Here is a 72,089-nt window from a genome sequence, read left to right as displayed (position 1 = left end):
TTAGATATTAGCTATGCAAAAAAAGTTAAATCAATTTAAGAGAAGTAGAGTATGGACCTTAGTTGAAAGACCTCATGATAAATCTACTATAGGTACTAAAAGGGTTTTTAGGAATAAGCTAGATGATAGTGGTAACATATTGCGGAACAATGCTAGACTTGTTGTTCAAGGTTACACTCAAGAGGAATGAATAGATTATGATGAAACTTATGCTCCGTAACTAGGATGGAAGCTATTAGAATGATTTTAGCTTTTGTATGCTTTAATGATTTTAAATTATAGCCAATGGATGTAAAAAGTGTTTTTCTAAATAGTTTTATAAATGTAGAAGTGTATGTTGAACAACCACCCAGTTTTGAAGATCCAAAATTTTCAAACCATGTTTTTAAACTTTCAAAAGCTTTAAATGGTTTGAAACAAGCTTTTAGAGCTTGGTATAAAAGGTTATCAAATTTTCTTATTGAAAAGGGTTTTAATAAAGGGAAGGTTGATACAACACTTTTTATTAAAAGAAAAGATAATGATTTATTAATAGTTCAAATTTATGTTTATGATATTATTTTTGGTTCTACTATTGATTTTCTTTGTTATGAATTTTCTAAGTTAATGCAAGGTGAATTTGAGATGAGCATGATGAGAGAACTAAACTTCTTCTTGGGACTCCAAATCATGTAAAGGAATGATGGCACCTTCATCAATCCAACTAAGTACACAAGGGAAATTCTCAAGAAGTTTGGGATGGACAATATCAACCCATAAGTTACACCAATGGGCCCTTCTACAAAGCTTGAAAAGATGAGGATGATAAATATGTAAATTTAAAATCGTATAAGTCAATGTTTGGCTCTTTGCTTTATCTTACCGCAAGTAAACCCGACATTATGTTTAATGTATGCTTGTGTGCTAGATATCAACCTTGTCCTAATGAATCAAATTTACATGCCCTTAAGAGAATCTTTAGATACCTTAGAGATAATCCTAATTTAGGTCTTTGGTATCCTAGAGACTCATTCTTTAGCTTGCATGCATTCTCGGATGCGGATTTTGGAAGATGCAAATTGGATAGGAAAAAAACCTCTGGTACTTATCAAATCTTAGGCAACATGCTTATATCATGGTTTTCTATAAAACAAAATAGTGTTGCATTGTCCACCACTGAAGCGAAATATATTTCTACCGGTAGTTGTTATGCTTAAGTTTTATGGATGAAACAACAACTTAAGAACTATGGAATTGATATAGATACCATTTCTATCAAGTGTGACAATGCTAGTGCTATTTGTCTCACTAAAAATCTCATCCAACATTTTAGGACTAAAGACATTGAAATAAAACATTTTTTAATTAAAGATCATGTCCAAAAAGGAGAGATAGTTCTTGAGTTTGTTGACACCTTAAATCAATTAGCAGATATTTTTACAAAACCTTTAGACAAAGAAAGATTTTGGACACTTAGAGGAGAATTAGGTATTACTACATTACTTTAATTTTGTGTTCAAATGAATGTTAGCACTTTGTTGTTTTAAAATTGTTTTATAACTTAAAATTAATTGCAAAAGTATATATTCATGATTTATATGGCTCTTATATGCAAAAAGTTAGGGGGATTTTTTTAGGAGGATTTTTCGTATGGATAATTATTCTATTTTAACCTCATTAGTCTAGTTTTTTGTTGCTCTTGAACTTGTTAAAATAGACTCTCTCTTTTTTGTTAACTTAGTCATTTTTTTTTGAAATTATTTTGCTTCGTAAATTACATGCATCTTGCTCACATTGTGCATTTTTATGCACCTGTAACTATTAAGAACTATTTTGAAGTCATATTAGGACCCTTAGAAAACATTAGGACCTAAAATTCTCATTTTGGCAATTTTTTTGTACTTGAAAAATAGAACTGCAATTTGGTATCGATACCAATTTTAAAATATAGATACTTTTATAAAAATATTGGTACTCATGATAAATTATCGATACCTTAGGGTTTTCATTGGCACTTACAACTACTTCTAAAACAGATTTTCAAAAGCCCTAAAAAAGAATTCTTCCCTTCACCAAAAATCTCTCATTTCTTCTCCAAAGTTTCTTCAAATTTCCTGAAATTTTCATCAAATCTTGCCTTTGCAACGCTTCCAAACATTCTTTTGTCAAGATTTGTTCAACATTGCTTAGAGATTCTGCCTATTTCAACACTTTTTAAGGTAAATCCTAACTTTCTCAATCTTTTTATTTTATAAATATAGGTTGAAATAATGTTTCTTGATGGTTTACTTTGTTGATTTGAATTATATTTATTGTATTTTGTTACAGGGGGTTTCCATTTACTAGTCATTTTCTTATATTTTTTACCCCAAACCCTTACCCACAAAGTGTTTGTTAAAATTCCCTAAAGAATTTTTTTTAAGTCTTTGTGTTTCTAAGTGTTTAAATAGATAGAATGACTCCTAAGTAAAGGCCTAGAACCGAAGCATCTTCTTCCCAACAACCTAGTGGCCCAATATAATCTTTTAACGAATGCTTTCATAATGATGCCTCTCGTGACCCTTTTGCTAGAAAGTATGCATCTAAGAGAGTTTAGGAGTCTAAGAAAATAGATATGGCCATGTTAAAGGGTATTAATTTTTCCTATATCTTTATTTTGCAAAATTAGGGTTGGATAGATTTTCTAAATATTTATTTGCCTACTTACTATAATCTTGTTCAAGCATTTTTCTCTAATGCCAGACTCGAACATGATGAGTCTAGGGACATCGTTATAGCCATCACCTCTTTCTTAATGAAAACCCTATACGTCTTACCTTAGAAGAGTTTGGTGATTATCTTCATTTGGCACCTGGAGGTAACTCCAATGAAAAAGGTCATTTTAATTTCGCCTTTTTTATTTAGTCTGAATCGACATCCAAACATAACTTTCATGATTGTGTCCTCCACTTGATCATAACTTGTAACCTTCGCCCTATTAAAAAACATGTGAAGCTTCGAAACTCCTTAGGAGGATAGGCATTAGCACTCATAGAGATACCCCCGTTACTTCTAACCAACCTATTAGTTATGGGCCTTTCATTATACGTGATATCATTATAATGCCACCACCGGTATATGGATTAAGAGCGGCGATCTGGAAGAAAATAAAGATGATGATATCACGCCACTTTTGAAGACTTTTCGACATAGAGCATGTTCCTTCGCCCGAACATGTTCCTCATCTGAATTCATCCTCTCAAGCCTCTCAACCTTCATTCGAGATCAATAGTGCCATCCTCAATGTTATCCAGTCTTTGAGAAATAATCTTCGAGGTCTTAGAGATAATGTTCAATCTCATAGGTAAGACGTTAATTCTTGGCTATCCACATTAGACATGCAAATGACACCTTTCCTTGTTCATTTTCCTTCAACTCCTCCTTTTTCTCGTCATGATGATTAGCATTTTTCATTTCCATTCATTTCATACTCATAACATTTCCACCTATATTTTTTTAATGCCTATATCTATGTTTTCTTGCACATTACTGCTTTATTGGTATTTTGAGATGCACTAATTTTTTAGATCATTACCTATTCACTTTTATCTATCTATTATGTTGAACTAAGCACTTCTCTCCTTAAGCTTTATTTGTCATTTGATAAAACAAAAAGGGGGAGAAGAAAAGGTAAATTGGTTGTAAATTGATTGATTGATTACTTTTATGCTATTATGCCAACCATGTGCAAATTATGCAAATTAAGTAACCATTTTCCTTGAAGTAAAAATGAATGCCAATTTGTAAGTCAATTTTTATTTTGGTTGTATCACCCCATACCCAGCCTAGACGTTAAGACCAAATATAGAGGTTATATCAAAATGTTTAAGGGAAAACCAACCTTTAAGTATTTTAAAAACTCGTCTTATAGGAAATACCTAACCAATTAAATCCAAAATGGAAATCTGAGTTTACAAACCATAGTCCAAAATAAAAACATATGTTAGTTTGAGTTTAAACAAACAATAAATATCTAGTAAGAGAAATAACCGAGCTCCTGACACGTCGAGACTTCCTAAGTCTATGGTTTATCTACAATTCAGTCACAAATAGAATGAGTTTATAACTTAATATGTGTAATAGTTATAAAGACAAGACAATAATGTAGAGATAACATAAATTTTTGCAAACTTAGGCTCCGTTTGTTTGGCAGCAAAATGTTTTCCAGGAAATGATTTCTGGAAAATGATTTAGTTTTCTAGAAATGATTTACTTTTCTGTTGTTTGGATGGATCTATGTAAAATATTTTCTATTGTTTGGCAGATTTTCGAAAATATTTTTTGAAAAAGTTGTTTTACATATATTAATAAATTTATATTTTGACTGAGTTAATTTTGTGAGTTAATTGAACACCAATTTAGTTATAAAAAATTTAAAAGACATTTCAAAAAATATATTACTATAAACGTATTTGTGTCTTTTATATAAAATTTATATTAAAAAAAACAAATTAAACCCAAAATAAATCTTAGATTTGAACCTAAGACAATAAGATTTTCATAAACCTCAACTCTACCCTTTCAATTAAAGCCTAATAGTTGATTTTTTACATGAATTTTTTTTTATAAACATAGCTTTTACATAATTTTCTTTGAAAAATGAGATGAAAGAAATAGCCATTTTCTACCTTAATACATAAAAATAAATCATTCCAAACTGAAATGATAACATAAAAGCAAAGCCTTAATGTTGCACATCATACCAATTCCATTATTCTATGGGTTGGTTCTCACAACATCTAACCAACTCAAACTTTGTTACTCTATCAAGCAAAAGTGAAGAATAAGAGCAATCACGGTTTTACTCCGTTCTTCTAAAGTAAAAATCTAGCTAATACGCAGTATTGTGAATCTTTTTATGATAAAAAAAACAAGCTGAAAGCCATACATAAGCAAACTGAACACTGCAGTTCATTTTGGTTTTTACAATCTTCTCTTCTGCCCTAGTGAAAAGGACATATAATTAAGTTTGTGAAATAATGGGCAAGCTTCTAATCAAGAGGATCAACAAATTATTATCAGAACTTTAGAGCTTCTAAGGTAGCTAGTTAACCATAATATGATATAATCAAGCATAAAGGCTAATGTCTCTTAAGCTTAAGCCTACTTGGTTAAATTATTATATATATCTGTCACTATCTAATGGGCAAAAGTGGCCATCTTCCTTTAAAATGCTCTCTAACTATACCTTTCATTAATTGAAACAACCAAAATGTTAGTAAAAAAGCAAGTCTGGTTAACTGTATACAAGTTATAGGTAACAACAATAAACATAGCCCACGAGTGCTTTAACCAAAATGGATCTCTTCTTACCGATATGTTTGATGGTTAGTGCGACTGAGTTCTGGGTTAAAGCTCGTAGACTAAGCTCAATAGTAAACAAAGACATCCCTATCGTACTCTTGCTCTCACGAATGCCATATTTGCAATCAAAGTTAGGACACGCCAAGAATCACCGATTCAAACACAATCTTGTTTTTCGATGCTAGCTTTCTTGTAGTTGGCGTGCCTATCGGTTGTTCGAAGGGCTATCTCGCACGACCTCATTTACGGTTCATACATACAAATGTTGGGATAAGTCATATGACTCCAAGTATAACCTAGGATCTAAGATATAGCATAACAACTTATTTCACAAAAAGGGCACTATTTCCTATGATTTTCCAACAGTATGCACTTCTGACTCTAATCAGTAAACCTTAGAAATGAGTCCTATGACTCCGATGAAAAGCTAGCAACGAAACTTAGTTTTTTTCTTCTTTATTAAAATTTCTGCAACTTTAATTGAGATTTCAGAATTGAAACCAGATTTCGTGCTAGTTTGATTTGCTACCACAAACCTAAATAACTTATCACTTAGTTAAATCCTTAGACTCATGTCATTTCACCATTAACCTAGCAATAGTTGTCAGAAAACTCACAAGAGGCATTTTAGGAGCTGATCAGCTCTGTGCTTCTCATTAGCTCCTCCACACATCAATGCTAGCTCCTTGGACTCTAAAAGAACACTCTCACATATTATGCCCCTCTTCCCAGATACAGCAGCACTAAGGTTCGCGTGTATTGGGTACTGAAGTTCAGACATTGCCTAGCAAGAGGTACAAACCTTGTTAAAAGAAAGTTCTACGTATAATTTAATATATAATAAGGCATAAAACAGAATAGCAATAATGCTAACAATAGAAGACGTAAAAAGTTAGCATCATAAAGTAGAACAAAAACCGATGTTTATTAAGAAGAGAGAAAATTTATACATGTAAATGAAAATCTTTTTACTTTTCCTACTACGATGGAATGACAGTTGGCTACTGAGAAAATGGCATATCTTCTATAATTTTTTCAACCTTTCTAGTAAGGTTTGTAGGGGGTGAAGAGATATAATTGGCCATCTAACTTTTCCGCAACAAGCCAACTCATTTCATTGTAATTAATTTAACAATAAATATTCCTCACTGTCATTCCTCATCTTTAAGTTAATGTGTAGGCAACGCATGAACCAGAGCAAACAAGAGATTAGTGAACTGTACTCCACAAATTAAAAAAAAAAGTCATCAGAAGTTGTATACATATAGTGAACCTTCAAAGAAACATAATTTTCAATTTAAATATCCATGTGTAGAACCTATTTTAGACCATCAATGTGACAGCCCGAAAGTGACCCTAGTCGGAAAGCGGTTTCGGGACCGCTAAACCGAGTCACTAAATTATTTGAGTATGATAGTTACTGTCTAAATATGTGAATATGCATGTGAAAATTTCTTAATTGAATTTTTGCTTAATTATAGGTGAATTTTAGTGATTAGGACTTATGTGAGAAAATTTAGAAATGTGCTAGGCAAATGTAAGGTGGCCTATTAATACATGTGGGGAAATGGTTGTCCTTGCATGTCAAATAACCCCTTTCCTAAGGTGAGTGGCCGCCATGACAAGGTGATGGGCAAGGAAAACATGTCCTAGACATGTTGGCCTAGTGCATGATGTAAGGAGAATAAAGAAATGAAATTGGAAAAAAAAGGAATATGATGAAAACAAAAGAAAAAAAAAGTGTCCATTCTCTCATTTTTCTTTGCATGGCCGAATGTACTAAGAAGAAAGGGGGGGGAGCTTGAGAAAATCAGCCATGGGAGCTTACTAGACTAAGGTGTTTTGATACAAGAAGGTATGTTTTATGCCACTCTTGAAAATGCATGCATAGTTTGGAGGATTGGTTCAAATTTTTCCTTGAATCTTGGATCGAAACTAAGTTGTTAGGTGAGTTAAATTTCGCCAAGAATGTTGTATTTCCTAATTAGTGTTTTGATGTTGTTGTGATGAAAGCATGGAGATGAGTGAGTTCGAATGTTTAACAAAAGGAGATTTTGTGCCATTGAGTTCTTGTTGTTATGTGTGTATGTGCATGAGTATTCGGCCATGCTATAAAATTTATGTTGCAAAATGATTTAATGCTTAATGTGATATATAATAGTACTTGTGAATGAGCTTGAGAGCACCTAAATTATTGGTTGGAAGTGCGAATGTAGTCTTGGATGAATTTTAAAGAACAAAGAAATTTTGGGTGACTAGAGGTCAAGGACATTCGCCAAAGGCTTGTGTGCTAGCAAAATTTGGCCTAGATGGGGTAAATGTTAAGTGTTAAATGCAATGGAAATGCTAGATTAATGTTGCACATTCGGCTATAGTTAGGCATGTTTATGATCTCATTTAGACGATTAGACATAAAAAGGGTGGTAATGAGGTTGAAAATTGTTGAATGGCTTGTTGGGTAATGAATGTAGCATCGACCATATGGGGTAAAAATGGGTCAAATGTTCGTGAAATAAAACTTTGTGAATTGATGAATTAATGATGATAGTATTGTTGATGTCATGTATATATGTATAAATATTTGGCAAGACGGTTAAACTAGTTAATTTATTGATTAGCTCAAGAAGCTAGAGGGGGAGAATCAAGCAAAAGCAAAGGAAAGAACATCGAATAGCCGAGTTGGAACCATTTTACCCAACACAAGGTAAGTCATTAAGCATGTATTTGGTATTGATTTAAATGGTCATAATATCCATGCAAATTGTGTTTAATGAGATGGTGTGTATATAAAATGGATGTGTATGGAATGATGACATTGCTGAATGTATAAAAGTGGTAACTTGCGTAGAGCGTTTGGTCTCGGCACTAAGTGTGCGGGCAATAAATGGGCACGGTGACAAGATTGGCACTAAGTGTGCGGGCTTGGAAGGTATGGCACTAAGTGTGCAAACTTAAATTATATGGCACTAAGTGTGCAAACTTAAATTATATGGCACTAAGTGTGCGAACTTAAATTATATGGCACTAAGTGTGCAAACTTAAATTATATGGCACTATGTGTGCGAGCTTAAATCGCATGGCACTAAGTGTGCGAGATCGTTTATTAAGCACTACGTGTGCGAATTTAACATGTATGTTCTATCGATTGAATATTTATATGGAGATGTGATTTTATCGAGTTGAGTATGGACAGCGGAAAGAGTAAGCACCTTGAGTTCATGGCTAATAGATGCTATGTTCATGCTCGGGGTTGAGTTGGTAAGTTTAAATCTATGTGATGATTTCAATTGCATGATTGTTGCGGAAATGAAATGATGTATGGAAATTGCTTCAAATATCCTATTAAATGGTATATGAAATATAAATGTATGACTTGGTATGAGATTGATCCGAAAGGTCTAAGGAACTATGGTATAGTTCGGTATGGCTAGAACACTTGGCCTTGTTTCATTATTTCATTTTATGATAATTTTAGTAATGGATGGTCGTGGAATGCTTATGACTTCTTGAGTTATAAACTCACTCGGTGTTTTCTTGTCACCCATTTTAGGTCTCTTGGACTCGTTTCTTTTGTGTGCTCGGAGCCGTCAACGAAGTCATCACACCGGCTGGAAATCTTTTGGTATTGTCTTCGTAGTTGAACTAGGAGAACGTTTGGCATGTATAGGCTATTTTGTTTTGTTGAATTTTGGGTTGTAAACTTTAAGCCATGTGAAAATGGCCTATGTGGTCGTTTGAGTGGGATGCTAGAACCTATAGCCACGGGTCTTAGAAACCTTAATTTTGATAAGGTGGCCATAGTTGTGCCATGTATGATGAATGATTAGTAAGGCCAAGGAAAGATTCATGAAATTGGCATAGTCTACTGCAGTAACTGTTGCGGACAGCAGCAGTGATATGAGATCGAAAAATCACCAAAAATAGTAGAAGTGGAATTAATTGCTAAGAAAATTATGTACTCGAAGCTTGATGGGTCTATTTTCATATGGACGAAACTAAACTACCATATGAGCTGTACTTTGAGAGATATTCAAGATTTCGTGAGACAGGGCCAGAACAGTTTCTGGATCCCCTTCTCCGACTTTGAAAATTCACTATAAATTAACCAGAGAGAATTAGAAGTCATACTCTATATTTAAAGATTCCCTTGTGAGTCTAGTTTCTCTAGAAACAAACGACATAAGTGTTGGAGCCCTGTACAGGAAGATATCTAAGTCGTAGTGCACAAAGGTCAGTGTAGTCGAACCCTGAAATAGGGGAGACTTCAACTAATAAACTGTACCAATTGGCCGGACCAAAAATTCTAAAAATAAATCCATGGATGGATATATGAGTCTAAATTCAGGGAAAATTTACGGATTTGGTTTTAGAGTTCTGGAACTCGAGATATGATTTTTAAGGTAGCAGTGACGCAGTTAACTAGCCTGCCTGGAACAGAAAAAGGAAAACAAAAAAAAAATTTCCAAGAGAGGAATAAGTAAAGTAAGCCCAGGTAACACCTCGTGGTCAAATCCGTGACGGTCACGGGTTTGGGGTGTTACATTTAATTGGTATCGAGCTATGGTTTAGTCGGTTCTAGGACTACCATAGCGTGTGAGTCTAGCTATACATGCCAAATTGTTAGTGCTTAATAATGTGATGACTTGACGGTTGAAATTTTTGTTTTGAGTAGCAATGGAACCGGGTAGAGACCCTTGGCGGATGACGTTGAAAGTGTAGCGACTGCTCTGCGCAAGGGACACCGCTGTTGAGCCTCGGTCATCCGCGAATAATCAAAATGAAGGGCGAAACAAGCCTTCTTCACCATGATGTATGAGTGGGTCGCGCAATATGCCCGAACCAATCCGGCTGTCCAACCACTCCCAAATTTAAATAATCCACCCCAAGAGCCCGTAATGCCATCGATTCATCGATCCTGTGAGGTTGAGTAAACCACCGTGGACTTGATTAGGAAGCGTGGGGCGAGGAGTTTAAGGCCATAGTTCTTGATGATGCCGAAAGGGTGAGTTCGCTTGATAACACCATTAGAGTGTTTGATGAACTGTCATGCACACCCGATGAATGTCTTAAGTGTGCTATATCTTTGTTGCGAGACTCAGCCTACTATTGGTAGAGGACCTTAATTTCTATAGTCCCAAAGGAACAAGTTACTTGGGATTTCTTCCAAACGGAATTTCGAAAGAAATACATTAGTCAACGGTTCATCAATCAAAAGCGTAAGGAATTCTTGGAACTCAAGCAAGGCCGTATGACAGTATCTGAATACGAACATGAGTTCGTAAGACTTAGTCGGTATGCTCGGAGTGTGTGGTGATGAGGTTGCTATGTGCAAAAGATTTGAAGAAGGATTGAATGAAGATTTAAAGTGCTAGTGGGTATTTTGGAGATAAAGGAGTTCGTAACACTAGTCGAACGAGCACGCAAGGCGGAAGAACTTGGAAAGGAGAAGAAGAAGGCTGAATTTGAAGCAAGAGATTATCGTAAAAGATCGTGAGTAAAGCTCCGTTCTCGTAGTAAAGAAATTTCGGAGGACACTAGTAAGTCGAGGCATCGCGGAATTTCTATCGAGCCCGACTATCGACGGACTCCCGAGCTACTTCGGTAGCTAGTGTGGGCAATAATCGTCAAGAGAAACCTAAATGCCCCTAATGTGGAAGACGACACCTAGGTGAATGTTGGGGTAAGTCTGTTAATAGGGCCTGTTATGGATGCGGTTCGAGAGACCACTTCATTAGAGATTGCACGGAGCTAGATGAGAGGAATAAGACGCAAGGTGCAAGACCTAGTGGAACGATGGCTGGAGGTAGGCCCTCGAGAATTTCTGGAGGTAGGGGTGGTAATCAGAGAGGAGCCTCTAATACGGCTGTCCGATCCGAGACCCGTGCTCCTGCTAGAGCATATGCCATCCGTGCACGAGAGGAGGCATCCTCCCCTGACGTTATCACTGGTACTTTTACTCTCTTTGATACTAGTGTGATTGCATTGATTGACCCTGGCTCTACTCATTCATATGTATGTGAAACCTTAGCATCCAGTAAGACTCTACCTGTTGAGTCTACTGAGTTCGTAATTCGGGTGTCAAACCCTTTGGGTCAATACGTACTCGTTGATAAAGTGTGTAAGAGATGCCCCCTAATAATTCGAGAATCTTGTTTTCCGGCCGATCTGATGCTTCTACCGTTTGATGAATTCAATGTTATTCTTGGTATGGATTGGCTGACCGTACATGATGCAGTGATGGACTGCAAAAGGAAAACCATTGATTTGAGGAGTGCAAATAATGAGGTAGTCCGAGTCGAGTCTACTGATTTAAAATGAGTGCCAGCGATAATATCTTCTATGACCGCTCGGAGATATGTGAAAAAGGGGTGTGAAGCATACCTTGCATATGTGTTTGAAAGTAAAGAGACGGGAAGGAAACTTGAATCGGTACCAGTGGTTTGTGAGTATTCGGATGTTTTTCCGAGGAGTTACGGGATTGCCACCGGTTCGAGAAGTGGAATTGACATCGGTTGTACCGTACTATGCCGATTTCAATAGCCCGTGTCGTATGGCATTAACGGAATTAAAGGAATTGAAGGTTCAATTGCAAGAATTGACGGATAGAGGTTTCGCTCGACCGAGTTTTTTTTTCCATGGGGCGCACCAAGTATTGTTTGTGAAGAAGAAGGATGGAACTATGAGATTGTGCATCGACTATCGTCGGTTGAATAAAGTGACGATAAAGAACAAATATCCGTTGCCACGAATTGACGATTTGTTTGATCAATTAAAGGGAGCCTCGGTGTTTTCAAAGATAGATTTGAGGTCGGGTACTATCGGTTGAGGGTCCGAGAATCGGACATACCCAAGACCGCTTTTAGAGCGAGGTACGGTCACTACTGAATTCTTAGTGATGCCGTTTGGGCTCACTAATGCCCCTGCGGTATTTATGGATTTAATGAATAGAATTTTCAGGCCATACTTGGACCGGTTCGTAGTTGTATTTATCGATGACATTTTGGTCTATTCGAGAGATCAGATCGAACATGCTGAACACCTAAGGTTAGTGCTGCAAATTTTATGGGATAAGCAGTTATACGTAAAGTTCAGTAAATGTGAATTTTGGTTGAGAGAGGTTAGCTTTTTGGGGCACGTGGTGTCCGCATCGGGTGTCAGAGTGGACCCGAACAAAATTTCAGCCATAGTTGATTGGAAACCTCCAAGGAATATTCTTGAAGTTAGGAGCTTTTGGGGCTTGCGGATACTATCGACGATTTGTGAAAGGTTTTTGATGATAGTCTGCGCCAATGACGAAACTACTCCAAAAGATGTTAAGTTCGAGTGGTCGAACAATTTGTCAAGAATGTTTCGATCGACTAAAAACCTGTTTAACCGAGGCCCCGATACTAGTACAGTAGAGTCCGGTAAAGAGTTTGTCATATCTGATGGCGCATCCTTGCTTGGGTTAGGTTGTGTGTTGATGCAAGAAGGTCAAGTTGTGGCTTACACGTCGAGACAACTAAAGCCGCATGAGAGAAACTATCCGACCCATGACCTGGAACTAGCAGCCATAGTGTTCGCCTTGAAAATATGGCGGCATTACTTGTTTGGAAAAAGGTGTCATATTTATTCGGACCACAAGAGTCTTAAATATTTGATGACTCAAAGAGATTTAAACCTGCGACAAAGACGTTGGCTTGAGTTGTTGAAAGACTATGAACTCATCATCGATTATCACCCGGGAAAGGCCAACGTGGTGGCCGATGCTTTAAGTCGCTAGGCACTGTTTGCCTTGAGAACGATGGATGCGCACCTATCCGTTTCACCCGATGAGGTGCTAATAGTTGAATTAGGGGCCAAACCGTTATTGATTCGTCAAATACTTGAATCTCAGAAGGTCGATGCTGAATTGGTCGCTAAGCGAGCCGAATGTGTTTCAAATGAAGAATCGGAATTTCAGATTAACGACAATGACTGCTTGACGTTTAAGGGTCGATTATGTATTCCAAGGAATTCGAAACTTGTTTCGATGATTTTGAGCGAGGCTCACAGTAGTCGAATGTCGATCCACGGGTAGTACTAAAATGTACAATGGCACGAAACACCAATTTTGGTGGCCGGTATGAAACGAGACATTTCGAATTTGTTTCAAGGTGTCGATATGTCAACAAGTGAAAGCGGAACATCAAGTGCCATCGGGATTACTTGACCGATCACGATACCCGAGTGGAAATGGGATCCGATCACCATGGACTTTGTGTCCGGACCGCCATTGTCGTGATAAGAAGGATGCGATTTGGGTTGTTGTTGATAGATTGACTAAGTCGGCTCATTTTATCCCTATCCGCATGGATTTTTCGCTCGATAAATTGGCAGAATTATACATCTCCCAAATTGTTCAATTGCATGGGGTGCCTATTTCTATCGTGTCGGATAGAGACCCAAGATTTACGTCGCGATTTTGGAAGAAATTGCAAGAGGCTTTGGGTACCAAGCTGCATTTTTGCACTGCTTTTCATCCCCAAACCGATGGTCAATCCGAACGGATAATTCAAATACTCGAGGATATGTTGAGATGTTGCATCCTTGAGTTTAGTGGTTCATGGGAGCGGTATTTACCTTTGATTGAATTCGCACAACAATAGTTTTCAATCAAGTATTAAGATGGCGCTTACGAGGCTTTATACGGTCGTAAAAGCCATACCCCATTATTCTGATGAACTTAGTGAAAGTAAAATCTTGAGGTTGATTTGATTAAGGATGCCGAGCGAAAGTTCGAGTAATTCGTGAAAGTTTGAAAGTCGCCGGATCGCCAAAAGCGTATCTTGGTTTAAGAAGAAAAGACATCGAATATCGGGTTGGAGACAAGGTATTTCTCAAAGTCTCACCCTGGAAGAAGGTGCTTAGATTTGGCCGTAAGGGCAAATTTGAGTCCGAGGTTCATCGGTCCGTATGAAGTATCCGAATGAAATGGGGCGATCGCCATCGATTAATTACCCGAGCTCGAAAAGATTCATAACGTTTTTCATGTCTCAATGCTTGACGATATAGGTCGACCCATCACACGTAATCGCTCCATCTTAGATTGAGATTCACCTAATTTGAGCTATGAAGAAGAGCGGTTCGCATTCGATGCGTGAAGTAAAAGAGTTGCGAAATAAGAAAATCTCATTAGTGAAGGTGTTGTGGCATAAACACGAATTGAAGAAGCCACACGGGAACTTGAGGACTCTATGAAAGAGCGATACCGAGCCTATTTACGGTAAGATTTTCGGGGACGAAAATTTCTTAAGTGGGGAGAGTTGTGATGACCGAAAGTGACCCTAGTCAAAGCGGTTTGGGACCGCTAAACCGAAGTCACTAAATTATTTGAGTATGATAGTTCTTGTCTAAATATGTGAATATGCATGTGTGAAAATTTCTTAATTGAATTTTTGCTTAATTATAGGTGAATTTTAGTGATTAGGACTTATGTGAGAAAATTTAGAAATGTGCTAGGCAAATGTAAGGTGGCCTATTAATACATGTGGGAAATGGTTGTCCTTGCATGTCAAATAACCCCTTTCCTAAGGTGAGTGGCCGGCCATGACAAGGTGATGGGCAAGGAAAACATGTCCTAGACATGTTGGCCTAGTGCATGATGTAAGGAGAATAAAGAAATGAAATTGGAAAAAAAAGGGAATATGATGAAAACAAAAGAAAAAAAAGGTGTCCATTCTCTCATTTTTCTTTGCATGGCGAATGTACTAAGAAGAAAGGGGGAGCTTGAGAAAATCAGCCATGGGAGCTTACTAGACTAAGGTGTTTTGATACAAGAAGGTATGTTTTATGCCACTCTTGAAAATGCATGCATAGTTTGGAGGATTGGTTCAAATTTTTCCTTGAATCTTGGATCGAAACTAAGTTGTTAGGTGAGTTAAATTTCGGCCAAGAATGTTGTATTTCCTAATTAGTGTTTTGATGTTGTTGTGATGAAAGCATGGAGATGAGTGAGTTCGAATGTTTAACAAAAAGCAGATTTTTGTGCCATTGAGTTCTTGTTGTTATGTGTGTATGTGCATGAGTATTCGGCCATGCTATAAAATTTATGTTGCAAAATGATTTAATGCTTAATGTGATATATAATAGTACTTGTGAATGAGCTTGAGAGCACCTAAATTATTGGTTGGAAGTGCCGAATGTAGTCTTGGATGAATTTTAAAGAACAAAGAAATTTTGGGTGACTACAGGTCAAGGACATTCGGCCAAAGGCTTGTGTGCTAGCAAAATTTGGCCTAGATGGGGTAAATGTTAAGTGTTAAATGCAATGGAAATGCTAGATTAATGTTGCACATTCGGCTATAGTTAGGCATGTTTATTATCTCATTTAGACGATTAGACATAAAAAGGGTGGTAATGAGGTTGAAAATTGTTGAATGGCTTGTTGGGTAATGAATGTAGCATTCGCCATATCACGGTAAAATGGGTCAAATGTTCGTGAAATAAAACTTTGTGAATTGATGAATTAATGATGATAGTATTGTTGATGTTATGTATATATGTATAAATATTTGGCAAGACGGTTAAACTAGTTAATTTATTGATTAGCTCAAGAAGCTAGAGGGGAGAATCAAGCAAAAGCAAAGGAAAGAACATCGAATAGCCAGTTGGAACCATTTTACCCAACACAAGGTAAGTCATTAAGCATGTATTTGGTATTGATTTAAATGGTCATAATATCCATGCAAATTGTGTTTAATGAGATGGTGTGTATATAAAATGGATGTGTATGGAATGATGACATTGCTGAATGTATAAAAGTGGTAACTTGCGTAGAGCGTTTGGTCTCGGCACTAAGTGTGCGGGCAATAAATGGGCACGGTGACAAGATTGGCACTAAGTGTGCGGGCTTGGAAGGTATGGCACTAAGTGTGCAAACTTAAATTATATGGCACTAAGTGTGCAAACTTAAATTATATGGCACTAAGTGTGCGAACTTAAATTATATGGCACTAAGTGTGCAAACTTAAATTATATGGCACTATGTGTGCGAGCTTAAATCGCATGGCACTAAGTGTGCGAGATCGTTTATTAAGCACTACGTGTGCGAATTTAACATGTATGTTCTATCGATTGAATATTTATATGGAGATGTGATTTTATCGAGTTGAGTATGGACAGCGGAAAGAGTAAGCACCTTGAGTTCATGGCTAATAGATGCTATGTTCATGCTCGGGGTTGAGTTGGTAAGTTTAAATCTATGTGATGATTTCAATTGCATGATTGTTGCGGAAATGAAATGATGTATGGAAATTGCTTCAAATATCCTATTAAATGGTATATGAAATATAAATGTATGACTTGGTATGAGATTGATCCGAAGGTCTAAGGAACTATGGTATAGTTCGGTATGGTTGGAACACTTGGCCTTGTTTCATTATTTCATTTTATGATAATTTTAGTAATGGATGGTCGTGGAATGCTTATGACTTCTGAGTTATAAACTCACTCGGTGTTTTCTTGTCACCCATTTTAGGTCTCTTGGACTCGTTTCTTTTGTGTGCTCGGAGCCGTCAACGAAGTCATCACACCGCTGGAAATCTTTTGGTATTGTCTTCGTAGTTGAACTAGGAGAACGTTTGGCATGTATAGGCTATTTTGTTTTGTTGAATTTTGGGTTGTAAACTTTAAGCCATGTGAAAATGGCCTATGTGGTCGCTTGAGTGGGATGCTAGAACCTATAGCCACGGGTCTTAGAAACCTTAATTTTGATAAGGTGGCCATAGTTGTGCCATGTATGATGAATGATTAGTAAGGCCAAGGAAAGATTCATGAAATTGGCATAGTCTACTGCAGTAACTGTTGCGGACAGCAGCAGTGATATGAGATCGAAAAATCACCAAAAATAGTAGAAGTGGAATTAATTGCTAAGAAAATTATGTACTCGAAGCTTGATGGGTCTATTTTCATATGGACGAAACGAAACTACCATATGAGCTGTACTTTGAGAGATATTCAAGATTTCGTGAGACAGGGCCAGAACAGTTTCTGGATCCCCTTCTCCGACTTTGAAAATTCACTATAAATTAACCAGAGAGAATTAGAAGTCATACTCTATATGTAAAGATTCCCTTGTGAGTCTAGTTTCTCTAGAAACAAACGACATAAGTGTTGGAGCCCTGTACAGGAAGATATCTAAGTTGTAGTGCACAAAGGTCAGTGTAGTCGAACCCTGAAATAGGGGAGACTTCAACTAATAAACTGTACCAATTGGCCGGACCAAAAATTCTAAAAATAAATCCATGGATGGATATATGAGTCTAAATTCAGGGAAAATTTACGGATTTGGTTTTAGAGTTCTGGAACTAGAGATATGATTTTTAAGGTAGCAGTGACGCAGTTAACTAGCCTGCCTGGAACAGAAAAAGGAAAACAAAAAAAAAAATTTCCAAGAGAGGAATAAGTAAAGTAAGCCCGGTAACACCTCGTGGTCAAATCCGGTGACGGTCACGGGTTTGGGGTGTTACAATCAAGGTTTTATAGGGTAATGCCAAAGATAGGAAGATTGAGGAAGAGATTTCATTTATCCATATCGATCAACTCAGTAGGAAGAACATAGCTTTAATGAAAATTTTACCTAGGCAATCACAAAATCATAATTTCCCTTGAATCGATGTCGCAGTTCAAACTCTGGTTTATTCAAAATTTCCTCTACACAACCATTGCTAATTCTTGATACAATAGCTATTAAAACTGTTGTATCAAAGTTGATAAAATCATCGTCATTTGAAAAATCCTCCATCTTAGTAGATTCCACCTTTTTCATTTGTGAAAGAAGAGCATAAAAAGAAGTGCTAGAGCCTAAGTTAGGATTCACGTTCTCTCCTTGATGCTTAGGAGGAAATACTTTTAGAAATGAGTCTTTCACCTCATGCTCAGAACTTATGACATTATTCACAACATGATCAACCTTAATTTCAAGTACACATGCCTCATTATACAACCCTAGAATTACATGAACCCATTCACCTTCAGTTTCCTCGGCAAAATCAAAATCAGAGTCAAAGAATTCCAGAGCTAGCTTGGAGGAACCAAATTCATCCTTAAGTTTCTGATGGTTAAAAATGGTGAGTCCATTTGAAAAGAAAAGGATAATAGAGTAAGGTCTTAAGGTGTTGGTTGACTTTGCTGCAACAAGAACTTGTTGAATTTTAGACTTCAAACCCTTGGTTTTGTTATTTGAATGCCAAGTAATGTAATTCGGGTTTCTATCAGAAACAATAACCCAAACTGGGTTTTTGTTGAGATTACATACAATATGGACGTAGATGGAATTCAAAGAAGCAGCAGCAGAAAGGGTTTTATGTTTACTTGAAAATGAGAGAGGAAGTGGCTTGCGAACACGAGAAACTACAGTTATAAAAGGTTGTTGAAGAATGTAGACAATGTGTGACAGCCCTAATTTGATCTTAGTCGGAAAGTGGTTTCGAGACCACAAAACCGAGTTGTAAAAAAATAATTAATCGTCATATTTAATGCTTAATATATTTGAAAGTGCATGTGTGAAAGTTTCATACTTTAATTTCTTTAATTGTATGTGAAATTTATTAGAAAGGACTTCTATGAGAAAATTTAGAAATGTGCTAGGCAAATGTAAAGTGGCCTATTTATGCATGTTATAAAATAATTTTACTTGCATGTCAAATAACCCTTTTTGGTTATAGTGGCCGGCCATGATGAGGAATTTATATTAAAATAGATGTAAATAATTAGTTAATGGTTGTATAATTGAATTTTGTTAAGTAATAATAATAATAAAAAGAAAAAAAGGTGATAAAAACAAAGCTTCATTCTTTTTGGTTCTTCTTGGCCGAATTGAAGAAAGAAAGAAGGAAAGATTTAGGTCACTTTAAGCTCAAGGAAGGTTAGTTAATTGTGTTAGAATTTAAAATTTTAAGCTTGTTTCTAGTTAATTAGCAAATTTCTTACATAGCCCATGTCAAAATTTGAAATTTTGGTGATGGTTTGAGCATTCGGTTTCGGTTATTAAAGGATGAGCTTGGGTTATGATCTTTATGTTGTATGAAAAATTGTTGAAGAGAAGGGTTTAAGTTAGTCAAATTATAAATTTTAACACTCATGAGTATAATAGCCAAACATATATTTGTTTAATGAATTGAACAAATACCGTGTGAGTGATTGAAATGAATGAGTTTGAGGTTGGATCATATTAAGATTCGGCTTTGTACATAAATATTAAGAATTTGGTATCTTTTTTAATGATTATTGGATGGTAAATAAGGTTATGCATAAGATAAATATTAAGATTATGGTTGACTTGTGTTTAGTGAAGTTCGGCCAAGGACTTTATGTACATGCTTATTCGGTTTAACTAGAGTAAATGTGACGGGTAGATATGACTAGGTTGTAGTTTATTATTGATTCGTTTTACTGTATGAATTAGCTTGTAAATTGGTTTGGATATAGAAAATATTAAGCATGCTTGGTAACGGTAAGGTTATTGATAATATGTCATGACTTTAACTCAATTAGTTGATTGGATAAGAAATGAATTGGATATATATAGATAATATTGACGAACCGCTTAGCTTATGAGTTTATATATTGGTTCGGCTACTAAGCTAGAAAATAATTGTTGGTAACATGGTATCCGTATCTATGCACCTATGTAGATATATATATATATGTGGTATTATAAGTATAATTGTTCATTTCATAAAGTTGTCTAATAGCTCAAGTAAGGATTACTCTATTCGATATGTCCATGAATTGAGGCAATGGGTTCGGTAATTAGCTTAGGACATTCGGGTAATATCACATGTCCGATCATAGTTAAACATTCGATAGTTGTGATTCTTTGGCTATAATATTTGAATATCACTATGGGAAAAATATATGATCGGTTGCCTATTATTTACTTTGAAATGAATCTTAATAAATAGGTATTCGTATATAGTAAAGCTGGACAAGTAATTGAATAAATTTATTTGTTTTATTAAGCTCAAGAGCATAGAGGGTCTAAATCAGATAAAGGAAAAGAGAAAGCAGTCGAGTAGCCTATCCGCAACCGTTCGAATATACCGAGGTAAGTCGTTGAGTAATGAAACTTAGTTTATGATTTGATAAGCCAATTATTTATCTATGAGCATAATAATTAACTTGTGACCTAATGATTCTACTTGAATTACATGACAAAATAAATAAGTAAAGTATTTACTTGTAGCCGTTTGGTTATAGAAATCTTGTGGATTAACGAAACGGGATCACGTTATTTGTTTAGGACTAATGAATCGAACGATGTATGGTTAGTAAACATACTGTAATCGCATTCGAGTATCAGGAATGATATTCAAATGTGATATGATATATAGATGTGTATGCATATATGTTTGAATGTTAATCGGGGTGCAAATCCGAGCTTGGGTTCGAAGGGCTTTTGAGCCAGTGCTAATAACCGAACTTAATTACAAAGGGCTTTTGAGCCAGTGCTAATAAACGAACTTAGTTTCGAAGGGCTTTTGAGCCGTGTCATAACCGGACTTAGTTCAAGGGCCTTGAGCCATGGCCTAATCGAGCTTGGTCTCGAAGGGCTTTGAGCCGTGTTAAGAATCGTGCTTGATTCGAAGGGTGGTTGTGCCGCATAATATTTGAGGTTGAAAACCCATAAGTGTTCGCACGAGAAATCATATAATACATGTGGAAACAATTTTAAACACACGTGCTACTTACCGTAAGATAACCAGGTAAGTAGTTTACTCTCGTTGAGAATACAATTGATTTTAAACTATGACTACGAAATTCGGTAGGTATGCTTAGACCATTGTTAAATCATTCAAATGTTTATGATCTGATCATGATGCATGAGTTCAAGATTAGAGAGTTCAATTTCATAAATATGAGATATATGTGTATATGCAAGAGATTGATATGGAAATTTGAGATGAACAGGATTCGGCTATAGATTGAATTTAAATTGGATATATTGACTTTACCTTTGTGATATGAATGATAAAAATGATACCTTAGTTAGGTTTATATTCGGCCAAAGGATGGAACAAGTAAACTTTGAAATTATTATGCCACTCTTTTAAATGATTTCATTACTTAAAACTTACTAAGCATCGAAGTGCTTAATCTTTTGCTTAAATTCTCTGTTTTATAGATTTTGTTCGTCAGCTATCGGACTCGGAGGTGTCAAAGTCGAATTCATCCACACTATCTAAGCCACTTTTTGGTACTCTTCAGTTGAATTTGATAATGGCATGTATAGGGCTAACCCTTGTTGTTAATTAAGTATCTTTTGGTAATGTATAGTCGTATAGCCATGCGAAAATGGCTTGTATATTTTGAGTATAACATTATGATCATTTTGTATATATGGTCTTATGATATGGTTATTAAGTGGTGTGGAAATGTTTGGTAATGATTAGCCATTGGAATGGCCAATCATGGTCCTATTGGTGCTACGTATGTCATGGCTAATCGTGATTATACTTGGAAATAATGTATGTCAAAATACTAGTTGATTCATGGAAAACTATGAAATAGGTGAAATTTACCTTAAAATAGATGCTGACAGCAGCAGTGATGTGAGTTTGAAAACTCACTAAAAATAGTAGAAATGGAATCAAATAAGGAATAAATTATGTAATCGAATCTTGATGAGTCTATTTTCATATTAAATAAACAAAACAACCATATGAGCCGTATTTTATGAGATGTTTAAGTTTTCGTGAAATAGGGCCAGAGCGATTTCTGGATCCCCTGTTCTAACTTTGGAAATTCACCATAAATTAACCAGAGATAATTAGAAGTCATGATTTATATGTAAAGATTCCTTTTTTAGTGTAGTTTGATTAGAAACAAACGGCATAAGTATTGAAGCCCTGTACAGGGAGATATCTAAGTCGTAATGTATGAAGGTCAGAGTAGTCGAACCCTGAAATAGGGGAGACTTTAACTAATAAACTGTACTAATTGGCTTGACCAAAAATTCTAGAAAAACAATTAGTAAATATAAGCATGAGTCTAGTTTTAGGAAAAATTTACGGAATTGGATTTCGAGTTTTGGAACTCGAGATATGAATTTTAGAGTGACTGTGATGCAGTTAGCCAGCTCGTCTGGAAATTTTAAAAATAAATTGTATGAGCTGTTTAGGTAAGGAATTAAGTCCGTCAGCACCTCGTGTTCGACTCCGGCAACGGTCTCGGGTACGGGGTGTTACATTTAATTAGTATCAGAGCTACGGTTTAGTCGATTCTAGGACTACCGTAATACGTAGGGGAATAGCTATACATGCCATTATGTGTTTATCTGATAGTGTGGTGATTTCGGCGATTAAAAATGTGTTTATTTATAGTAATGGATCCCGATCCCAACCGAGCGGTAGCTGATGATGTTGAGAGTGTAGCACCTGCTCTCGCACATGGGACAGCGCCGGTGGACTCTCAACCTATTGCTAGTAATCAGAATGATGAAGCTAGGCAGGGTTTTTATAGCGTGATGAATGATTGGTTCAATCAGTATATTCGAACTAATACGGCTGTCCCACAACCCCCACCCCCGACTAATACAAACCCTGCACCTGTAATATCTCCTGGAGTTGACTCGTCGAGGTTGAACAAGCCCCCGGTTGATAGGATTCGGAAGCATGGGGCTCTTGAGTTCAAGGCTCTTGATAGTGATGATCTTTGAAGCGGTGAGTTTTGGCTTGATAATACCATTCGTGTGTTCGATGAATTATCGTGCACACCTGATGAATGTTTAAAATGTGCTATATCTCTGTTATGTGATTCTGCCTACTATTGGTGGAATACTTTGTTTTCTGTCGTGCCGAGAGAACGGGTTACTTGGGAATTCTTTCAAACCGAGTTCCGCAAGAAATATATCAGTCAAAGATTCATCGATCAGAAACGGAAAGAATTTCTTGAGCTTAAGCAGGGTTCTATGTCAGTTACTGATTATGAGTGAAAGTTTGTCAGACTTAGTAAATACGCTCGGTAATGTGTTTCATCCGAGGCTATCATGTGTAAATGCTTCGAGGACGGGTTGAACGAAGATATAAAACTGTATGTTGGCATTCTTGAAATTAGAGAATTTGTAGTACTTGTCGAACGAGCTTGCAAAGCCGAAGAGCTCAATAAGGAGAAAAGAAAAGCTGAAGTGGAAGTAAGAGAATTTCGTAAGAGGTCTTCGGGAAAGCCCTTTCAACAATCATCAAAGAAATTTAAAAGTGATCCAGGCCGATCTAAAGACACTTTGGGCTTTTCGAGACGAGATCGTGATCGACCCCCGTGAGTACGTGAGTCACTTTGGTTGCCGTGTTGGAAATGATCGTCGGGACGGAGACGAGTGCCGATATTCCTAGAAATGGCATTCGGGGAGTTGTAGATTCCATGACCGCTCCTGTTATAAGTGCAGATCAGCTGACCACTTTTTCAAGGATTGCCTAAGACTGTCTGAACAGAATGTAAATCAGAGTGGGAAACCGGGTGCTACTACTGCTCGAGGTAGACCATCTAAAAATGAGGGAAATGCTAGTGGCGGTCAGAGAGGATCTAGAGGTGTTACCACCAAATCTGAGGCTCGTGCTCCTGCTAGAGCTTATGCTATACGTGCACGCGAGGATGCTTCTTCGCCTGATGTTATTACCGGTACATTCACTCTCTTTGATACTGATGTGATTGCTTTGATTGACCCTGGTTCTACTCATTCTTATATATGTAAGACTTTAGCATCCAGTAAGACTTTACCTGTTGAGTCTACTGAGTTCGTTATTAGAGTGTCAAATCCCTTGGGTCATTATGTGCTTGTTGATAAGGTGTGTAAGAAATGTCCCCTAGTAATCCGAGGTTCTTATTTTCTGGCCGATTTGATGCTTTTACCGTTTGATGAATTTGATGTTATCCTTGGTATGGATTGGTTGACCGTACATGATGCAGTGGTGAATTGCAAAAGAAAAACTATTGATTTGAAATGTGTAAATAATGAGATAATTCGAGTTGAGTCTACTAACTTGAATGCATTGCCAGCAATAATATCTTTGATGTTGGCTTAGAAATATGTGAAAAAGGGATGTGAAGCATATCTTGCGTACGTACTTGATAGCAAAGATTCAGAAAAGAGACTTGAGTCAGTGCCAGTGGTTTGTGAGTATTCAGATGTTTTCCCTGAGGAGTTACCAGGATTACCACCCGTTCGAGAGGTTGAATTCAGTATCGAACTAGTACCTGGTACCACTCCAATTTCGATAGCTCCGTATCGTATGGCACCAACGGAATTGAAAGAATTGAAAACTCAGTTGCAAGAGTTGACGGATAGAGGTTTTGCTCGACCGAGTTTTTCACCTTGGGGTGCACCAGTATTGTTTGTGAAAAAGAAGGACGGAACCATGAGACCTTGCATCGACTATCGTCAGTTGAATAAAGTAACAATAAAGAATAAATATCTGTTACCGCGTATTGATGATTTGTTCGATCAACTGAAAGGAGCCTCTGTATTTTCGAAGATAGATTTGAGATCGGGTTATTACCAATTGCGAGTTCGAGACTCAGATATACCCAAAACTGCTTTCAGAACGAGATACGGTCACTACGAGTTCTTAGTGATGCCGTTTGGGCTCACTAATACCCTTGCGGTATTTACGGATTTGATGAATCAGATCTTCAAACCGTATTAGGATTGGTTTGTAGTTGTGTTTATCGATGACATTTTGGTCTATTCGAGAGATGAAATCGAACATGCTGAGCACCTGAGATTAGTGTTACAGATTTTATGGGATAAGCAGTTATATGCTAAGTTTAGTAAATGTGAGTTCTGGTTGAGAGAAGTTAACTTCTTGGGTCATGTGGTATCTGCATCGGGTATTCGGGTTGATCCGAGTAAAATTTCAGCCATACTTAACTGGAAGCCTCCAAGGAATATTACTGAAGTCCGGAGCTTTTTAGGACTTGCCGGGTATTACAGACGCTTTGTAAAGGGTTTCTCGATGATAGCCATACCAATGACAAAACTACTACAGAAAGATGTTAAATTTGAATGGTCAGAGAAATGTCAGAAAAGTTTCGATCAATTGAAAACTTATTTAACTGAAGCTCCTGTATTAGTGCAGCCCGAACCTGGTAAAGAGTTTGTCATCTACAGTGATGCCTCCTTACTTGGACTGGGTTATGTGTTGATGAAAGAAGGCCGAGTTGTAGCTTATGCATCGAGGCAATTGAAGCCGCATAAGAAAAACTATCCGACTCATGATCTCGAATTAGCTGCCATTGTTTTCGCTTTAAAAATTTAACGTCACTACTTGTTTGGTGAAAGGTGCCACGTATATTCGGATCATAAAAGTCTCAAATATTTGATGACTCAAAGAGATTTGAATCTGCGACAAAGACGTTGGCTTGAGTTGTTAAAGGATTATGAGCTTGTCATTGACTATCACCCGGGAAAGGCTAATGTGGTTGCTAATGCTTTAAGTCGTAAATCACTGTTTGCTTTACGAGCGTTGAATGTACACTTATCCGTTTTATCCGATAATGTGTTAGTAGTAGAATTAAAGGCCGAACCATTATTGATTCATCAAATTTGTAAAGCTCAGAAAGTCGATGATGAATTGGTTGCAAAACGGGCTGAATGTGTTTCGAATTTGGAGTCAGAGTTTCAAATAGATGATAACGATTGTTTGAGATTCAGAAGTCGATTATGTGTTCCAAGAAATTCAGAACTTATTTTGATGATTCTGAACAAAGCTCATTGTGGCCGTACGTCAATTCACCCGGGGAGTACGAAGATGTACAACGACCTGGGACGTCAGTTTTGGTGGCATGGTATGAAACGAGACATTTCTGATTTTGTTTCGAAGTGTTTAATATGTCAACAAGTGAAAGCAGAACACCAAGTGCCTTCGGGATTACTTCAGCCGATCATGATACCTGAATGGAAGTGGGATCGAGTCACGATGGATTTTGTATCTGGGTTTCCATTGTCATCAAGCAAGAAGGATACGATCTGGGTTATTGTTGATAGACTGAAAAAGTCGGCTCATTTTATTCCTGTACGTATGGATTACTCCCTTGACAAGTTAGCTGAAATGTATGTATCTCAGATTGTAAGGTTACATGGAGTACCTATTTCTATTGTGTCAGATAGAGATCTGAGATTCACATCGCGATTTTGGAAGAAATTACAAGAAGCTTTGGGTACCAAGTTGCATTTTAGCACCGCTTTTCATCCTCAGACTGATAGTCAATCTGAACGGATAATTCAGATACTCGAAGATATGTTGAGATGTTGTATCCTCGAGTTTAGTGGTTCATGGGAACAGTATTTACATTTGATCGAGTTCGCTTACAATAATAGTTTTTAATCAAGCATTAAAATGGCACCTTACGAGGCTTTGTACGGTCGTAAATGTCATACACCATTGTTTTGGACCGAGCTCAGTGAAAGTAGAATTCTCGGAGTTGATTTGATCAAAGATGCTGAGCAGAAAGTAAAAATAATTCGTGAAAGTTTAAAGGCAGCTTTAGATCGTCAGAAGTCGTACGCGGATTTGAAACGAAAAGACATTGAGTATCAAGTGGGAGACAAAGTGTTTCTTAAAGTTTCACCTTGGAAAAAGATACTCAGATTTGGCTGTAAGGGCAAGTTGAGTCCGAGGTTCATTGGGCCGTATGAAATATCCGAATGAGTTGGTCCAGTTGCATATAGATTGATTTTACCCCCTGAACTCGAAAAGATTCACAATGTTTTTCATGTTTCTATGCTCAGACGTTATAGATCCGATCCATCGCACAAAATTAACCCATCAGAGGTTGAAATACAATCTGATTTGAGTTATGAAGAAGAATTGATTTGTATCCTAGCTCGCGAGGTGAAAGAGTTGGGAAACAAAACAGTTCCATTAGTGAAGGTGTTATGGCTCAAGCACGGAATTGAAGAAGCTACTTGGGAATCTGAGAACTCTATAAAAGAACGATACCCAAATCTATTTACTGGTAAGATTTTCGGGGACAAAAATGTCTTAAGTGGGGGAGAGTTGTGACATCCCTAATTTGATCTTAGTCGGAAAGTGGTTTCGAGACCACAAAACCGAGTTGTAAAAAAATAATTAATCGTCATATTTAATGCTTAATATATTTGAAAGTGCATGTGTGAAAGTTTCATACTTTAATTTCTTTAATTGTATGTGAAATTTATTAGAAAGGACTTATGTGAGAAAATTTAGAAATGTGCTAGGCAAATGTAAAGTGGCCTATTTATGCATGTTATAAAATAATTGTACTTACATGTCAAATAACCCTTTTTGGTTATAGTGGCCGGCCATGATGAGGAATTTATATTAAAATAGATGTAAATAGTTAGTTAATGGTTGTATAATTGAATTTTGTTAAGTAATAATAATAATAAAAAGAAAAAAAGATGATAAAAACAAAGCTTCATTCTTTTTGGTTCTTCTTGGCCGAATTGAAGAAAGAAAGAAGGAAAGATTTCGGTCACTTTAAGCTCAAGGAAGGTTAGTTAATTGTGTTAGATTTTAAAATTTTAAGCTTGTTTCTAGTTAATTAGCAAATTTCTTACATAGCCCATGTCAAAATTTGAAATTTTGGTGATGGTTTGAGCATTCGGTTTCGGTTATTAAAGGATGAGCTTGGGTTATGATCTTTATGTTGTATGAAAAATTGTTGAAGAGAAGGGTTTAAGTTAGTCAAATTATAAATTTTAACACTCATGAGTATAATAGCCAAACATAGATTTGTTTAATGAATTGAACAAATACCGTGTGAGTGATTGAAATGAATGAGTTTGAGGTTGGATCATATTAAGATTCGACTTTGTACATAAATATTAAGAGTTTGATATCTTTTTTAATGATTATTGGATGGTAAATAAGGTTATGCATAAGATAAATATTAAGATTATGGTTGACTTGTGTATAGTGAAGTTCGGCCAAGGACTTTATGTACATGCTTATTCGGTTTAAGTAGAGTAAATGTGACGGGTAGATATGACTAGGTTGTAGTTTATTATTGATTCGTTTGACTATATGAATTAGCTTGTAAATTGGTTTGGATATAGTAAATAATAAGCATGCTTGGTAACGGTAAGGTTATTGATAATATGTCATGACTTTAACTTAATTAGTTGATTGGATAAGAAATGAATTGGATATATATATATAATATTGACGAACCGCTTAGCTTATGAGTTTATATATTGGTTCGGCTACTAAGCTAGAAAATAATTGTTGGTAACATGGTAACCGTGTCTATGCACCTATGTAGATATATATATATATGTGGTATTTTAAGTATAATTGTTCATTTGATAAAGTTGACTAATAGTTCAAGTAAGGATTACTCTATTCGATATGTCCATGAATTGAGGCAATGGGTTCGGTAATTAGCTTAGGACATTCGGGTAATATCACATGTCCGATCATAGTTAAACATTCGATAGTTGTGATTCTTTGGCTATAATACTTGAATATCACTATGGGAAAAATATATGATCGGTTGCCTATTATTTACTTTGAAATGAATCTTAATAAATAGGTATTCATATATAGTAAAGTTGGACAAGTAATTGAAGAAATTTATTTGTTTTATTAAGGTCGAGAGCATAGAGGGTCTAAATCAGATAAAGGAAAAGAGAAAGCAGTCGAGTAGCCTATCCGCAACCGTTCAAATATACCAAGGTAAGTCGTTGAGTAATGAAACTTAGTTTATGATTTGATAAGGCAATTATTTATCTATGAGCATAATAATTAACTTGTGACCTAATGATTCAACTTGAATTACATGACAAAATAAATAAGTAAAGTATTTACTTGTAGCCGTTTGGTTATAGAAATCTTGTGGATTAACGAAACGGGATCACGTTATTTGTTTAGGACTAATGAATCGAACGATGTATGGTTAGTAAACATACTGTAATCGCATTCGAGTATCAGGAATGATATTCAAATGTGATATGATATATAGATATGTATGCATATATGTGTGAATGTTAATCGGGGTGCAAATCCGAGCTTGGGTTCGAAGGGCTTTTGAGCCAGTGCTAATAACCGAACTTAATTACGAAGGGCTTTTGAGCCAGTGCTAATAAGCGAACTTAGTTTCGAAGGGCTTTTGAGTCAGTGTCATAACCGGACTTAGTTCCGAAGGGCCTTCGAGCCAGTGGCCTAATCCGAGCTTGGTCTCAAAGGGCTTTGAGCTAATGTTAAGAATCGTGCTTGATTCCGAAGGGTGGTTGTGCCGGCATAATATTTGAGGTTGAAAACCCATAAGTGTTCGCACGAGAAATCATATAATACATGTCGAAACAATTTTAAACACCTGTGCTACTTACTGTAAGATAACCAGGTAAGTAATTCTCTCTCGTTGAGAATACAATTGATTTTAAACTATGACTACGAAATTCGGTAGGTATGCTTAGACCATTGTTAAATCATTCAAATGTTTATGATCTGATCATGATGCATGAGTTCAAGATTAGAGAGTTCAATTTCATAAATATGAGATATATGTGTATATGCATGAGATTGATATGGAAATTTGAGATGAACAGGATTCGGCTATAGATTGAATTTAAATTGGATATATTGACTTTACCTTTGTGATATGAATGATAAAAATGATACCTTAGTTAGGTTTATATTCGGCCAAAGGATGGAACAAGTAAACTTTGAAATTATTATGCCACTCTTTTAAATGATTTCATTACTTAAAACTTACTAAGCATCAAGTGCTTAATCTTTTGCTTAAATTCTCTTTTATAGATTTTGTTCGTCACCATCGGACTCGGAGGTGTCAAAGTCGAAGTCATCCACTCTATCTAAGCCACTTTTTGGTACTCTTCAGTTGAATTTGAAAATGGCATGTATAGGGCTAACCCTTGTTGTTAATTAAGTATCTTTTGGTAATGTATATTCATTAGAATTAAGTGACCCAAATTCTTATTTAAATAAAATACGATGGAAAATAAAATAAAAGTAAAATCCATATAGAACTAGACTTCTTTTATTTTATTTTAGAATAAGGTTTTAAACCTTATTAAACTCCATCTATTTTATATTGATTAGGATAAGGTGTTTCAATCCTACTAGAATATGGCTTTGCAAGCCTATAAATAGACATAGTCTATTCCTCTTGTATTAGAGTAAAAATTTTTCGACATAGTGAATTTTCTTCTCCTCTTGCCTGTGGTTTTTTTCCGAAAGGGTTTCACGTAAAATTTATGTGTTCTTTATTTTTATTTATTTTATTCTATTTTATTTTTCACAAATTGGTATCTGAGCTTAGGGTTATTCATCTCGATCACGGTAATGGCGTCTTTGAAGTATGAAATTACTTGTTGGATCGCAACACAGATTTGCGTTGTGGCAAATTAAGATGCAAGCGGTTCTTGCAGATGGATCTTGAGGATGCCCTGCTAGGATAGATAAGATGCCTTCGACATTAATGATGAAGAGAAGAAGCGTAAGGATCGAAAGGCATTAACACAATTACATCGCATTTGTCCAACGAAATTTTGCGGGATGTGATGAAAGAGAAAACTGCCACGCATTATGGAAGAGGCTAGAACAAATATGTATGTCGAAAACTCTAACAAGCAAGTTGCATATGAAGCGGCGTCTTTATGCTCATCGTTTGGAGGAAGGTGCGTCGTACACGAACACTTAATGTGTTTAAAGAAATTCTCTCAAACTTGGAGGCCATGGAGGTTCAAGATGATAAGGAAGATCTAGGGTTGATTCTACTTTGTTCGTTGCCCCATCTTATTCAACCTTTAGAGACACGATTTTATATAGCCATGAGTCTCTCACAGTTGATGAGGTTTATGATTCTTTAACCTCGTATGATAAGATGAAGCATCTTGTGGTTAAACCCAACTCTCGGGAGAGGGTCTCATTGTTCGTGGGAGACAAGACCGAATGTTGATGATGATCGTGGTAGAACACGAGAACGGAATCCTCATGGTAAATCTAAGGGTAGATCGAAATCTTCAAGCAGAGGTAAAACTTGCAACTTCGCAAGAAGAAAGGGCACATTAAATCTGAGTGCTATAAGCTACAAAATAAGATTAAAAGGGAGGTCTGCGAATCAAAAGGGAAAACAACGGAAAATTCGGTGAAGGCGATGTTGTAAAAGACTACAACGATGGTGAACTTCTAGTTGCTTCATCAATGATTCTAAAGTGGCGAGGAGTGGATACTTGATTCAGTTGCACCTTCCACATGAGTCCTAATCGGGATTGGTTTACAACTTATGAAACAATGATCTGTAGGTGTTGTTTTGATGGGAAATAATGCTTCATGTAAAATCGCGGTGTTGGAACAATTAAAGTTAAGATGTTTGATGGAGTTGTCGAACACTTAGTGACGTGCGGCATGTTCCGAATTGAAAAGAAATTTAATTTCGTTGAGTACTCTTGATTCAAAAGGGTGCAGATACACAAACTGAAAGTGGGGTTTTAAAGATTTCAAAGGGTCCCTTGTTGTGATGAAAGGGCAAAGAAAGATTGCCAAGTTATATGTTTCTGAGGGTTCTCTTTATTCTCGGTGATGCAAATTGTCGCTTCCTCTTCCTTGTCGATGATGATATTACTAAACTTTGGCATATGCGCCTAGGGCATATGAGTGAGAATGGCATGGCGAAATTAAGCAAAGAGGACTTCTTAATGGGCAAGGAATTTGCAAACCGAATTTCGTGAGCACCTTGTGTTTTGGGAAGCAAAGAGAGTTCGATTCACTAGAGGAATCCATAACACGAAGGAAACGTTGGAGTATATCCATTACGATCGTGGGGGCCGTCAGAGTGCCTTGAGAGGTGGAGCTAATTATATGCTAACCTTTATTGATGATTTTTCCGAAAAGTTTGGGCGTTCTTCCCAAGCGAAAAGCGATGTGTTTTCCACATTTAAGTCTTGGAAAATTATGATTGAAAAACAGACGGAAAACAGATAAAATACCTCCGCATGCAGACAATGGCTTAGAGTTCGCTCGATGAGTTTAATAGATTGTGCAAGTCGAAGGATCATGAGACACTTGACGGTTCGTCATACTCCACAAAGAAAAGCGGCGTTGCGAGCGAATGAACGAACGATCATGGAGAAGGTTCGATGTATGTTGTCAAATGCCAACTTACCGAAGTCATTTTGGGCAGAAGCAGCCTCTACTGCATGTTTTTTGATCAACTGATCTCCATCCGTTGCCATTGAGAAAAAGACTCCACAAGAGGTATGGTCTGGTAATCCTGCTAATTATTCTGATTTAAAGATTTTTGGGTGTCCTGCGTATGCTCATGTTGATAATGGAAAATTGGAACCGAGATCCATTAAATGCGTTTTTCTTGGTTATAAAGCTGGTGTAAAAGGCTATAAGTTATGGTGTCCTGAAAATAGAAAAGTTGTGATTAGCGAGAGATGTTGTTTTTGATGAAGCGCTATGCTACCTAACTTATCTCTTAAAGACTCTTCCAATAAAGAAAACCAAAAGCGGTGGAGCATCAGTTAATACGAAATCAACTCCTCAAGCCAAGACAAAAATTGAGAATAGAGTTGCTTCTTCACCGCAATACTCTATCGCCAAAAACAGGACAAGAAGAGAAATTAAACCTCCAAAGAAGTATGCCGAGGTTGATCTAGTTGCTTATGCTTTAAATGTGGTGAAGATATAGATGCGAATCAAGAGCCATTTAATTATTCGAGGCGATTAGTGTGAAGACTCGAAAAAGTGGATGTTTGCTATGCAAGAGGAGATGGAATCACTCCACAAAAAGCGAACATGGGATCTTGTAAAACTTCCTAAAGGTAAAAAGGCATTCGTTGTAAATGGGTGTTTAAAAAGAAAGAAGGGACTCAGGAGTTGAAGAACCCGGATATAAAGCAAGGCTTGTTGCAAAGGGTTACTGATCAAATTCGAGTGGACTTCACAGATGTGTTCTCTCCAGGTTGTTAAGCATAGTTCGATTCGAGCTTTGCTTGGTATTGTGGCCATGCATGATTTGGAGCTTGAGCGGTTAGATGTAAAAGCGCATTTTGCATGGAGAACTTGAGGAAGATATTTACATGCAACAACCAGAGGGTTTTATAGTCTCGAAAAAGAGGACTATGTTTGCTTCTGAAAAAGTCCCTTTACGGTTTGAAACAGATCACCAAGACAAGTGGTACAAGTGGTTTGATTCCTTTATGACTTCTCATGATTTCAAAAGAAGTAGTTTTGACAGTTGTGTCTACTTTAAGAAAAACAGTGATGGTTCTTTTGTGTATCTACTTCTTTATGTTGATGACATGTTGATAGCGATAAAAGATAAAGAGAGATAAGAAAGGTTAAAGCCCAACTAAGTGAAGAATTTGAGATGAAAGATTTAGGACCAGCAAAGAAGATACTTGGTATGGAGATTCTCGAGATAGAAAAGCAAGTAAATTGTACCTAAGTCGGAAGGGTACATTGAGAAAGTTCTTTGCGGGTTCAATATGCAGAGTGCTAAGCTGTTAGTACTCCTTTAGCGACCATTTCGGACTTTCATCGGCCTTATCTCCTCAATCGATAATGAGATTGAGTACATGTCACATGTTCCATACTCTAGTGCAATGGGATCTCTCATGTATGCTATGGTTTGTTCACGTCCGTTTATCATATGCGATCGGTCGATTAGCGATACATGGCGAGTCTGGTAAAGAACACTGAAAGCGATTCGATGGATTTTAAGATACTTACGAGGCACTACTAATGTTTGCTTACGTTTGGAAGAACTAAAGATGGAGTTATAGGGTATGTTGATGCTGATTTTCTTGGAGACCTTGATAGAAGAAGATCTCTCACGAGTTACGTCTTTACAATCGGAGGTTGTGCAATTAGTTGGAAAGCCACTTTGCAAACTACGGTCGCTTTGTCTACCAAAGTGAGTACATGGCGATTCATGAGGCTTGTAAAGAAGCTATTTGGTTGAAGGGACTATTTAGTGAACTCAATGAAGACCTTCAAATCAGCCACGATATTTTGTGACGATCAGTGCCATCTTTCTTACAAAAGATCAAATGTTTCATGAGAGAACAAAACACATTGATATTCGGTATCATTTTGTTCGTGATATTATTGCTCGTGGTGATATTGTTGTGAGCAAAATTAGCACTCATGAAAATCCTGCAGATATGATGACTAAGTCACTTCCTATAACCAAGTTTGAGCATTGCTTAGACTTGGTTGGTGTTCATTGTTGAAGTTAAACCCTTAAGGGGTTTTTGGAAGAGGTGAAGAACTTGTTTATTGAAAGTTCGCGATGAAGAACTTGTTCATTGAGAATTTGTGTCAAGGTGGAGATTGTTAGAATTAAGTGACCCAAATTCTTATTTAAATAAAATACGATGGAAAATAAAATAAAAGTAAAATCCATATAGAACTAGACTTCTTTTATTTTATTTTAGAATAAGGTTTTTAAACCTTATTAAACTCCATCTATTTTATATTGATTAGGATAAGGTGTTTCAATCCTACTAGAATATGGCTTTGCAAGCCTATAAATAGACATAGTCTATTCCTCTTGTATTAGAGTAAAAATTTTTCGACATAGTAAATTTTCTTCTCCTCTGCCCGTGGTTTTTTTCCTGAAAGGGTTTCCACGTAAAATTTATGTGTTCTTTATTTTTATTTATTTTATTCTATTTTATTTTTCACATATTCGTATAGCCATGCGAAAATGGCTTGTATATTTTGAGTATAACATTATGATCATTTTGTATATATGGTCTTATGATATGGTTATTAAGTGGTGTGGAAATGTTTGGTAATGATTAGCCATTGGAATGGCCAATCATGGTCCTATTGATGCTACGTATGTCATGGCTAATCGTGATTATACTTGGAAATAATGTATGTCAAATTACTAGTTGATTCATGGAAAACTATGAAATAGGTGAAATTTACCTTAAAATAGATGCTGACAGCAGCAGTGATGTGGGTTTGAAAACTCACTAAAAATAGTAGAAATGGAATCAAATAATGAATAAATTATGTAATCGAATCTTGATGAGTCTATTTTCATATGAAAGAAACGAAATGACCATTTGAGCCGTATTTTATGAGATGTTTAAATTTTTGTGAAACAGGGCCAGAGCGATTTCTGGATCCCCTATTCTGACTTTGGAAATTCACCATAAATTAAACAGAGATAATTAGAAGTCATGATTTATATGTACAGATTCCTTTTTGAGTCTAGTTTCATTAGAAACAAACGGCATAAGTATTGAAGCCCCGTACAGGGAGATATCTAAGTCGTAATGCATGAAGGCAGAGTAGTCGAGCCCTGAAACAGGGGAGACTTTAACTAATAAACTGTACTAATTGGCCAGACCAAAAATTCTAGAAAAAAAATTAGTAAATATAAGTATAAGTCTAGTTTCAGGAAAAATTTACGGAATTGGATTTCGAGTTTTGGAACTCGAGATATGAATTTTAGAGTGACTGTGATGCAGTTAGCCAGCTCGTCTGGAAATTTTAAAAATGAATTGTATGAGCTGTTTAAGTAAGGAATTAAGTCCGTCAGCACCTCGTGTTTGACTCCGGCAACGGTCTCGGGTACGAGGTGTTACACAATGGCTTCCAGGTGCCCAAGGTTGACGCTGTTCATTCCAAACAAGATAATAAAAACCTTTCGTCATTTTTATGCTTACCATTAAGGTTACACATGCATACGAAACAATATATGTGATGTTCGAACCAGAGTTTTTAAGGTGTGTGCCAATACATTGCAGCTTACTGATAGACAACAAAAGCACCCCAAATTACAGAAGTATAATTTCAGAAGAAAAAGAAATTCCATTTTTCCTTAAATTACAGAAGCACATGCAAAACCCTGAAACAATAGAATTTACCCAAACCCAGAAAAAAAAATTAAAAATAAAGAAACAAAGAAAGGCATAAAATTCAGGCATAAAATTGGTAAGAAGAAAAAAAAAAGAGCTTTATGCTATACCTTAGCCAAGGCCCAGCGAAGAAGAACGAGATTTGCCTGAGAAAGAGAAGAAATGAAACAGCAGCCTGAGAAGAGAAGATATGCGATGGAGTAGAAGATAAAGAACGGGAAGAAGGAAAATGAATGAAAAAGGGAAGAAGAAAACTTTTACCTGGATGAAGAGGAACCGAAAAATGTCTTACAGAAATGAAATCCATAAGACATTTTCCAAAAAACGTAAGTCATTTTACCCGTGTATTGGAAAACATTTTCCATTTTGAAAATGTTTTCAGATAAACAAACACTGGAAAAGCAGGAAAACATTTTCCGGAAAATGTTTTCCTGCAAACAAATGGAGCCTTAAATAAAGAATCAGAAACAGATGATACTCAGTATTATCATAACAATTTAGATAAAATGCAGAGCAGATCAAATATAGATATAAAATAGATCAGGGTTAGATGCATTTTCCTACCCGCATCTGCTACATACCATCTCCGACCATCCCAACACAACATATAGGGTATCAAGTAACCAGCCAGCCCTACACTTTAATTAGTGTCGTACGGCACATTTCAGAGTGATTACAGACTAGCTATCAGATCAATATGCAATAAATTACCAGAATCAGATACAGAATTGTGGCTTAGCCACTCAATTCAATAGATCATTGACTGTTAACACTTTCTTCTTCATACCATTCCCACCGACTACAGATGCAGATTACAAATATCAAATTTCAAGGATGTACATATAGTTAACCAAGTACAATTCATAATCAGATAATGTAGATCATTTTCATTTCAGTTGTCGCATCAATTATATCTATAGATATTCAATTAATCAATTTCAAATTATTGGACATCTAATTATAAGATCTAATTCAGATCATATGAACCCTATGGAAAGCCTATGTTCGATTCGAATGATGCTTACGACCTTAGGGAAACTTTTAGTATTTTGGCCCACATACTCGCGTGGATTCACACGACTTGGGTGTTTGGCCTGTGTCGTCCACACGGCCTATCACATGACCTGGCACATGGTTGTGTGGCTCAAAATAGTGAGTTACACAGTCTGACACACTGCCAAGTGCACACTCATGTGACTCCAATCTCAAAATATCTCTCACACGGCTTGGACACACACACGTGTCCCTAGCCCATGTGACTCTAATTCACAAACAGTGAGTTATACGACCTAAAAAAAAGGCTCTATCCCTAGCCCATGTGACCCTAATTCACAAATAACGAGTTACACAGCCTAGACACACATCTATGTCCCTGGCTCGTGTGACCCCAATTCAAAAATAGTGAGTTACATGGCTTGTTACATGAACTGACACACGGTCGTGTGACATACGCGGCCTACCACATGGCCTAGCACACGACCGTGTGGCATCGACAACCATGTTTTCTCGCATTCAAAATTTGTAGAAAATCAGGTTTTCGTTACACACCTAATGTAGTTTTTACATAAAAGCAATAAGAAAGACTCCGAAACCTAATAACACACAACCAAAGACCAATTCAACAGCTAATTCTCAACCAAACGCTCAAACAGTTGAACCAAATAGTGTTATTTTGAAAACTTCAACGTAGAAGCACGATTCTTGAGAAATTTCTCACTCACATCATTCAAAACAGCGATATATCGAATTAACGTGTTGAAGGAACATTACCCTTAGAATTATTGCCTAAAAAGACAACCAAAACAACACTTTAAACATAGAAATCGAGCCAACGAGTAGAAAACTGATTCTTGACAAAAATAAAATAGTGAAAGTCAACTAATTTTACCCCAAAACTTATACGACCAGTCTTACCATTGAAAGGAGTAATGAAATGCGCCAATAGAGTGCCCAAACAAAAGTAAAAAAGAGGGGAAGAAAACAACAAGAAACTGAAAGAAAAGAAGAAGAAAAGAGGAAAGAAAGGAACGAACATAGAAGAAGAAAATGGGAGTTTAGGAAATTTAATTAATAATAAGGGAAAACAAACTAATTTTTACAGAGTAGCAAAAATATATCCCCACTTCACTTTTGCAGAGACTCAAACACAAGACCAAATAGCAACTAACAAGCACCTAACCACCAAACCAGCAGACTCATTCTTGACATAGATTAACCCATAAATACACTTAAGTTGAAAGCTCAGATATACAGGTTGAATCAAAGGAAATAACAAAATTTTCCAAAAAAGGGACTTGAACCCTAGATCTCAAACACATAACTAAGACACTTAACCACTGATACAGAGACTTACTTATTGACAGAATTTAACAACTGACATTCAAAACTTTAGGGCGTTACATTGGCCTTAAATTCAAAATGACTTCTATTAAAGAGGAGCAATTATTTAAAAACAAATTTAACAAATGTTTTGTTATATCAAAAAGCGGGAGATTATTAAACCAAGCTTTATTTGGTAAAATATTTTGATATAATAAATTAAAGTGTTTTTGAATAAAATTTAAAATTGAACAAAATTGACAAAATTGACAAAATGATTTTTCAATTTGAAGTCGAAGAGATAAAAATTTTGAATATTTACTTTGAACTCTTAGAAAATTTTTTAAACAACTTTAAAATCAAGTTAAAATGATTTTAACAAATCAAACTGTATTTCAAACAAGTCAGAATTGCTTGATACCTTTTTGGCCAAGTATCAAAGATTTTGAAATATCGGTACCCTTCAAATAAACCATACCAAAATGGTATTATATTTTTCACAAAATCAACAAAGTATCGATACGGTATCGATACCTTTTCATAAAGTATCGATAAAAATTGTTTTGGTTTCGATAGTTAAACTCAAACGGTCACTGAATTTAGCATTTATTACAAAAAATATCGATACATTTTTATCTGGTATCAATACTTATTGGTGTAGGTGTATTAAATGCTCTTATTTTCACATCCCCAGCGGCTCTATTAACTACCACAACAACCTCAATGGTTGTAAATCAATTGGAGGGTATAACTACTAGCTTCTAAAGTTCCTACAACAACAAGAAAGCATATTCAAGCAAAATCATCAATCAAACAACTTTTATGTCCAATACTTTCATAATTTTCTTGTATACACTTGTGATCCTTTACTTTCATTCCTTAGTTCAAGTGTATCATAGTTTATTTGAGCTTAATTGGCAAACATTTTGATCTTGTGAGGTTTATTTCTTTGTTTACTTCTTTGTAATTCTTGAGAGGATTTGTTCTTAATATTTGGGTAGAAATCTTAAGGGAGTTGTAAGGTTAAACCTTGTCCTCAAAGATTGAGCAAATTAGTGAATTTGGGAAAATCCTTAGTGGTGGAAAGCTAAGGTAGTGGAGTAGGCAATTGGGGTCGAACCATTCTAAATCTTTGTGTTCATTGTTTCATTTTCTCTCTTTGCTTCCACCAAATTTTTTAAAGGTCAATTCACTCCTCTTTTGGCGACTTTGGTTTGATTTATCGAGCTAACAAATTTTTAATTGTTTACTTAAAAAAAATAAAACTTAACTGTTTAACTAACTAGTAAACTTACAGAGGTACCGGCTTAGGAAAAAAGGTAGTTTAGATACCACTTGTGACAAAAAAAAGGTTTAAGTACCAAAATGAGAGGGGAACATAGTTTAAGTCCTCATTTATTGGTTAAGTTTTTTTAATAGACTTAACGGTTTAACTATCGAAGAAACCAACTTAGAGAAAAAAAGTAGTTTAGATATCACTTATGACTTAAAAAACAATTTATGTACAAAGATGGGAAAAAAGTATAGTTTAGGTAAATTAGTGAACTAATCCAAAAAAAATTACTTATAGAAAACTCTTTTCCTAAATCACTTACGCATTTCAAAAGAAAAGTCACTTTTTCTAATGAAAAAGGCTCAACTATATAAAATTTAAGAGTATCATCCAACACTAACAGTGGATAAATCCGAATAGTCCAAACCAAACTCCAAAGCAACATTCTCATCCATCATCCAATGTACCAAACAATGTGTGACACAATTGGTTGGCTTATGGGTAGGGGTGAGTATTCGATCGAATGGAGTCGAATTGAGTCAAAAAATTTCAAGTTAGTCGAGTTGATGAATCCTATTTTAGCAACCGAATTCAATTTGAATTTTTTTCGAATCGAGTCAAAAAATTTCGAGTCAAGTCGAATTAATGAATCTTTTTATTTATACTCAATGTTCCGTTCACATAGACCGATTATTTTACAAGTTGACGAAGTACAAGCTTTTAGATTAATTTTGAGTAAAGGAAAAAAGGAAAGTGGGGCGATTCTGGAAGGAAAGTAAGACTAATGGGTAAACATTTATCAAAACAACATAGTTTTACCTTTTAATTTGATAGTTTTGACTTTTAACTTTAGAAAAGGTAAACATTTATCTAAACAAAATAGTTTTGTCTTTTTTTTTATTTGGATTTTCGGATAACTAGAATTAGGAGTGAGTGTTTGATTGAATCGAGTGAAACCTTTTGAGCTAAATTAGAAAAACCAATAATGTTAAATTAAAATTTTGTACAATATAACTATTTCCATGTTAGAACACAAAATTTGAAACAATATATATGTGAAAACTTTTTAAGCAAAATAATAATAATAATAATAATAAAAGATATTTTAGTATGATAAACTTGAATCATTAATCACTTATTTAGATTCCAAAATTATTATTTTAAATTTTTATATATCTTTTAGATTTTTTAAAAATTATATTTTTTAAAAAATATAAATTTTAGAATTTCTATAAATATTTTGAATTTTAAAATTATTTTCAAATTTTGAAAATTACTTTGAATTTTTGTATTTTTAAGAGAGATTAATTTACTTATTTTCAAAATTGATAAGGACCAAAACGGTATTTATACAAATTTTTTATTCGAATTATTCGTGTAACACCTTAAATTTTAGGGTTAGAAGTTTTTATTTTTGTGGTTAGGGTCAGTGAGAAGGTTGCGCTATTGCATTTAGTTACGCATTTAAGTGCAAGAATGAACCTGTTGATTTGGTGGTTGAGTGAGTGTTACTAAACCTCTGGGTTCTAAGTTCGAGTCTTGTGTGTGTATTTTGGAGAAATATTTTATTTCTTTTTGTTTTGTTGAGTAGCAGGTTCATTTTAAGTTAATTTATTAAACTATTATTATTAATTTTTATTTATTTTTTATTGGTTTTTTTTTGGGTCTCTGGACGTTCTCCTTTTTCTTTTTTCTTTTTTCTTTTTTTGCTTTTGTTCTTTTTGGCTTCTTCTTTATTTTCCTTTGGAAATAGTTCTTATTGGTGGATCTTGGAGAGTGTCACTCCTCCGTCATCGAGTTAGTATCAAGGCATCTCCGATTGCGAATCAGGTGTAGGTTCTACATTCTTTCTTATTTATTTACGAATTCTCGATTCAACTTAGTGGTAGTCAATATTTTATGCGTGTGTTCGCAAATAGAATATTTACAATGTGGTATCGCTGTCTTATGCTTAGAATTTGTATAATTTGGTATAATTTCAAACTATCGAGGGCTGCGAAGTGCTTTGTAGCTAAAAGCACGTTTTTTGGGGCTATTTTAAGGTAGTTTTGTGAACACACGAGTGGCCACACAAATGTGTGTTGATTCACACAGCCGTGTACTTTTGGGAATTAGGATTTCCGGGCAGATTCGGGTGTCACACAGCCTGGCCACACAGTCGTGTGGCTGATTTGGGGAATTTTGTCGATTTTCACACGGCGTGTCCCCTAGGTACACAAACGTGTGTGATTAGGAATTAGGGATTTAGTGGTTTGGTGTCACACGGTCGTGTGACTAATTTGGGGATTTAGGGATCCCACATGGATGTGTGTTATGGACACATGGTCATGTCTGGTGGGCACACGGGCGTGTGAGACCCTTACAGGGTTGTGTCTGTCTTGCAATCTATTTTAGCACATTTTGGACAGTGAGTTACACGGCCTGTTCACACGGTCGTATCCTTATTTCACACGAGCATGTGCCTCAACCACACGACCGTGTGTCTTACTCCACATGGGCGTTTTGACCCCCACACGGCCTAGGTTTTTCCACACGACCGGAGCACACAACCATGTGGCTTTAAGTCACTTATTTTGGTTTTGTGCGTGTTTTTTATCTAAGAATATGTTTGTGTGTTTCGGCCTGGGTTGATCTTTAGACAGGGTGGCTAAGAATTCTGATTTCGGCTTCGGCTTATGTGTTATCTATGACTGTTGTGTGAGATGTTTGATTTTGAATTTGATCTGTTGGGTGTGTGTGCATATCTATTTCTATCTGATTATCGATTAACGTGTTCATTCTTTTTGTGGGATTGAATGAGTTCATGCACTTGCATAAAGTATTTTGGAATTGGTTGTGAAGAGAAGGGAGACTGATTTTGTTCTGATCTGGCAATTTAACTGCAAGCTTATTTGTATAGTGGTTTACCGCACTGTACAGCACGCATGTCAGCTTTGCTGCGTACCCTTATCTGAACTGGCAGTTTAAACTGCATCGTGACTATACAGTGGATTACCGTATTGCACTGTACTACATATACGTCGGCTCTGCTGCGTATTGATATCTGAGTGGCTTAGTCCACATACACGGTGTGTAAGGTTTGATGGACCTTTCGAGGTCCTATGTGGTGTGTTTCGGTTGGATGAGCTTAATCAACTCTTATGAGGTGTGATTAGGGAACGGAGAGATGTGTTGGCTGGATGGGTGGGTTTTATTACTTGACTACATTTTATACGCATTTGTTTGAAAGATTATCTGACTGTGTGTGACTTGGTGTGCTTGAGTTGTTACGTTCTATTGGAACATTGGTTTCAAGTATGCTTTCTGACTCTGTGATTGTCTGTAAGTCGGTTGCACTCAGGAATTGAGTTTTGTAATTTTGTTTTAAGTCTCATTTTAAACTTACACTGAGATTGTGTAGCTCACCCCCTTAATGTTTCCCCTTATAGGTACGCTCAATTTCGGTAGCTGGACTCTGTTGGCGGAGGTCTCAAACAGTCTTTGTTGAAAATAATTTATCGGTTACCTTTTTAGCTTTCGTTTTGTTTACCATTTTGATCTATAGGACTTTATAAAAACTGTGGTAAAAGTTTTGTTTGAAAATTTCTTTTAAGGATGGGTGAGTTGTAACACCTCGGATTTTGGGGTTAGAAGTTTTAAGTTTTGTGGTTAGGGTCAGTGAAAAGGTTGCGCTATTGTGTTTAGTTGCACATGGGCCTGTTGGCTAGTGGTTGAGTGAGTGTTAGTGAACCTTTGGGTTCTAGGTTCGACTCTTGTGTGTGTATTTTAGAGAAACATTTTATTTCGTTTTGTTTTGTTGAGTAGCAGGTTTGTTTTAAGTTAATTTATTAAACTATTATTATTACTTTTTATTTTTTTTTTGGGGTCTCTAGATGTTCTTCTTTTTTTCTTTTCTTTTGCTTTTGTTCTTTTTGGCTTCTTTTTTATTTTCCTTTGAAAACGATTCTTATTGGTAGATCTTAGAGAGTGTCGCTCCTCCGTCGTCGAGTCAATGTCAGGGCATCTCCGATTGCGAATCAAGTGTGGGTTCTGCATCCTTTCTTATTTATTTGCGAATTCTCGATTCGACTTAGTGGAAATCGGCATTTTATGCATGTGTTCACAAATCGATTATTTACGAAGTGGTATTGTTGCAATATGCTTAGAATTTGTATAATTTGGTATAATTTCAAACTATCGAGGGCTGGAAAGTGCTTCGTGGCTGAAAGCACGTTTTTCAGGGCTATTTTAAGGTAGTTCTATGACTACACAAGCGTGTGCTGATTCATATAGCCGTCTGCTTTTGGGAACAAGGGTTTTCGAGTTGAGTTGGGTACCACACGACTATGTGGTCGATTTGGGGATTTTTTTCGATTTTCACACAATCGTGTCCCCTGGGTACATGTGCATGTGTGATTGGGAATTAGGAATTTAGTGATTTGGTGCTTCACGGTCGTATGGCTAATTTGGAGATTTAGGGATCCTTCACGGGCGTGTGTTATGGACACATGGGCGTATGTTATGGTCACACAGCTGTGTCTGAGGGGCACACAGACGTGTGAGACCTTCACACGACCGTGTGGCTAATTTGGAGATTTAGGGATTCTTTACGAGCGTGTGTTATGGACACGTAGGCGTATGTTATGGTCACACAGCCATGTCTGGGGGGCACACAGACGTGTGAGACCTTCACACGGCCGTGTCTACCTTGTACTCTATTTTACCACATTTTGGACAGTGAGTTACACAACATGTTCACACGGTAGTGTCCCTGTTTCACACTGGCATGTGCCTCCACCATATGGCTGTGTGCCTCCCTCCACACGGGCGTTTTGACCCCCACAGGGCTGGAGCACACGGCTGTGTGGCTCTAGGTCACTTATTTTGGTTTTGTACGTGTTTTTAATCTAAGAATATGTCTATGTGTTCCGGCTTGGGCTGATCTTTAGACAATGTGGCTAAGAATTCTGATCTAAGCTTCAGCTTATGTGTTACCTGTGACTGTTGTGCGAGATGTTTGATTCTGAATCTGATCTGTTTGGTGTGTGTGCATATCTGTTTCTGTATGATTGTAGATTGACGTGTTCATTGTTTCCATGGGATTGAATGCATTCATGCACTTGCATAAAGTATTTTGGAATTGGTTGGGAAGAGAAGGGAGACTGATTCTATCCTGATTTGGCGGTTTAACTGTAAGCTTATTTGTACAGCAGTTTACTACACTGTACCACACGTACGTTAGCTTTGCTACGTATTCTTATCTGAACTGGCAGTTTAAACTGCATCATGACTGTACAACAGATTATCTCATTGCACTGTACTGCATATACGTCGACTCTGCTGCATATTGATATTTGAGTGGCTTAGTCCACATACACGGTGTGTAGGGTTGGATAGGCCTTTCGAGGTCATATATGGTGTGTTTTAGTTGGATAAGTTTAATCAGCTCTTATGGGGTGTGATCGGGGGACGGAGAAGTGTGTTGGCTGGATGGGTAGGTTTTATTACTTGACTGCCTTTCATACGCATCTGTTTGAAAGATTATCTGACTGTATTATGTGTGATTGTGTGTGACTTGGTGTGCTTGAGTTGTTACGTTCTATTAGAACATTGGTTCCAAGTATGCTTTCTGACTCTATGAGTGTTTGTAAGTCGATTGCGCTTAGGAAGTGAGTTTTGTAATTCTGTTTTAAGTCTCGTTTTAAACTCACACTGAGCTCCTGTAGCTCACCCCCTTAGTGTTTTCCCTTGCCGATACACTCAGTTTCAGTAGCTGGACTTGGTATGCAGAGGTCTCGGATAGTTTTTGTTGAAAATAATTTATTGGTTACCTTTCTAGCTTTCGTTTGGTTTACCACTTTGATATATAGGATTTTATAAAAACTGTGGTACAAGTTCTGTTTGAAAATTACCGCTCGTACATTTTATTTCGTTTATATATTAAGTTTAACTGTGATTCTTTTGTTTGGAAGCCAACGTTAAATTGTTTTCAGTTTGTCAAACTTAAAATGTGGTAGTGAAAATTGAGACAGTATGTTTTATAATTTTTTTCTATGATTACTTCGATGATCAATGTAACCCCCTGGATTTAGTCTAAACTTTTAGGTCGGGTTTAGGGTGTTACAATTCAAGTTATTCAAATTGTAAAAATTCAACTTAACTCGAACTCGAAATCCGAAATTTCTTATTCGAGTTGACTCAAATAATTCGAATAACTCACATAACTCGATTCGATTAACTTGAAATTTGAATTTTTTTCGATTTTTTCGAATCGAATCGAATTTTACTCACCTCTATTTATGGGTAAAAGAAAATCTAATATCATCAAAAAATTAGCAAATACCTAAGACCTATCAAACAATATGATTATAAAGAGAGAAATCAAGATTTCAACTCTTAAACTTATTTTATATTAACTTGTAAGTAATAAACACAAAAAGTTACAGAAAATTATTTTTGTAAATCATCTTGTATGAAACAAAAGTCGTAGGGTTTTATTGTAGGCATCAAAGAGTTACAATATATTATTCGTTTTGATTTTGAGTAGGAAAATAGCTTCTCTTCTGCCCATTTTTCTTAGCCTTGAGCTCAGCAAATATTATATTGAGCTGACGAGAGCAGCATCTGAGTTGGATCTGATAGTTGCTGAATTCCCGGCGCGGCAATTTGATCTAATTTCTCCTTCCGTACCAGTTAAAGGGCTTATATTTCCCATTCTGATCATAGATTCCACAAAGCTTTCAAAGAAGGCTGTTTGATTACTACTAAACCTATTCACAATTTCAATTGTATCAGCACCCTCAGTCGAAAATAAATTCTGATCACTTCGAAGCAAGCCTCGATTAACTTGTAGATTGGTGAAGTAGTTATTGTCGAAACCATCAGGTGTTGTGGGATCAAGATTTGTCAACACACTACTATTTCCACCCTGTGGGCATATTTGGCGTAGTTCTTCCAAGTATGTGGTGTTCAAGGTCGGATCTGTATCACCCACTCCCGTAAAATTGTACAATCGACTGGTAAAAGTTAAACACTGAGCTCTGCCAAATGTGTGAGCACCTGACAGCCAAAAAAGTAAAAACGTCACATCTTGTCACAGTAAAAAGGACCTTAAAGTATACTTTTGGTTATTTCAGGCAAATAAAGAAAGATTACCAGACAAGGCTACTAGATCAATGCTGGTGTTAAGCCCCACATTGCTAAACCTGTCTTTTAATCGGTCGAGAGTATTGTTGAAACCTGGCAAGTTTGAGTTGGCGAGTGTCCGGTTTGCTGTGAACCCATCCCTTCTTCCTACTGGAACTGCCCATGAAGGACCGCCTGCCTGCAACCATGAACTAATTTTAGACCAGATTTGTTGCATTATACTGAACTAATTTTAGTAAATTACTTACCAGGGTGCTGACAGATTGCTCAGATGCAATAGCGAGAATATCAGCGCAGGAAACAGTGTTGGGGCAAGCACTCTCTAAGGCAGCCTTCATGGCATCAATAACTTCATAACCCCTAGCTGAATTATTATTTGGAATAGCTTCTTTCTCACCATTTACAGGATCGTCCAATAAAATCGACGCATCACATCCCTGAAAACAAACACAAGGTGTCTTTTCTTATAATTAAGAAAAAATTAATTTTTTTTTTCAATTTGACTGTGGTGACAGTAATCGAAAAAATAAACAAATGACCATGTGTTAAAGATTGTTTTACTTGAACAAAACAATCATGGAAGTGAAGCCTGATGAGACTGGCACCAATCCTTGGATCTGAAAACGAAGCATTCACGAGCACTTGTCGGATAATGGCTGTCACGTTTGGGCATGTTTCATCGTAAAATGTCGGGGTCAGTTGAGCTTTTGATAACGATCCCTCAAGTACAACTGCAAAGCATAGAGCAGCTACTATATATTGAAAACAGGCCATTTTCTCCGGCACTTCCCCAAAACAAATGACTTCTGTATTTAGTTTAAATGAGATGGAAGGTGAGTTCAGAGTCTTAAATCATCTTTATTTATAGACGGACAAAGGTGTTAGGCAGCTTATTCACGTCTATATCTTTGCGATTGAAAAAATATATATAAGGATAAATTTAACTTTTTATGTTTATATATATATATATTATTTTATCATTATTTTTAAATTTAAATTTCATCTTCAATTTTTAGAAAATAGTCCGAACTTTACCATTAACATTTTAAATTAGAATCAAAATACTTTTTTATACATGACAATCAAAATCAAGTTTATTGTTTTAGGAGTAAAATATAAATTTACTATTACTAATTTAAAATTTATAAATTATAAAAGGCTAAAAGAAAAATTTTCATCTTAAGGAATCGAGTCTCTACCAAAATCCTTGACTCCGCTCTTGATGACAATTCCGTGTATTTCATACTTTTATTTTTAAATTTTATAAACTTTTTATATATTTTTATATATTTTTAAATTTTGAATCTTTTATATATGAAAACTTTTATAGTTTTTAAAATATGTTGACTTAGTATTAAAAATAAATATGTTACAACCGCATAAAATAGTGGATTATCGTATCAAAATTATTTTGTTTTTTTTTAAGATTAATGAACAAATTTTAACTAATAAAATAAAATAAAAAGTCAATTAACAACAGTTAATAACTAAATGTTTGAAAAGTCAAATTGATTATTAGTATATTATTTAACAGTGATGTGACATAGAGTTGGCTTCTTTGGAAAGGTCTTGTATATTGTTTGTCGGTTAGCGAGTAATTTCCTTGGTTTCTAGGCAATGATTTCTAACACGGTTAGTTAAAAGCATTTAGAAAAAAAGAATACTACGTCTTTGAGAGATTTTGTTTCCTAATTGCCATTAATTCAAACTCGTGGACTTTCAATCTTCTTTGATTTTTTTTAACTACAGCAAACCTGGAATTGTTGTTGTTTGAAGGGTAAAACACAATGTTGCTCTTAGAAGCTGAGCTTGAGTTCCTTGAAGTAGCTGATCATGCCATGCTGGATTCAATTTTTGTTGCAAATGGAAAAGAGGTTAAAGTTTAAGTGAAACGAAAGATTGGATTGAGAGGCCCTGATTGAATTGGATTTTTAACTTGTTTATTTTGGTTGGAGAATTATCTGATATTCACAGTGTGAACTCAATGTTTCCTTCCTTTAAGCTTCTGCCACCTCTGCCTATCCTATCTCTTTGGATAATGTGATACAAATCATACTTAAATGATTACATCACACAAAAATAAAGTAGGTAACTTACACCTACGTTTTAGTTATTTAACTCTAAAAATTTACATTATTATCATTGAACAATTTAAAAATTTTTATTTAAGTCACTAGAATATTAAAATTTATGTTGTATAGCTTTCTCTATTCATATTGCTTGCACTAATAGAAAGTTATCCTTCTCTTTCTATTCTACAATTTATTTTTTTCATAAAATAATTTTGAACGTTACGAATATATAAATCAAAATTCAAACAGTTTTCTTATATGATTTTCAACACTGACTGTCAGATCAACGTAGATTTAAGGTATATTCTTTTACTCGTTAATAGGTATTAATCCATCATATAGATCATGAAATAATAGTTTGGAGCTTCGTTGTCAAACTTTAAAAAATTAACAGCTCAATTATTTAAATGAAAATTTTTACATAATTCAATAATTATTTTATAATTTTTAAAGTTAAGTGACCAAAACATAAACTTATTAATAATTTTGTAACCAGTTTTTCAAGAAAATAATATTACTGTATAGTGGATTATGTCATACCGTTATGTAAAAAGTACATACTTATATATAAATTAAATGAACTTTTAAGTTGTGTTGGTAATCGGTAAAATTAAAATTTCAGAATCATTTAATACCCTTCGGTTTGAAAACTTTAATTTGTGAGGGTGTTATTGATTTTATATATAAAAAATATTAAAAACATAATAATAATTTACTTGATTAAAATTTTTAATTATTATTTAATTAAAGTAATATTTAACTAATTCATAACATTAACTTATTCTTTAATATATTATATAAATATAAGCATGAAAATGACATATGAACACAAATATTACAAATATAAAAATCTGTCCTATTTAATTACGTACTGTCCATGTTTGCCAGCTAGGGGTAGAATAAATATCATCTTTGAAAAGTCTAATTAATTATAGGAAGTTGCCCCAAGTTGCCCCTTTTGAGAGCTCAAATATATTCCATATTGTTGTGGGTAGCAAGTAATTTTCATACAAAGGGTAGAAGGGTTCAATCTTATAAATAAAAAAGTACATTTCAATCTCTTTAAATAAATTTTTTCTAATATTTTTTAACCATAAACGCTTTTAAAAATTTTCTAAATTTGCAGGCAATGAATTCTGACATGGTTTGTGAAAAGCATTGACTTCACAAGCATTTAGAAAAAGAATATAGCATATGCTCTAAAGATGTTGTTTCTTAACTATGATATTGCCCTTATTTCAAACTCCCCGACCTCTTTGATTTTTTACGAAAACAAGCCTTGATTGTTATTGATTGAAGGGTTAGTGTCGTTCACAAGAGCTAGAGCGGACGAATTTAGGAGGATTTCTAAGGTCGAAATTTAGTTATAAAAGAAATTTTTTTTATTAAGTATAAATTTACTATATATGAATATATAATTTCATTATTTATATAGGGACTAAACTAACAATTTTCAATTGTTAAAGAGGGTTAAAGTGTAATTTTTTTACCCTTAAATTTGTCCTTCAACTATTGGGTAACCATTATAACTTTAGAATTTATATATAGATATTAACAAAGAAGTTGTGTGCCATATTCTATTTCACAACAGGAAAATAGGGCGACGTTTTTAGCGGCGTTTTATCAAAAAACGCCGCAAAAATTATAAAACACAGAGCAATAGTGGCGTTTTGGGTAAAACGCCGCTAAAAAAAGAGGAATAGTGGCGTTTTAGTAAAAAACGCCGCTAAAAATAGAGCATTAGCGGCGCTTTTGGTAAAACGCCACTAAAAACCAGAGAATTAGCGGCGCTTCTGGTAAAACGCCGCTAAAAACCAGAGCATTAGCGGCGCTTCTAGTAAAACGCCGCTAAAAACCAGAGCATTAGCGGCGCTTTTGGTAAGACGCCGCTAAAAACAAGAGCATTAGCGGCGCTTTTGGTAAAACGCCGCTAAAAGTCATATAACCCCTAAACCCCAAAAAAATCATAAACACTAATCTATAACCCCTAAAACAATAATTATTAAAATTTATGGTTATACAATATATTAAATATTTTCTTATATAATCGTAAAAGAGTTAGTATTGAATTTAAATTATTGAATTAATTGTCATTATAGTTTAAGGTTTATGGTTTAAGATATATGGTTTAGGGTTTAAGGTTTATGAGTTAACTATGGTTTAAGATATATAGTTTAGGGTTTAAGGTTTATGAGTTAACTATGGTTTAAGATTTATGATGAATTATGAGTTTAGGGATTATGATTTAGGGTTTAAGGGTTAGGGTTGGAGTTTAAGGTGTAAGGGTTTGGGGTTAAGGGTTAAAGGTTTAGGGTTTAGTGTTTATGGGATACGGGTTAAGAGGTTTAAGGTTTAAATTAATTAGTATTTTTAATTTATATATTAAACGATTTCTTATATAATTGTAAAAGAGATAATATTAATTTGAATATATTAAACATATGATTATAGTTTAAATTATTTAAGAGATAATAGATAAACTTTATATATATATTAAATGGTTTAAGATTTAATCTAAAAATATTTTGATATATTAAAAATAATTCAATTCAAATTAATTCCTCTACACTTAATTTATTTAAGTGAAATTTAAACTTAAAATTTAGTCCTTATATTTTAATTTGATTAGTTTTAGTCCCTGTATTTTTCAAATCGATCAATTTTATCTTTTGTACTTTTCAAAATTTAAAATTTTAGTCATGATCACTCAAATGATAGCAATTATATATGTTAGGTTAAATTCTGCTATTAGTCTTGGTATTGTGCGTAAAGTTGTAGTTTGAGTTCATGTTATCCAATTAGATCATTCTTGGTCCCTATACTTTTTGAATTTTAAAATTTTAATTTTGACACAAATGACAACCGTTAAATCCGTAACTGGCTTTTTGTGAGTAATATTTGAAACATTGGACTTGCCGGGTTAAAAAATATAGGTAAGAGAAAATAATTTTAAATTACCAGAAAGCAAATACGTAATTAAACACAAAAATAAGCCCAATTATTTTCAATTGTTTATATGTTTAAAAACAACAAATTTTCAATTTTCAATTGTTAATTATTTATTATTTTCTTTTTCCTTTTCTTTTCCCTTTCACTCATCGAAGGCCGGGGAACGACAAGCTCTTAGCACAGAAAATAGAAAGAAGGAAAGAAAAGAGAGAAAAAAAGAGTAAAGAGAGGAAAAATTAAGGTTTCTTCAGCTTACGTTAATGGCGGTTAGGGTTTTCTATTGATCCGCTTCCCAAAAGAAATTCTTATTCTCTCCCGCCTATATTTCAAGTGCCCGCTCTTTTCTCTCTCTTCTCAGTTTCCCAAAAGCCCTAATTCGAGGTCTTCCCTCTAATCTCTCAATTTTAACTTCGAATTTTCAATCTTGACGATTCCACGGGATTATTTGGGATTCAAAAAGTTTTCAGAACCGGAGACCGAGAAGCTTCGATGGGCGCTCAAGAGAAATCCCAAGGCAACTCCAATTCACTGCAGGTTAGTTCATATCTCTCTGTCCTCGTTTGGGCCCTAGAATTTTGTTTTACTTTTTGCTACTTCACTACTAGGATGAGTTAGGGTGTTAATTATAGCTTCTTCTTTTTTATTGAGAAATGATATGTGAATTTACAAAGTGAAGTTCTAATCTTTCAATTAGTTTTGAATTATTTTTTGCTTTATAGGTAAAGGTGTGACTCTTTTTATCAATTCCATAGTATTAGTCATTAGGTTTTGGTTTGAAATGTTTGGAGAAGTGAATTAGCTTCAAGTGGGGTGCCAGATTGCCTTTTTTCTTGAGCTGTTAGAGAAATCGGTCTGAAGTTTATGTTTTTGTGCTTTTCCATGAAATCCCTCCCCCTCCCCCCCGATTCGGGTGCTTAATATGGGTCTGAAATGCATTCTGGGCTGTGTTGTAGCCTTTAATCAATTTTACGCTCAAGAAACTTGGAATAAGTTATGATTCTTTTGGAGTATGACTACTGTAGTTTATGTCAAAGGATGTATGCAACTGTACCAACTATTCGAAATGAGTATTAATTCATTGCACCTGTCATCATGCTTATTTTGGTTAGGTTTCTAGTTAATTGGGATTTTATCCTGTTTTGCAATATCAAGACAATCGTTATATGCTTCGCTTTTTAGGGAAATTTTTTTCCTGTATGGATATGCTAATTTTCTATCAGATTTTAGTATTCTGTTATTTTTTGTGCCATAGTTCATACTCCTAGATGATTGAATTATCATTTTGGGGGTTGTTGTGGCAGACGGGAAAACGATAAAAAGTTTTCCTCATTGTCAGTGGGATGGCTTGAATAACATTTAAGGTCTAACTTTATGTTATTGGGACTATGCAATGATATCATTGTTTAGTGTGGTAGACTTTTACCAATGAGTTTGGGAATGCTATTTAAATATTTTCTACATTTTTGGGTCAAATCATAAGAAAATCATATATTCTTATGAGTAGAATGGCTCAGATAGCAGCTTAAGGTCTAACTTCATGTTGTGGGACTGTGCAGTGTTTTAATGATATCCTCTGATACACCAGACCAACACCATTTTCAGTCTCTGATGTTTGTTTCTTGAATTTTGTATGAGTCTTTGAATGCTATTTAACTCTTCTCTTCTTTTTTTTGGTTAAATTATTTACGTATAAATTCAGAGAGTTAAGGTCTATCGTTTGAATGAGGATGGTAAATGGGATGATCAAGGAACTGGGCATGTCTCTGTTGATTATTTGGAGGTCTGTTCAATTCTCTTATCTGGTTCAGATTTTTCTGTTTTGAATCTGGATATGCTGGATTTGGTTTCGAAAATAAATTATTTAGATGAAAATGCCTTCTCTTCTTAAATGAATGCCTATATTATTTTTCAAAGATCAAAAGAGCTGGCTTTGTATGTTTTTGATCAAGAGGACAACGAGACATTGCTTGTGCAATCAGATTCCGCCTCGATGACATTTATAGAAAACAAAAGGTATTCTTCGCTTTCATTAATAGCAAGTTTTGTTGCTTGTTAAAATATCAGTTTGATTTCATGATATGTGTGTTTATCATTAGATACAATCATATCATGGAGAGACTCCGAGTATTCTACAGAATTAGCCCTTAGTTTTCAAGAGAACACAGGATGCTCTTACATATGGTAAGTAATGTTTATAAGTTGTTTCATCCGCATTGAATGCAATTGGATGGTCAAATTTTATATCATTTTTTTTACAGTTCACTGTGCTAGAAGTTTATGACATCAACCTTTATTTCCCTTTCATCACCCCTCTACTAATCATTTTCTCTATCACAGGACCAGATCTGTAATGTGCAACGAATATACATTTCAGTTCTCTCAACAAGAAGTTTGTTTTTTGGAAACCCTTGAAGTTAACTCTCCACCAAGTTGATTAAACATTAGATCTCTGTAAATGGTTAACTCCTCATCAATCTTGTCCAAACAAAGACTTAAGTTCTAGAAACTGGAAAATTTGTAAAGAGAATTAGTTTTGTTAATCAAATAATGTATTTGTCTTCCGCCTTAGATGTAGGCGCACCTTTATTAAACGGGCTTCTTTTGTTTAGTGGCCATATCTTCACCATGATGCATGTAATGATTGTTTTCTTAGAGTATGCAATGTATTTATATTAGGCACGATGTCGAACTTGTCATTGAGAAATTTTGAAATACCCTGATGAATAATAATTGTCTCATATATTATTACCGTAGGTGAAACATTTCACTCAATAAATAGTGAGTTGAGGGAGTTGCCAGCTGTGGAGCTTTCTACTCTCGCAATAATCCTCAAGGTTCTAATGAACAAGTCGTTTTCTGGATTACATTCTGTTTAAGTTTATTTTTGTTGCTTGGTGTGATTCCTGGAGTTCTTTCCTTTTCAAACATATTGAAAGTTTTCACTCAATGATTTTCTTCCTTATTTATTATTTGAAGTTGTTATTTATTTTATGATAGTCTTGATTATAATTATTTCACTTATGTTATAATTACTTGTAATCTGGAGTAGGTTGTCTATTTTTGTTTTCTTTTAGTAGTTTCTATATTTTCTCGTATGATCTGCTTATATTTTTGGAAAGCTTCTTCAAATTAGTCCGCTTCGGTATACTGTTTAAATATTTTTTCATTTTTTGCAGATTGTGATCGAGAGTGGCATTGCTGATCGATGCGGTGACAAGACTAATATTGAATTATGTATGCTTCTTTGAAAACCTTGCTTATGCATGTTAATATCTTCTCGTATGTAGATCTTGTGCGTTTAGTATTCGGTGGTTAATCGCCAAATACTTAACCATTGATAATGTTGGTATTCACTACATTAAGTTATCGGTTGTGGTCGTGCTATCAAGGTAATAATTTGGTTTCTCCGGCTTCTCAACTCTCGAGCTTTTGTGTTCTCAGTGATCTTCCATGTCATATGGGAGAAATATCAAACATGTTGCATATTTCTTCTACATGTAACTATGAGCTTTATTTCTTGGTTATTTTAATTTTTCCCTATGCTTTCTATTATTTGGTTTCTGGTTTTCTTTGTTTTTGTTTCAAACTTATGGTTTAGTATCTGTCTTGACTTTCTATTGTGTTAATTCTAAATGTTCGACGTGCTAAATTGAGTTTGATCTCAATGCAACAAGATTTCTTCCGTAAGTGGTGGAGTTATTCGAATTTGTGAAGACTTGGAAAATATAGATGGTCTTCACATGATATTTAAAATAGTCAAGGGGATAAGTTAGTACACTTTTTCGCTTAAATGCTCTTTTTCTTTATTAAAACGTGCTTGTATTTATGACTGATTCATGGACCCATGATTTATGTTATTGGTTATCTTACGCTTTGCTCAATAGTGCTCAAATTTTTGAGAAAATATTTGGAGACTAATTGATCGAGGATATTATTGGTTCTCTTGAATGTAACTATATCACTATTTGTTTACGATATATTATCGTGGATTTGTTGGTGGATTGAATTGAATGTTCAATTTGCAACTTCATTTGATTGTTTGGATGCGGGCTTGTAGTTATAAGATTTTGTACAATTATTTTTGTATTTAGTTTTAAAGTTAAATTTTAATAGAAAATTTAATTTGATAATGAATTTTAATAGAAAATTTTTATATTTATATAATGGATATTATTTTTATATTTTCATGACCTTTATAATATTTTATAATTTTTTTGAATTTATGACATTTAGCGGCATTTGTGGAAAAATGCCGCTAAAAGTCATGACCTTCATGACATTTTTGAAAACCGCTAAAAGTCATGTCCTTTAGCGGCGTTTGTAGGAAAAGCGCCGCTAAATGTCATGACCTTTAGCGGCATTTGTGGGAAAAGCGCCGCTAAAAGTCATGATTTTTAGCGGCGTTTTTTCAAATAAACGCTGCAAACTTTAGCGGCGTTAACAATAGCGACGTATTTTGTGGCGCTTGTAAAAACGTCGCAAATAGTTTTAGCGCACTAAAAAGCGCCGCTAAACCTAAAAAAACGCCGCTAAAAATCAATTTTGCTGTAGTGTTTGCCTGAGAAATATTACGTGGCATATTCTAATTATGTCACATGTAAATTAATTTTTTAATATTTGTTAATGCATTGGGTCAAAATTAACTAATATAATATAACTATAGATATCAATCTATATTAAAATTGAAAATATTAATATACTTTAAAAGAAACTTTAAGCCAAAAGTATACATTTATAATTCAAATAACTATATATTATATTTTTCCCAAGCTTAACCCTAATGCAACTTTAGGGGTAATATATAGGGCATAATTTCCTAAATGCCGAAATTTATTTTGATATATTGTGAATATAATTTTGGACTTTATACATAAGCTGAAAGTGATAATAAGTGTTTTATAAAATGTTAAAAAAAATAAAATATAACTTATGAAATTAAAAAAATATTTGGATTAATGAGACAGGGAATGAATTGTAGAGGAGGCCAGGATTTTCAATCATACATGCACTATTTACAACTTTATCTAAGTATTAATAATTAACTTCTTTGAAATTGATTTATTGATTCACATTTTTTGTGTGAAATATAAATGGAATTGGATTCTCCACCCTTTTAGCTGGTCGGATGCTTTCTGCCACTAACTGGTAGGGTAAAGAAGAAATAGCGACAAAAGAGAAAAAGGGTATATTAGTGATTATACAAACATAGAACCGATACAGAGAACACTGCTATAAACTTTGTTTGGTCTTTGAGCCTCCATGATTGACTTACTAGTTATACAATAATTTACTACAATCACCATAAAATCTCACTTCTAAATTATTATTGGAGTTAGTAATTCAATTTATGTGGTATGTGATAAATTGAAATTGTAATTATTAAATTTGAATTATAAAATTTAAATATATATTATTTATAATTAAGTATGGAATATGGTTCATTTTTTTTAAAAGTTTTAAATGTAAAATATTTAAAGAATGATATTAAAAGAAATAAATAAAATAAAAATAATTGAAAACCTCTACATTAATGCCACATTTGGTAAATGTATTATAATTCCAACAGTAAAAGTATAAGGGAAGCCTTGTATTTAGGGGCGGATTGCATTTCAATCTCCCTATTGAAAAAATGAGTAAATTAGCTCCTATACATTTTGAAACATGTAAATTATCCCTTATACATTTCGAAACATACAAATTAGCCCCTCGTTAAAATTTTTCTTTTAAATGATTATGTGGAACGTCAATTTAAATCATTAAATACTAATTTGGTCCCTAAACTATAGCTAAAACATCATTTTGATTTTTTAAAAACTTAGCTAAGTTAGTTATTACTGTATCTTAAGGTTATTTTCACTTTCAGTCCTCATACATTAGTTGTAAGACAGTTTTAGTTTTAGTTTAATATATTCAATTTCATCTACTTTAGATCTATTAAAGTTTGTTCCTTTTATGTTTCTTGCTTTTAATTTTCTTGTCAATGCTTCTCTTTACATGTTCTTTAAGTTTTCTTGGATAAAAATCTCAAGTTTTAACTTTTTCTTAAGCTATTCTTTAATGACTTCCTTGCTTTTCATTTTCACGTTTATTAGCTTTATTTTCAACATGAGTAACTAAACTTTTAAAGTGAATTGGTTGATGGAGATGTGGTGAGCTAATTTTTGGTGATGGACCAAATTGTAATAAATTGGACTAATTTGAATGAACCTAAAAAACTTAGGATTAACAACCTTAAGGGAATATCTAGGCAAGTGAGACCGAGAAGAGATCTTGTTGGGCACCAATTCATTAGTCCCAGGTTAACCTGTGAGATCGAGAGATAATCCAGATTAATTTGTCTAACTTGGTAAAGTTGAAACCGAGAGGAAATATGGAGTCATTTTGGGGGTTTAAGCGATTTGGATCCTTAATTCAAATATTAGTGAACTACGTCGAGATCAATCAACCACTATTTGTTATACTACTGTTAATTCCATAACTATGTACATTCTATAATTTAGTCCATGTTAGCTAGATCATAGATTAGCTTAATTCTGCTTGAATTTATGGTTTGTCATAATATAATTTTTTGCGATTAGTTGGTTAGATTCTTTATTTTGTATAGATGTTATTTAAAAATTGTTCAATCCATGATTCTCCTAAAAATATTATAATTGATTTGTCACTCTTGCATTAAAGCCGCAATAATAATGTCCCTATGATTAATGACCCTATGCAAAGAAACTAATAGCTGATTTTTGTGGAACTTGTCTGCGTTTGACAATTATAACCCAAATTTTGACATTTCAAAATCAAATTAAATATGCGATTCGAACGACGTTTGTTCCATTGTTTTAGTTATCATTCAACTAACATTTTACCAATGAAAAATTATCATCCCACTACCGATTTTCGCAAGTATCCAATTAATTAATTAACCATTAAACTATCGACGAATAAGATATATTATAAAATTGATTGACACTTAATTGGACATGAAATCATGCAAAATGGTTATTTAGATTAGGCAATAACAGATCTTAGAATAAATCTAATGCAAAATCGCAATCCATTGAAAATAATTGGAATTTGTATACATAAATGGCTTTGATATCAGTGTTGGACCATCAAAAAAAAGTTAGAATAGCAAAAAATAACAATATGATGAACCTGCACTATGGATCCATGTGCAAGAAAATGAATCTAAAATAAAACAGCATAAGAAAATGTTAGGCCCAAAAATACTAAGAGAGGATAAATTAGAATTTTAAAAATCTCTACAAACTATTCTAAAATAAAAAAGAAAAGAAGAATAGTTTGGACACTTTGATTTATAGTAGTTCCCCAATTGCCTACCTCCACTAACTTAGCTTTCTACTGCTAAGGATTTTCCAATTCACTACTAGAATTGATACCTTTCAAGGAGTAATAGAAACCTAGAAAGCTAATGACTACTTAACAAAAGATTTTACAGAGAACTAGAAAATATTTGCATTCAACTTTATTAAACTTGCTTGCTTTGAATAGTGCCCAAATACACGTATATATACACTTGATAAAGCCTTCACTACTGTTAACAAATTACCAGCTCACTAACTGCTTAACCACCAAACTAATCACATATTAAACACATGTGTAATCTCATACTATAACATTCATCCAGCTTCCTCGAGTGGGACGACCCGAAGAATATGACGAAACCGAGTGAACGCCAAAACAAACTATGGTTTAGTGAGAATATCTGCGGCTTGGTCACATTCGGGAACTTCACCAACAACTAACTCGCCACTAGCCACCTTCTCTCTAACAAAAAAACAGATTAAGTTCAACATGTTTGAACTTAGAGTGTAGAACCGGGTTAGCTGCAACAGTAACAGCACTAGAATTATCACACCATACTGTCGGAAGATCAACCAACCTGAGGTTTAACTTTGTTAACAACGAGACCAGCCATGTAACATCACTAGCGGCTGCTGCTAAGCTCCGATATTCAGCCTCTGCCGTAGATCGAGAAACAACTTTTTGTTTCTTAGAACACCAAGAAATAGGTGTGTGACCAAAATACACACAATATCTTGTAGTAGACTGACGATCATCAAAATTAAGTCCCCAATTTGCATCAGCATAACAGACCAAAGACAGCCTATCAGATCTTCGAAAAAGTAAACCATGAGAAAGAGTACCACATAAATACCGTAAAAGTCATTTCAATGCTACCATGTGTAGAGAAGTGGGAGCATGCATGAACTGACACACCCGATTAATAGTATTTGCAATTCCGGCCATGTTAAAACGATATACTGAAGAGCTCCAGCAATACTATGATATTCAATTGGATCAGCAATAGGTTTACCCTCATCTTTTGACAACGTAGAAGAGCTTCCCATCGGTGTATGAACATTTTTGGCATTAGTCATAGAACTCCAAGCAAGAAGCTCACGAATGTATTTGTGCTGGCATAAATAAAGATTGCCTGAGGAAGATCGACTGACTTCAATTCCCAAAAAATAATGAAGCTCACCCATATCCTTTAGAGCAAACTTGTTGTGAAACTGCTGAACAAAGCAATTTATGTTATCGGATGAACTGCCAGAGATAACAATATCATCCACATATACAATAACATAGAGAGTATGACCAGAAGAAGAACGAACAAATAACAAAGCATCTGATTTTGACAACATAAACCCAGTAGAGACAAGAAACTGTTTTAACTTGTCAAACTTAGCACTAGGAGCTTGCTGTAAGCTATACAAAGCTTTAGTTAGTCGACATACTAACTTTTTTTCACCATGTGGACCAGATTGCTCATACCCGGGGGGTTACTGCATAAACACGTCATCGGTTAAATCTCCATTCAAAAAGGCATTATTGACATCAACTGTCGTAGATGCTACCCTTTGGTCATAGCAACAGATAGGATGGCTCAAATGGTAGCAGGTTTGACTACCAGACTGAACGTTTCCTTAAAGTCGCAGCAGGCACCTGGGAACACCCCTTGGTGACCAATCGGGCTTTCTGACGATTAATCGTCCCATCAGGATTCTTCTTGATCTTAAACAACCATTTACAACCAATGGCTTTTCAACCAGGAGGAAGAGGACTAAGCTCCCAGGTCGAGTTAGCCAGTAAAGCATCAAACTCAAACTGAACTGCTAGACGCCTGTTTGGATGAGCAAGAGCCTCCTCAATTAAACACGGCTCAACCTCAACTTTGTCTGCACACAAGGCTTTGGGCTTAAATATCCCAGCTTTAGACCTGGTCACCATTGTATGAGTATTAGTAGTCGAGACGGGAGGAGTAGGAGAAGGCTCAGTGGGAAAATTTGTAGTAGAGGGAACCTCCTCTCGAGCATCAGTCCTTGAATTAGAACTATGCTGAGAATCACTATACGTACCAGAGGAATCATGCTGAGTTCTGGCACCATTATGACTATCTAGAGAAGCCCCAATAGCAGACACAGGATCTAGACGAACCTCGTTAGGTATAACTGACCGAACAACTGGGACATACATAGTGGTATGCAGAGGCAACTTGTTACTGGTAGGAGGAGAGAGCGGAAATAGAAATCGATTTTCATCAAACACAACATGTTGAGAAACAATGACCTTCCCATCTGGTGTGAGACAAAAATAACCATTATGACGCAGGCTATACCCCAGAAATGTAGACGGTTGAGACCGAAACTCAAGCTTGTGTTTACCAAACAGACGTAAGTACGAAAAACAACAACAACCAAACACTCAGAGATGATCATAAGTTGGTTCACGACCAAAAAGACTTTTAAATGGGGTATTCCCGTCTAAAACCGATGTGGGCAGGCGATTAATAAGATGCACCGCACTATAAAACGCATAACCCAAATAATCTATTGGTAAATTAGCCTAAGCCAGAAGAGTGAGACAATCTCCACTAGGGGCGTGCACAATTCGGTTAAAACTGAAAAAATTTGGTTAACCGACCCAATTAGGTTAATCGGTCAGTTAATCGAATTTTTTCGGTAGGGGGTCAGTTAATAAATTTTTAAATTTTCGGTTAACGGTTAATTCCGTTCGAAAGAGGTCGGTTAACCGAATTTTTTCTGTTAACCAAAAAAATAATATATAAAATTATAATTTATAATTAGTCTACTGTTTAATATTTACCCAAACCCAACCCAACATAAAACCCAATCTAATATATTTAAACCCAACCCAATTACCTAATTTAATTAACCCAACCCAATACAAATAATTTAATAAATAAAAATAAAAATCTAAAAGTAAAAATCTACTAAAACTAAAACACCCCTACAAATTTCTACTCACTCACACTCCCACGATAGAAAAAAAGAAACCCCAACTTTTCAAGTTTGAAATCCCTAATAAAAATTTGAAATCTCTCAAAACCTTCAAAATCTCCCAAAAGGCCAAATCCTTCAAAAGTATCATAGTCTGCTTTGGAGGTCGGAGCTACTGACTTCTTTGCAACCATTGGTGTGTCTCGTGAAGCTCGGGACAAGGTGCTGGTCAATTGGTCCAAAGAAAGCAATAGGTAAGAGATGAACTTCGATGAAGGATAACGAAAATAAAAGAAGAATATTTAAATTTTTAGCCTTACTTTCCTTTGTTTCTTAATATTTCTAAACCAACCCGATTTAACTTGCATCCAAAGAGCGGCAAAGTTAAGCGAAATTGCAAGCTTGATATAGATCAAGGTTAGAAGCAAAATGTGCGGCAAAGGGTGCGAGCTGTTGAGGCTCACTTGCGTTGATCAAACTTATTTCTCCTCCTTCAACCATTTTCAGTACACATTCTAAGGCCACCGTGCTTGATGTCATCCCTTTCATGCTTCCCACTACTCCCAATAGCTGCATTCCTAACTTTAATTATTTTATTCTCCTTATTCCTCATTACAGCTTTTCAATATTCACTTTCAACCACTATATATATTTATTTAATTACAAAATTTATAAAATAAATCCAATAAGTAAATTATAAAAGCGATAATATATATATATATTTAAAATTACACAATTAACTCAATAAGTGTTAAGTATAATGGTAAGGTACATTACATTTTAAGAAAAACATAATTTTAAACTTTAAACATAGTATTTAAAAAAAACAGCTATAAACTCCAAACATAAACCATAAAACTAATATAATATATATATATATATATATATATATATATATATAGAGACAACACAATTTACCATACATAAATAAATTGTGTTTTTATAGGACTCATACATAAAAATTTAGAACAATGAGATCTTTTGTTCACACTTAGCAACCAAAATTCAAACTCATTAATAACGTTTGCCCTCCATATAACTCGTTGTTTTATAACAATTGCGTCAATGTCGTATTCATTTGTTTTATAACTGTTTTATAACTTGCTGTCCATTTCTCATTTCCTCTTTTTGCCTTTTTGCTACTGTTGTATAATTGGTTCATTAGTCTTTATTAATTGTAATGTGAAAATTGGTTCATTAATTGAAAAGAAATCATTTATTAAAATTGGTTCATTAATCTTCACATCCAACTTCTTTTCAACTACGCATGAAAATTGGTTCATTAATTGTACCAATATTTTATTTAATTTTTATTATAAATTTTATTTAACAAGTATTCTATTTACTTTTGTTTATCCTCGTATTTTATGAAAATTGTTTAATATTATAAATATGTATTTTAATATTATAAATGTATTTTAATTTATTATATAATTTTTTCTTGTAGAATGTCCATCGAACCAACATCTATTGAGGGTAGTGTTACACCTCCTACTTCAATAGATTCGAAAATTCGGAGATGGAGCTTCAAGCCAAGCAAATGTGACTCTGGGAAAAGAAAAGCCACTCCTCAAAGGTCGAGGTTTGGTCTCACTTCACTAAGATTATTAATAGTGAAGGTGCAAGTAAGGCTAAATGTAATTATTGTCAAAAGGAATTTTGTTGTGATGTGAAAAAATGGTACAGGTCATTGAAATATCATATTGGTTCATGTAAGAAAAATCCTAGCAATGTTGTTGACCCTAGTCAAGGACAACTAGTTTTACCTAGAAAGGGAGTTGAAGGGGGGGAAGGGCATCTTTCAACTTGGAGATTTGATCAAGAAGCATGTAGGAAAGGATTAACACAAATGATTGTGATTGATGAATTACCTTTCAAGTTTGTTGAAAGTGAAGGCTTTAAGAAATTTATGTTTGTGGCATGTCCTAGGTTTCATATTCCTTCACGAACTACTATGACTAGGGATGTTTATCAATTGTATTTAGATGAAAGGGTCAAGATAAAACAACTTTTGAGAAGTTCTTGTTCTAGAGTTTGCTTAACTACTGACACATAGACTTCTTTACAAAGAGTTAATTATTTGTGTATCACTGCTCACTTTATTGATAACGATTGGAATTTGAATAAAAAGATTTTAAACTTTTGTCCAATTTCTAGTCATAAGGGTGAGTCCATTAAGATGGTGATTGAGAAATGCTTGTTGAATTGGGGAATCGATAAGTTTTTTACTGTTACTGTTGATAATGCAAGTTCAAATGATGTTGCTATTGGTTATTTGAGAAAAAAATTTAACCCTCGAGGGGGTTTAGTTCAAAATGGTAAATATCTTCATATGAGATGCATGGCACACATTGTGAATTTGATTGTTGTTGAAGGCTTAAAGGAAATGAATAAATCTGTTGAACATGTTAGGGGGGCTGTTAGATATGTGAGACAATCTCCAGCTAGATTATAAAAGTTTAAGGAGTGTGTTGTGGTGGAAAAGATAGAGTGCAAGAAGATGTTGTGTCTTGATGTTTGTACTAGGTGGAACTCGACCTACTTAATGTTAGACACTGCTCAGAACTTTGAGAGAGCTTTTGAGAGATTTGAGGAGCAAGATACAAACTTTAGGGCTGAAATTGAAAGGGGAGAGGGTTGGCCTAGTGTGGATGATTGGACTAATGTTAGAGACTTGAGGGATTTCTTGGAACACTTTTATGAAGTCACTTTGCGTATATCTGGCACTTCATATGTCACATCCAATAATTTTTTTGATGAGCTTTCTGAAATTGATATTCTTTTATGAGATGCTCAGTTAAATAGTAATGTTGATTTCAATGTTATGGCCATCAAGATGAAAGATAAGTATGATAAGTATTAGGGTGATATTGATAAGATGAATTTGCTTATGTTTGTTGCTTGTATTTTAGATCCTAGACAAAAACTAAAGTATCTTGAATTTGCACTTAGTGAAATGTCTAGTTCTGAAAAAGCTTCTGAAATGATGCAAAAATTGAAGGAATCTTTGTATGAATTGTTTGATTATAAGCCTTCACTTCATAGTACTTGCAGCCAATCGAGTGTGTCAACACACATTTCTCTCGGTGAACCACAACAAAAAATGAAAAGGCGAATGCAAGCTTTGTATAAAAAGCGTGAGTTGAAAATTTATGGTGAGGATAAAACATCTGAGTTGGATAAATATCTAGCTGAGGCTAATGAGGAATTTGTTGAAGATTTTGATATTTTATTGTGGTGGAAAGTGAATAGCCCTAGATTTCCCACTCTTTCAAAAATGGCCAGAGATGTGTTAGCTATACCGGTTTCTACGGTTGCTTCAGAGTCTGCATTTAGCACCGGGGGACGTGTGCCTGATCAATATAGGAGTTCTTTAACTCCTAAAATTGTACAAGCTCTTGTGTGTACTCAAGATTGGATTCGAAAATCATCATCACAAGAAGACATCAAAAAGATTGAAGAACAAATCCAAGCTTGATAAGATTGAAAATGGTATATTTATTATTTTATTTTAATAGTTTCAATTTTTTTGCCATATCACTCCTACTTATTTATTTGATTCAATGTTTAGACTTTTCTTGGAATGCATCAGAGCCTACCCTTAATTCATGAGCTTTCCTGAGTTGAAGGGTATGCTTACTATCTTATTTTTGTTAACTTATAATCTATTCATTTGTTTATATTATTTGATTTTTTAAATGCATATATTTCTATTATATGCTAAATTGTTGTACATGTTTTTTTTGTTGTAGATTTAATGCAAAAGGAGATCTTTTGCAGAGAAGACATAGATACAAATGGAAAATATTAAAGACTTACATTTCAATTATGTGTTAATTTCAAGACTTATGTAATATTTTTAATTATGTAGTGATTCAAAGACTTGTAATGCTTTAAATTATGTAGTGATTCATAGACTTATGTAATATTTTTAATTATGTAGTGATTCAAAGACTTATGTAATGTTTTTAATTATGTAATGATTCAATTCGGGTATTCGGTTAATTCGGTTAATTCGGTTAATTCGGTTAATTCGGTTAATTCGGTTAATTCGGTTAATTCGGTTAATTCGGTTAATCCGGTTAATTCGGTTAATCCGGTTAATTCGGTTAATTCGGTTAACTCGTTTAATTCGGTTAATTTTTAACCACAAATAAAAAATATATAATTTTCGGTTAATTCGGTTAACCGACCAAATTAACTAAAAAATTTCGGTTTGGTTAATTTTTTTTGAAAAAATTTTGGTTCGGTTAACGGTTAAAAATTTTGAAAGGTCGGTTAATTCGGTTAATGATATTTCGGGTCGGTTAACCGAATGAACACCCCTAGTCTCCACAATATGTCTGTGTTTACGCTCAGCAACACCATTTTGTTCAGATGTGTGAGGGTAGGAAATCTATGAAGAATCCCCTGATTAGCTAAAACAAAGGAGAACGCAGGGAACTCACCTCCCCAATCACTTTGAAATTGCTTAATATGCTTCCCAAACTGAGTGAACACCATCTTCTGAAACTGACCAAAACAATCTATAGCTTAAGATTTGCGACTTATCAAGTATACCCAGGTAAAACGACTCATCATGTCAATGAAAAAAACATAATACAAATTGCCTTTATAGGTAACAACAGTTGGTCCCCACAAATCCGAAACAACCAATTCAAACAAATCAACATATTTAGTGCTAGAGTGTGAAAAAGGCAACTTATGTGATGTACCTTTCTGACAAGCTACACAAACACCATCAAGATGGCTTTTATTTAAAGAAATCTGACAATTTGCAAGAACATTTTTTACAATATTATCAGATGGATGACCCAGCCTTTTATGCCACAAACTAAACACATCATCAGTCGGAGAACAAACTTGAAGAGCAGCATTGTGAACAGAAGGAATCACACTACCCGAACCTGCTGAGAAATGATAGAGCCCATCATGAACTTGTCCCCGCATTAAGATTTCTCGTGTCTAGATGTCCTTAGTCACATAATACGAGGGGTGAAATTCAAAAAATACATTGTTATCAGTAGCAAACTTAGATACAAACAGTAAATTCTTTTGAATGCTTAGCACACACAACACATTTGAGAGATGAAGTAATTTCTGCTTCGTAGGTATAACCGCACTCCCAATAGATAAAATTTCAGTGGAAACCCTATTACCCATTAAAAGAAAGGACTTACCGGAGTACGGAGTAGAACCATGTAAATTCAAAGTGTCTCGATAAACGTGATGAGTAGCCCCTGAATCTGGGCACCACGACGTACTTTCTACTGGTAATGGAACATAAGAAGTAGTAGTACTAAAATTAGAATCATATGCCATAGCATTAGAATAATCCGAAGCTTGCAACTCAAGAAGCCTGGGGGAATCCCAACAAACTGAGACGAGTCATACGAAGAGGAATCCACACTAAACACAAGAGTACGCAATTTTATATGCCACAGAGCCTCATGAACAGTCTGTCAGGATCTATCAACATTCACACAATTAGCAGAGGGCCCAGGCAAAACATGATCATCATTCGAACGGGACCGGACTGACCCACTAGGCCCATGCGGTCGAGAAGCCGGCCCACCATACGAATAGCCCAAAGAATCACCACCAAATTATGGACCAAGAAAACGATGGCCAGTACCAAAATCACACTCATAAGGTACAGAATTGAAATTTGGGCCATCAATATCATTCGGCCCGTTACCATATTGGGCAAATGAATTAAAACCATTATTTTTATATGCTGTAGGTGGCCCACGCGAGGCAACATTATCAAACCTATCATTCGACTGAATTTGAGACCTCCAATTTTGACCAAGAGACCCTCAATTTTGACCATCTCAAGAGGTCTGTTCCCACGCTCCAACTCGCACCTATTCGCACCAAACGCAAACCCACCATGTCGCACCGCCGGTGCTGGTGCTTCTAACTGTGGCTGCCAATCACGTCATATCAATAGTAACACCGCTGTGCGAGATGACCGAATCAATTGCAGATCTGACATTAGATTCATGGACGGAAGCTTCAACCACGACCACGACCAGAAGGGCGACCACCACGAAAGGCCCCGTCCGTCGGCTGCAACTAAGTCCCTTCCACAATGTTTACAGCAACCAAAAACATTCTAAATAGAGCAAATCTGTTGAGCTTCATATTCAATCAGAGCATCGACAAGCCGTTGAAAAGGTAACGAAACTGGGGAGAGCGACGCATGGGAGACAATGGCTTCAAACTCAGATGAGAGTCCAGCGAGAAGGACCACCGTTCGTTCAGCCTCTGAAGTTGGAGATCCAGATGCTGCAAGAAGAGCACACAAGGTTTTGATCTTGTCAACATACAACTGAATAGAGAGATTACCTTTCCGGAGAGAATAAAGTTCATGACGCAATTGCGATTGCTTTGCAATAGTATCAGTGGCGAACAAGTTATTCGCCATAATCCAGACATCACCGGCAGTCTAAACATCCGTGAATGACGATAGGAAGGAGGAGCTGATCGTGGACAACAACCACGAGGTAAGTAGATTATCTTGTTGATAAAAAATGGATGCAGACGGATTGGTGACAAGAGCGTCATCGGAGGACTGGACAAATCGCGGTGGAGCCGTAAATGTTCCGTCAATAAATCCGAGCAAGCCATAACCACGAAGAATGAGACAAATTTGCTGCTGCCACTGAATGAAAAAATCAGTATCAAGCTTCACAACCTCATGCCGAGGAAAGGACGTGACCACACGATCACCAAGAAATACCGAGCCAGTAGGCTCAACGAAGTCAGAGTCGGCGGAATGCGTGGTAACCATGGCCGAGGATCACCGTGCGACTGATACCATGATAGAAACCTAGTAAGCTAATGACTACTTAACAAAAGATTTTACAGAGAACTAGAAAATATTTGCATTCAAATTTATTAAACTTGCTTGCTTTGAATAGTGCCCAAATACACGTATATATACACTTGATAAAGCCTTCACTACTGTTAACAAATTACAAGCTCACTAACTGCTTAACCACCTAACTAATTACACATTAAACACATGTGTAATCTCGTACTATAACAAGGAGAAATTTATAACCTTTACAATTCCTATCTTTTTCACAAGGCTTTAATAGAACATTTCATAATTTTTGTGGCTCAATTAAAACTCTCCCAATTTACTTAGTGATATAAAAGAGAGTAAACAAAAAAACCTTCTACAAGGTGTGTGTTTACAAAAATTGAGCTCTCAATACAAAGATATGTGAATGATAAAAGATTTGACACTAAGCTTCTAGAGAATATTTATAAGAGAAATGAATAAATAAATATTTAAATGACTTTCTCTTGATCTTGATGTTTGGATATTTCTCTCTTTAATCTTGAAGTGTTCTTGAAGTGTATTTATATCAAATAACAAGTTTGTGGACATTTATGGCTAGGGGGTGAGTGTTCGATTGAAACAAGTTAAATAGAATCAAGTGAAAAGAGTTCAAGTTAGTCGAGTTAATGAATCCTATTTTATCAACAATTTTCAATTTGAAAATTTGAAAATTTGAAATTTTTTAAATCAAGTCGAATCGAATCGAATATATTTATTTGAGTTAAATTAAAAAATAAACCAATTCAAAAATAATTACATAAGTTTTATTTTATTAATTTTTAATTATACTGTTTTTTATTTTTATTTTTTCTAAAATATTAACTAAAATTCTCATTTTATATATTTTTAATTTTTTTTGAATTTTAAAATTATATTAATATATTTTATAATTTTCTATAATTTTATTTTTAAAAATTCAATATTTTCTATTTTTTATTTTTAAATTTTTAGAATATATATACATATCAACATGGATATCATGTCTCATATTATAATTGGCTGAAAATTGCCAAGTGGTATGTTCTAATTGTGTCGTATGTCAATTAATTTTTAATATTGTTAATGTGATTGGGCTGAAATTAGTTAACATGATGTAACTTTATATATCAATTTATATAAAAAAATTAAGTACTAAAATTTTAAAAATAGTATACTTTAAAAGTAAAAAAAAAAAAACCTTTAAGCCAAAGCTATACATTTGTAGTTAAAAAATTTTGAAAATTTTTCAAATCGAGTTGGGTCTAATCAAATATATTTATTTGAATTAAATTGAAAAATTAATTAATTCAAAAGTAATTATAGAAGTTTTGGTTTTTTTAAATAATCATAATCAAGTGTATATTATACTCAATAAATATATAAGTGAAATAGTTAAAATTTTCCTTTTTAAATAAAGATACGACATTTTAAATTATAAACAACTCTTTAAAGAAAAGATAGCTATAATTATAAAAATTTCCAAATACTTAACTGGGTTTAAGAAAAAAGCTTAAACTCAACTTAGCTACAAGATAGATAAGTCTCACTTTACTACACTATGACATTTTTTTCCTTTGTCTCAGGCAATTAAATAAAGTATCAAATAAAATAAAAATCTCGTATTAGTAAAGTAAGCTCTATTTAATACTTCCCACACTAAACTCATTTTAAAATCAGCTAAAATTAAAATTCAAAGAAAGAAAAAAGAAGCAAGGAGCAAGGAATTGCTGAAAAAGTGGAAGGGTTGATGAGAGAGACCTTTGGAGAAAGGAACAATACGGCAATGGGCAATGCGCAAGGATTTAATCGTAGAGATTTAGGTGTATTATATCTAAAAAAATTTAGGGTTGTCCGTTTGGGGTTTAAGCATGGTTGGTGTCCTTGAGGAAGAAAATAGTAGTAGGGGTGAAGTTAAAATATTAAAGTTTTAACTTTTAATTGAAACAACGTCGAGGTGGGGGGTTAACGGGCAAGGCTTAAAAATACATTTGAATCCAAAATCACGTCGATTTGGTTGTTGGATTATTCAAGTTGTGAAAATTTAATTCCATTCGAATTAGAAAAATCGACTCATTTATTTAAAGTGACTCAAAAAAATTGAATTATTTAAAAAAATTCGATTCAAATAACTCTAAATTTGATTTTTTTTTTCGATTTTTCAAGTTGATTCGAGTTTTAATCATCTCTATTTATGGTTGTTGGAGATGAATTATAGTCGTTGGAAACATTAATTTCGGACTTAAAAACTGTCCCTGTAACGTATGTCTTGAGACATGATTGAAAAATAGTGTTGGCAGGCCATGTCTTGAGACATGAATAGTTTGATTGTCTATAAACATACTGCACAATGTCTCAAAACAGGCAACTTCTAAAGCAGATTTTTGCTTCAAAATATTCATGTCTAGAGTTATATAGTCTTATGTCTTGAGACTTGCATACCAAAGTCTCTTTAAAACATTTTAAATACCTTAGAACACTTTGATATTAACCTAAAACATTTAGATAAATTAAAATATTTTTGAATATTTTATTTGAAAATGCTTTGAAAATGTTTGATAAAATTTGCAATAACATTTCACCAAATGATTTAGGACATATAAGTAGGGGTGTTCAAATGGTTACCCATTCAGTTAACCGAATTGAACTAATATTAATCGAATTAACCGAACTTTTTAATCCTTCAACCGTTAACCGAACGAAAATTTGTTCAAAACAAATTAATCAAACCGGAATATTTTTGTTAACCGAATTAACCAGAATTTATATGTTTTTGTTTTTTTTTTTTGTTAAAGCAAGTACAAAATATATAAAAATAAATAAATTGATAATGTTCATTTGACCGAATTATTCGAATTAACGGAATTATAACTACAGATAACTTGTATGAATTATTCAGTTCGGTTAATTACCTGATTTCAAACCAAATTAACCTATAATCGAACTTCCAAAAAATCATTAATCGAGGTCTGATCAAATTAGATAGTTAACTGATCGATTAACGAAATTAGATCGGTTCGGTCAATTAATTCAGTTTTAATCGAAATTTGAACACCCCTACATATAATACATATAGTAAACTGCACCCATGGTCACTTTT

The 72,089-nt window shown here is 34.8% G+C and overlaps 2 protein-coding genes across 2 annotated transcripts; both read right to left on the bottom strand.

The window, feature by feature from the left end:
* Positions 1-17,920: 17,920 nt before the first annotated feature.
* On the bottom strand, positions 17,921-42,729 carry LOC108458872 (uncharacterized). The gene is made up of 2 exons (XM_053032087.1): positions 42,663-42,729; positions 17,921-18,693 (listed from the first exon to the last, which is right to left on the bottom strand). Exons 1-2 carry the CDS (start codon positions 42,727-42,729, stop codon positions 17,921-17,923), a joined length of 840 nt encoding a protein of 279 aa, XP_052888047.1.
* A 3,392-nt stretch (positions 42,730-46,121) lies between these two features.
* Positions 46,122-47,804, bottom strand: LOC108457821 (peroxidase 15-like). Its single transcript, XM_017756977.2, has 4 exons — positions 47,442-47,804; positions 47,129-47,317; positions 46,890-47,058; positions 46,122-46,793 (listed from the first exon to the last, which is right to left on the bottom strand). The coding sequence occupies exons 1-4, from the start codon at positions 47,652-47,654 to the stop codon at positions 46,333-46,335; spliced, it is 1,032 nt and encodes a 343-aa protein (XP_017612466.1). The 5' UTR covers positions 47,655-47,804; the 3' UTR covers positions 46,122-46,332.
* Positions 47,805-72,089: the final 24,285 nt, after the last annotated feature.

The sequence above is a fragment of the Gossypium arboreum genome, chromosome 8 (assembly GCF_025698485.1).
Source record: "Gossypium arboreum isolate Shixiya-1 chromosome 8, ASM2569848v2, whole genome shotgun sequence".
NCBI classification, from domain to species: Eukaryota; Viridiplantae; Streptophyta; class Magnoliopsida; order Malvales; family Malvaceae; genus Gossypium; species Gossypium arboreum.
This window is presented reverse-complemented; position numbering and strand designations above follow the sequence as displayed.

Excerpts from the sequence above, each read along its gene's own strand:
- LOC108458872 (XM_053032087.1), bottom strand. The coding sequence starts at position 42,729 with ATGCAGTTTAAACTGCCAGTTCAGATAAGGGTACGCAGCAAAGCTGAC. Across the intron at positions 18,694-42,662 it reads CATGCGTGCTGTACAGTGCG|TTTCTCGTGTTCGCAAGCCA; the intron begins GTAAACCACTAT and ends TTATAACTGTAG.
- LOC108457821 (XM_017756977.2), bottom strand. The coding sequence starts at position 47,654 with ATGGCCTGTTTTCAATATATAGTAGCTGCTCTATGCTTTGCAGTTGTA. Across the intron at positions 47,059-47,128 it reads AGCAATCTGTCAGCACCCTG|GCAGGCGGTCCTTCATGGGC; the intron begins GTAAGTAATTTA and ends TCATGGTTGCAG. Across the intron at positions 46,794-46,889 it reads TGATCTAGTAGCCTTGTCTG|GTGCTCACACATTTGGCAGA; the intron begins GTAATCTTTCTT and ends TTTGGCTGTCAG.